Here is a 72,089-nt window from a genome sequence, read left to right on the forward strand (position 1 = left end):
TGAATCAGGTTCATACCATGCATACATGCATTAACCAGTTAAGAGTCAGCCGCAAGTAGGGGCGTCTACCTGTATCTGCAGGTTCAGCAAGTAGGGGCGTCTACCTCTATGTGCCCGGGTTTCCTTTTCCTCGCTCCGGCATCTGAAATTCCCTTCCTTGGCAAATGCGCCACAGACCACAGCTACGGAACAAGTGCAACTGATTGGTTGACCACACAGCCGCGGTCGCGCAATGCGCCGAGCACCTTGTGGGCGTGGTGGACATGCGGCCGCCCGGCCTGGCTGCATCGCTGCTGGAGCAACGGTGTCGCGGTTCCGGGAAGGCAGATAACTAGCGAAGGTTGCCAAGGACGACGGCGATGAGCCGGCACAGGTGTGATGTGGCCAGACGGCGGAAGCCGGCGGCGGTCTGGGACGCCGGTGCGCGATGACAAGTCTCGCTAGAGGACAAGTCGGGCCACCGATGGCTTTGTGCAGCCCACGGCCATTTTGACTGGGCCGCCCATTTGGCGAACACGGCGAGCTCCTCGTTGACAGCTACTGTAGCGTACTTGTCTCAAAAAAAAAATCTACTGTAGCGTACGAAGTACTATAGCTCGCAGGTGCACTGTAGCTTAAAAACAAAAACTTGCAGGTTTTACTGTAGCTGCGCTCAAAAAATGCAACCAACTTTTGAAAAGTGGACATTTAAAAAAAACTTGTTTTTTTCAAATTTGTTTGATATACAAACAATTTTTCGAAATTTTACAACAAGTTTTGAATTTCGAATATTTCTTGAATACTTTGAACAACATTTGAATTTTTGCAACATTTTTTCAAAACACGAATTTTTTTGGAAAACATTATCAAGTTTTTGAAATTCTGAAGCATTTTTGAATATTTTTATTTAATTTTTTAGAAAAGTGAACATTTTAAAGGAAAGCATGAACCAAAATTTGAAATTTGTAGCATTTTATGGAAAGCGAACATTTTCCAAAATTCTGAACAAGTTTTGAAGACATTTTTCAAGAATTTATGAAAATAAAAAAGACAAATAGACACAAAAAAACATAAAAGGAAAAAAAAGGAAACCGAAACAAAAATGGAAAACCAGAAAAAGCAGTAAAGAAAATGACAGAAAAAAGAAAACCGGTTCAGGATCCTTCTAAAAGATTCTCAAAACCGATTGAAAAATATCCTCTCCTTCATCCCTTTTCTCTGCGGCAAACACGGTCTCCCTCCCCTCTCTCAGCGCGCGCGCCACACCATCCCCTCGAGGCTTTGACAGGGTGAGGGGTGGTTTCAGGCTTCGTTCTTATGCGGTTGGTGGTTGGCGTGGCGTTGTAGCAAGGTGAGTATTGGATCGCATCTCTAATCTGTCTCACCCATTTTTGTAGGTCAACAACCCGAACTTCCTACACTGTACTATGTATACACATGCTAATACTTCTTCTGTGTTGGAGGTACTTGCTCTTCTTGCTTGCTAGGATGATAGGATGATGCCATGCATGTGAGATACCAATTAAGAAGGGCAATAATTTACTACTACTTGTTATTATGTGTGCTAAATATATGGCATGCCAAACTATATCAGCCAATCATCAGCCTTGTAAGTTGTAGCGTTAAATAGATTATATTATTTGCAGGGCCTTTTTTTGGGAAAAATATAACCTATGCGGCATCAGTCAACGCTTCATTTGGCTGTTTCAGACTGGCCTGTGTTAATCCACTTATCCAAATGTGCACAAAAATAAAAAATCATACTTACAACCCAACTGACACTCCTCTCCATACTTTAAGGGCCTCCAATCCATTTTACTCTTCTTTTATTAGATACGGCTGGGCTCTAATACACACGGAATATTTGAGTTCTCAAAAGTTTGCCTTCTCTCGACAGAAGATGTTCCAAGGTCTTAAGTGGCTAAATCTTGCCTTTTGCAATTAGAGATATGGCATGATGTGTGCTACGCTAATATTTTTTGTTGAATGATCCTTTGTAATCTTGCTACTCTAACTTTCTTGTTTCGTTGACTCTATTACGGCAAAATAAACCAAGGTTGTTTCTTGACTGTCTTGTGTATGAAGAAACATCAACAATGATAACAAAATATGGATGGGTGCAGATACGATTGACGGTATAAAGTTTGAACTCTCATTATGCACTGAATCACCACCTAGTTTCTCTCATTTGTTTCGTAAGACGGATGATGCACTGGCTGATACCCCCACCAGCTGTTGGAGAATGTAGCATGTAATTTCAAAAAAAATTCTATGATCACGCAAGATCTATCTAGGAGATGCATAGCAACAAGACGGGGAGAGTGTGTCCATGTACCCTCGTAGACCGAAAGAGAAAGCGTTATGTTAACGCGGTTGATGTAGTCGAACGTCTTCACGATCCAACCGATCCAAGTACCGAACGTACGGCACCTCCGTGTTCAGCACACGTTCAACTCGATGGCGTCCCTCGAGCTCTTGATACAGTAGAGGGTCGAGGTGTTGGGGAACGTAGCAGAAATTTAAAATTTTCCTACGTGTCACCAAGATCTATCTATGGAGAGATCAGCAACGAGGGGAAGGAGAGTGCATCTACATACCCTTGTAGATCGCTAAGCGGAAGCGTTCAAATGAACGGGGTTGATGGAGTCGTACTCGTCGTGATTCAGATCACCGATGATCCTAGTGCCGAACGGACGGCACCTCCGCGTTCAACACACGTACAGCCCGGTGACGTCTCCCATGCCTTGATCCAGCAAGGAGAGAGGGAGAGGTTGAGGAAGACTCCATCCAACAGCAGCACAACGGCGTGGTGGTGGTGGAGGAGCGTGGCAATCCTGCAGGGCTTCGCCAAGCACCACGGGAGAGGAGAAGGACTTAGGAGAGAGGGAGGGGCTGCACCAAAGGCATAAGGTGTGTTTCAAGTCCCTCCTCTCCACCACAATATATAGGAGGGCCAAGGGGGGGGGGTGCGCCAGCCTAGGAGATCCAATCTCCTAGGTGCGGCAGCCAAGGGGAGGTTTCCCTCCCCCCAAGGCACCTAGAGGTGCCTTCCACCATTGGGACTCTTCCCTTATGTGGAACCCTAGGCGCATGGGCTTTTGGGGCTGGTGCCCTTGGCCCATCTAGGTCAAGGCGCACCCCTTACAGCCCATGTAGCCCCCCGGGACAGGTGGCCCCACCCGGTGGGCCCCCGGGACCCCTCCGGTGGTCCCGGTACAATATTGATGACCCCGAAACTTGTCCCGATGGCCGAAACAGCACTTCCTATATATAATTCTTTACCTCCGGACCATTCCGGAACTCCTCGTGATGTCCGGGATCTCATCCGGGACTCCGAACAACATTCGGTAACCACATACAAACTTCCTTTATAACCCTAGCGTCATCGAACCTTAAGTGTGTAGACCCTACGGGTTCGGGAGACATGCAGACATGACCGAGACGTTCTCCGGTCAATAACCAACAGCGGGATCTGGATACCCATGTTGGCTCCTACATGTTCCACGATGATCTCATCAGATGAACCACAATGTCAAGGACTTAATCAATCCCGTATACAATTCCCTTTGTCTAGCGGTATTGTACTTGCCCGAGATTCGATCGTCGGTATCCCTATACCTTGTTCAATCTCGTTACCGGCAAGTCTCTTTACTCGTTCCGTAACACATCATCCCGTGATCAACTCCTTGGTCACATTGCGCATATGATGATGTCCTACCGAGTGGGCCCAGAGATACCTCTCCGCTTACACGGAGTGACAAATCCCAGTCTCGATTCGTGCCAACCCAACAGACACTTTCGGAGATACCTGTAGTGCACCTTTATAGTCACCCAGTTACGTTGTGACGTTTGATACACCCAAAGCATTCCTACGGTATCCGGGAGTTGCACAATCTCATGGTCTAAGGAAATGATACTTGACATTAGAAAAGCTTTAACATACGAACTACACGATCTAGTGCTATGCTTAGGATTGGGTCTTGTCCATCACATCATTCTCCTAATGATGTGATCCCGTTATCAACGACATCCAATGTCCATGGTCAGAAAACCGTAACCATCTATTGATCAACGAGCTAGTCAACTAGAGGCTTACTAGGGACATGGTGTTGTCTATGTATCCACACATGTATCTGAGTTTCCTATCAATACAATTATAGCATGGATAATAAACGATTATCATGAACAAGGAAATATAATAATAACTAATTTATTATTGCCTCTAGGGCATATTTCCAACAGGCTCCCACTTGCACTAGAGTCAATAGTCCAGTTCACGTCGATATGTGATTAACACTCAAGGTCACATCCCCATGTGACTAACACCCAAAGAGTTTTGGGTTTGATCATGTTATGCTTGTGAGAGAGGTTATAGTCAACGGGTCTGAACCTTTCTGATCCGTGTGCGCTTTACAAATCTCTATGTCATCTCCTAGATGCAGCTACCACGCTCTATTTGGAGCCATTTCAAATAACTGTTCTACTTGGAGTTATTCTAAATTGTTGCTCCATTATACGTATCCAGTATCTCTACTCAGAGCTATCCGGATAGGTGTTAAGCTTGCATCGTCGTAACTCTTTACGTCGAACTCTTTATCACCTCCATAACCGAGAAAATTCCTTAGTCCACTAGTTACTAAGGATAACTTTGACCGCTGTACTGTGATCCATTCTTGGATCACTCTTGTACCCCTTGACTGACTCATGGCAAGGCACACTTCAGGTGCGGTACACAGCATAGCATACTGTAGAGCCTATGTCTTAAGCATAGGGGACAACCTTCGTCCTTTCTCTCTATTCTGCCGTGGTCGAGCTTTAAGTCTTAACTTCATACCTTACAACCAGGCAAGAACTCCTTCTTTGACTGATCCATCTTGAACACCTTCAAGATCATGTCAAGGTATGTGCTCATTTAAAAGTACCATTAAGCGTTTTGATCTATCCTTATAGATCTTGATGCTCAATGTTCAAGTAACTTAATCCAGGCTTTCCATTGAAAAACACTTTCCAAATAACCCTATATGCTTTCCAGAAATTCTACGTCATTTCTGATCAACAATATGTCAACAACATATATTTATCAGAAATTCTATAGTGCTCCCACTCACTTCTTTGGAAATACAAGTTTCTCATAAACTTTGTATAAACCCAAAATCTTTGATCATCTCATCAAAGCGTACATTCTAACTCCGAGATGCTTACTCCAGTCCTTAGAAGGATTGTTGGAGCTTTGCATACTTATTAGCATCTTTCAGGATTAACAAAACCTTCCGGTTGTATCACATACAACCTTTCCTCAAGATAAACGTCGAGGAAACAATGTTTTGACATCCTATCTGCAAGATTTCATAAATAATGCAGTAATTGCTAATATAATTCCAACAGACTCTTAGCATCGCTACGAGTGAGAAAGTCTCATCATAGTTAACTCCTTGAACTTGTCGGAAAAAAACCTTAACGACAAGTTGAGCTTTCTCAATGGTGACACTTACCATCATTGTCTGTCTTCCTTTTAAAATCCATCTGTACTCAACAGCCTTACGACCATCAAGTAGTTCTTCCAAAGTCTACACTTTGTTTTCATATATGGACCCTCTCTCGGATTATATGGCCTCGAGCCATTTATCGGAATCCGGGCCCACCATCGCTTCTCCATAGCTCGTAGGTTCATTGTTGTCTAGCAACATGACTTCCAAGACAGGATTACGTACCACTCTGAAGTAGTACGCATCCTTGTCATCCCACGAGGTTTGGTAGTGACTTGATCTGAAGTTTCATGATCACTATCATAAGCTTCCACTTCAATTGGTGTAGGTGCCACAGGAACAACTTCCTGTGCCCTGCCACACACTAGTTGAAGAGACGGTTCAATAACCTCATCAAGTCTCCACCACCCTCCCACCCAATTCTTTTGAGAGAAACTTTTCCTCGAGAAAGGACCCGATTCTAGAAACAATCCCTTATTGCTTTCGGATCTGAGACAGGAGGTATACCCAACTGTTTTGGGTGTCCTATGAAGATGCATTTATCCGCTTTGGGTTCGAGCTTATCAGCCTGAAACTTTTTCACATAAGCGTCGCAGCCCCAAACTTTTAAGAAATGACAGCTTAGGTTTCTCTAAACCATAGTACATACGGTGTCATCTCATCGGAATTACGTGGTGCCCTATTTAAAGTGAATGTGGTTGTCTTTAATGCCTAACCCATAAACTATCGTGGTAATTCGATAAGAGACATCATGGTATGCATCATATCCAATAGGGTGCAGTTATGATGTTCGGACACACCATCACACTATGGTGTTCCAGGCTGTATTAGTTGTGAAACAATTTTCACAATGTCTTAATTCTGTGCCAAACTCGTAATTCAGATATTCACCTCTATGATCATATCATAGATCTTTTATCCTCTTGTCACGACGATCTTTCAACTTCACCCTGAAATTACTTGAACCTTTCAATAATTCAGACTCGTGATTCATCAAGTAAATATACTCAACATCTACTCAAATCATCTGTGAAGTAAGAACATAACGATATCCACTACATGCCTTAGCACTCATTGGACTGCACACATCAAAATGTATTACTTCCAACAAGTTGCTTTCTAGTTCCATTTTACTGAAAACGAGGCTTTCAGTCATCTTGCCCATGTGGTATGATTTGCATGTCTCAAGTGATTCAAAATCAAGTGAGTCCAAACGATCCATCTGTATAGAGTTTCTTCATGCATATCTACCAACAAACATGGTTCGCATGTCTCAAACTTTTCAAAACGAGTGAGCCCAAAGATCCATCAACATGGAGCTTCTTCATGCGTTTTATACCGATATGACTTATGTGGCAGTGCCACAAGTAGGTGGTACTATCATTACTATCCTATATCTTTTGGCATGAACATGTGTATCACTACGATCGAGATTCAATGAACCATTCATTTTAGGTGCAAGACCATTGAAGGTATTATTCAAATAAACAGAGTAACCATTATTCTCCTTAAATGAATAACCGTATTGCGATAGACATAATCCAGTCATGTCTATGCTCAACGCAAACACCAAATAACAATTATTTAGGTTTAATACCAATCTCGATGGTAGAGGGAGCGTACGATATTTGATCAACCTTGGAAATACTTCCAACACATATCGTCATCTCACCTTTAGCTAGTCTCCGTTTACTCCGTAGCTTTTATTTCGAGTTACTAACACTTAGCAACCGAACCGGTATCTAATACCCTGGTGCTACTAGGAGTACTAGTAAAGTACACATCAACACAATGTATATCCAATATACTTCTATCGACCTTGCCAGCCTTCTAATCTACCAAGTATCTAGGGTAATTCTGCTCCAGTGGCTGTTCCCCTTATTACAGAAGCACTTAGTCTCGGGTTTGGGTTCAACCTTGGGTTTCTTCACTAGAGCAGCAGCTGAATTGCCGTTTCATGAAGTATCCCTTCTTGCCCTTGCCCTTCTTGAAACTAGTGGTTTCACCAACCATCAACAATTGATGCTCCTTCTTGATTTCTACTTTGGTGTCAAACATCGCGAATATCTCAAGGATCATCATATATGTCCCTGATATATTATAGTTCATCACGAAGCTCTAGCAGCTTGGTGGCAATGACTTTGGAGAAACATCACTGTCTCATCTGGAAGATCAACTCCCACTCGATTCAAATGATTGTTGTACTTAGACAATCTGAGCACAAGCTCAACGATTGAGCTTTTCTCCCTTAGTTTGTAGGCTAAGAAAATCGTCGGAGGTCTTATACCTCTTGACGTGGGCACGAGCCTGAAATCCCAATTTCAGCCCTCGAAACATCTCATATGTTTCGCGACGTTCCAAAACGTCTTTGGTGCCTCAACTCTAAACCGTTTAACTGAACTATCACGTAGTTATCAAAATTTGTATGTCAGATGTTCCCAACATCTACAGACGACGTTCGAGGTTCAGCACACTGAGCGGTGCATTAAGGACATAAGCCTTCTATGAAGCAATGAGGACAATCCTCAGTTTACGGACCCAGTCCGCATAATTGCTACTATCAACTTTCAACTAAATTTTCTCTAGGAACATATCTAAACAGTAGAACTAAAGCGTGAGATACGACATAATTTGCAAAAACCTTTTGTCTATGTTCAGGATAATTAAGTTCATCTTATGAACTCCCACTTAGATAGACATCCCTCTAGTCATCTAAGTGATTACATGATCCGAGCCAACTAGGCCGTGTCCGATCTGTGCGTGAGACGGACTAGTCAACGTCGGTGAACATCTTCATGTTGATCGTATCTTCTATACGACTCATGCTCGACCTTTCGGTCTTCTGTGTTCTGAGGCCATGTCTGTACATGCTAGGCTCGTCAAGTTAACCCTAAGTGTTTTTGCATGTGTAAAACTGTCTTACACCCGTTGTATGTGAACGTAAGGATCCATCACACCACACGTGGTGCTTAGAAACGACGAACTGTAGCAACGGTGCACAGTTAGGGGAGAACACTTCTTGAAATTTTAATGAGGGATCATCTTATTTACTACCATCGTTCTAAGCAAATAAGATGTATAAACATGATAAACATCACATGCAATCAAATAATAGTGACATGATATGGCCAATATCATATAGCTCCTTTGATCTCCATCTTGGGGCTCCATGATCATCTTGTCACCGGCATGACACCATGATCTCCATCATCATGATCTCCATCATCGTGTCTTCTTGAAGTTGTCACGTCATCTATTACTTCTACTACTACAGCTAACAGTTAGCAATAAAGTAAAGTAATTACATGACGTTTATGTTGACACGCAGGTCATAAATAAATAAAGACAACTCCTATGGCTCCTGCCGGTTGTCATACTCATCGACATGCAAGTCGTGATTCCTATTACAAGAACATGATCAATCTCATACATCACATATATCATTCATCACATCATTTGGCCATATCACATCACATAGCATACCCTGCAAAAACAAGTTAGACGTCCTCTAATTGTTGTTTGCATGTTTTACGTGGCTGCTATGGGTTTCTAGCAAGAACGGTTCTTACCTACGCAAAGACCACAACGTGATATGCCAATTTCTATTTACCCTTCATAAGGACCCTTTTCATCGAATCCGATCCGACTAAAGTGGGAGAGACAGACACCCGCCAGCCACCTTATGCAACTAGTGCATGTTTGTCGGTGGAACCGGTCTCACGTAAGAGTACGTGTAAGGTCGGTCCGGGCCGCTTCATCCCACGATGCCGCCGAATCAAGATAAGACTAGTAACGGCAAGCATATTGAAAAAAATCAACGCCCACAACTACTTTGTGTTCTACTCGTGCATAGAAACTACGCATAGACCTAGCTCATGATGCCACTGTTGGGGAACGTAGCAGAAATTCAAAATTTTCCTACGTGTCACCAAGATCTATCTATGGAGAGACCAGCAACGAGGGGAAGGAGAGTGCATCTACATACCCTTGTAGATCGCTAAGCGGAAGCGTTCAAATGAACGGGGTTGATGGAGTCATACTCGTCGTGATTCAGATCACCGATGATCCTAGTGCCGAACGGACGGCACCTCCGCGTTCAACACACGTACAGCCCGGTGACGTCTCCCATGCCTTGATCCAGAAAGGAGAGAGGGAGAGGTTGAGGAAGACTCCATCCAACAGCAGCACAACGGCGTGGTGGTGGTGGAGGAGCGTGGCAATCCTGCAGGGCTTCGCCAAGCACCACGGGAGAGGAGAAGGACTTAGGAGAGAGGGAGGGGCTGCACCAAAGGCATAAGGTGTGTTTCAAGTCCCTCCTCTCCCCCACTATATATAGGAGGGCCAAGGGGGGGCTGGTGCGCCAGCCTAGGAGATCCAATCTCCTAGGTGCGGCAGCCAAGGGGAGGTTTCCCTACCCCCAAGGCACCTAGAGGTGCCTTCCACCATTGGGACTCTTCCCTTATGTGGAACCCTAGGCGCATGGGCTTTTGGGGCTGGTGCCCTTGGCCCATCTAGGACAAGGCGCACCCCTTACAGCCCATGTGCCCCCCCGGGACAGGTGGCCCCACCCGGTGGGCCCCCGGGACCCCTCCGGTGGTCCCGGTACAATACCGATAACCCCGAAACTTGTCCCGATGGCCGAAACAACACTTCCTATATATAATTCTTTACCTCCGGACCATTCCGGAACTCCTCGTGACGTCCGGGATCTCATCCGGGACTCCGAAAAACATTCGGTAACCACATACAAACTTCCTTTAAAACCCTAGCGTCATCGAACCTTAAGTGTGTAGACCCTACGGGTTCGGGAGACATGCAGACATGACCGAGACGTTCTTCGGTCAATAACCAACAGCGGGATCTGGATACCCATGTTGGCTCCTACATGTTCCACGATGATCTCATCGGATGAACCACGATGTCAAGGACTTAATCAATCCCGTATACAATTCCCTTTGTCTAGCGGTATTGTACTTGCCCGAGATTCGATCGTCGGTATCCCTATACCTTGTTCAATCTCGTTACCGGCAAGTCTCTTTACTCGTTCCGTAACACATCATCCCGTGATCAACTCCTTGGTCACATTGCGCATATGATGATGTCCTACCGAGTGGGCCCAGAGTTACCTCTCCGCTTACACGGAGTGACAAATCCCAGTCTCGATTCGTGCCAACCCAACAGACACTTTCGGAGATACCTGTAGTGCACCTTTATAGTCACCCAGTTACGTTGTGACATTTGATACACCCAAAGCATTCCTACGGTATCCGGGAGTTGCACAATCTCATGGTCTAAGGAAATGATACTTGACATTAGAAAAGCTTTAGCATACGAACTACACGATCTAGTGCTATGCTTAGGATTGGGTCTTGTCCATCACATCATTCTCCTAATGATGTGATCCCATTATCAACGACATCCAATGTCCATGGTCAGGAAACCGTAACCATCTATTGATCAACGAGCTAGTCAACTAGAGGCTTACTAGGGACATGGTGTTGTCTATGTATCCACACATGTATCTGAGTTTCCTATCAATACAATTATAGCATGGATAATAAACGATTATCATGAACAAGGAAATATAATAATAACTAATTTATTATTGCCTCTAGGGCATATTTCCAACATGAGGGAGAGTTCTGACAACACGACGGCGTGGTGATGGTGATGTGATCCGCGCAGGGCTTCGCCTAATTAAGCACTATGACGCTATCACCGGAGGAGTAAACTATGGAGGGGGGCACCGCACACGGCTAAGAAAAAACTGTTTTCTCTTTGGGGTGCCCCCGACCCCCGTATATAAACGGGGGGAGGAGGAGGTGACCGGCCCAAGGGTGGCGCGCCAATGGGGGAGTCCTACTTGGACTCCTAGTCCAAGTAGGATTCGCCCCCCTTCCAATCAACGGAGAGGGGAAAGGGGAAAGGGAGGAGAGGGAGAAGGAAAGGGGGGCCGTGCCCCCCCACCCCTTGTCCAATTCGGATTGGGCTTGGGGGCGCCTCCTCTTGTGGCAGCCTCCCTCTCTCCACTATGGCCCAATAGGTCCATTAACTTTCCCGGGGGTTCCAGTAGTCTCCCAGTACTCCGAAAAATCCCTGAACCTTATCGGAACCAGTTCGGTGTCCGTATATAACCTTTCAATATATCAATCTTTACCTCTCGGCCATTTCGAGACTCCTTGTCATGTCTGTGATCTCATCCGGGACTCCCAACAAACTTCGGTCACCAAAACACATAACTCATAATACAAATCGTCATCGAACGTTAAGCGTGCAGACCCGACGGGTTCGAGAACTATGTAGACATGACTGAGACACATCTCTGGTCAAAAACCAATAGCGGAACCTGGATGCTCATATTGGCTCCTATATATTCTACGAAGATCTTTATCGGTCAAACCGCATAACAACATACGTTATTCCCTTTGTCAACGGTATGCGACTTGCCCGAGATTCGATCGCCGGTATCATCATACCTAGTTCAATCTCATTACCGGCAAGTCTCTTTACTCGTTCTGTAATGCATCATCCCACAACTAACTCATTAGTTACATTGCTTGCAATGCTTATAGTGATGTGCATTACTGAGAGGGCCTAGAGATACCTCTCCGATACATGGAGTGACAAATCCTAATCTTGATCTATGCCAACTCAACAAACACCTTTGGAGACACCTGTAGAGCATCTTTATAATCACCCGGTTACGTTGTGACGTTTGATAGCACACAAAGTGTTCCTCCGGTATTCGGGAGTTGCATAATCTCATAGTCAGAGGAATATGTATAAGTCATGAAGAAAGCAATAGCAATAAAACCAAACGAACATTATGCTAAGCTAACGGATGGGTCTTGTCCATCACATCATTCTCTAATGATTCCGTTCATCAAATGACAACACATGTCTATGGTCAGGAAACTTAACCATCTTTGATTAACGAGCTAGTCAAGTAGAGGCATACTAGGGACACTCTGTTTGTCTATCTATTCGCACATGTACTAAGTTTCCGGTTAATACAATTCTAGCATGAATAATAAACATTTATCATGATATAAGAAAATATAAATAACAACTTTATTATTGCCTCTAGGGCATATTTCCTTCACCAGCACCTAGTTTTGTGATGGTGTGAAGAGGATCTGTGTTGAAGCCTTTGCATCTTGTTACAATGCTATTTTGGTGCAAACTATTGTTGATACTCAGACCTATCCTCATCTATAATTCTTTATCATGATTATTTTTTTGCTTAAGAATGATCTGCCATCTCCAGTTATATCTTGTCTTCCTGAGATTGCAGGTGTTCCTGAGCTTAATTTTGGCCTACTGCATCATAGTGGTCATCACAATGGTTGTGTTGAAGGAAGACATGCCGCCGACAACTGCAACGGCTCCTTTCCATGTTGTCTCGATATAAAGCGAGTGGGATAACTGAAGGGCCATATGTATGCATCTTTTCTATGTCAACAGGGGAATGAAGAAGTAGGTGTGTATCTCTCCCTGGTGATGCTACTATTGAGCTTCACGTACTAGCCAATGCAAGCAAAGGGTTAGGCGATTAATAGAATTAACTCGTAGTTGCTATCTGTTGATTGCTTATAATTTTTTAAATTTCTTAATTGCACATATCAGTGCTAAACGCAAGTAGTAACCCTTGATTCCATTGCGGAATAAAAACGAACTCATGTGTGCCAAGGACGTCAAAGGTGATGTCGGGTCGATGGAGATGATGAGCGTTGATATGAAAGGTAAATGGGGCTATTAGGTCCATTGTCGAGAAGTTAAGAACAAATAATTCATATTAATTAAACACATAATTGCTGACACCATGGATAGCTATGTATGGCAGATGTCACGCGTGCGTATGTGTATATGTTTTTATTTTATTTGAAACAAGTAATTGCAGCACTCGGCAAAGTATTTGCCGAGGTCCTATGGCCTTTTGCTGAGTATTCTGGTACTCCACAAAAAATAGAGATTTCAGTGGTGTACATACCTGTGGCTCGAACTTATTATCACGCAAGCCTGGCCGGACTCATGGTCGCCCGTCACGTAGTTCTCCCGTGGCAGGTCCCAGTCCACGCCCTCCAGATGGAAGATGAGCTTTGGCATGGGCCGCGTCTTCTTTTCATCCCAGGAGAAGGATACGTCGTCCTCGTCTGCGGTCTTATTGACGGGCAGTGCCGCCTGCGTGACAAATGCGCTCTTCACCAGGGGCGTAGCCCGGCCTGAGCTGTGGCCAGGGGGGTGAAGAGAAAATCCTTCCTTCACTGCAGCTACAGTCACGCACTGCAGCTTAGGCCGGCTAGGGGCGTAGTCATATTCTGGCTACGGCACTGGTGCCCACGATCAGTAAGTTTAATGACATAACATCCAATTATTGGAGATTGTGGTCTTACAAAAAAGTGAGTACGTGATGCTAACCCAGCGATATGTGGGCTTGCTATTGATTTTATCTTACTTTTAAATCTACTCCCTCCGTTCCAAATTATTTGTCGCTGTTAGACAATGTAAATGTGCACGTGGTGGTGTTGTATAAACCACGTACACGTATAGCTCTGTTGCGTGAGTTGTACTCTAGGTAGTTTAGGTTAGTTGGGATTGATCTCTATCTTGTATAGACCTTAGCTTGAGGATCAATCCACCAACAACCTGAGCTATCGCCCTTGTACCAACGCTCTATAAATAACACGCAACACGTCCCTGCGAAAGCATACGCTTCAACCAATTTTACATGGTATTCAGAGCCTAACCTCTAGCACATCCCAAAACCCTAGCCATGGCCTCAAGCTCCACCGCCGCCGCCGCTGCACCAGCCCTCATTCCCATCGCCGATCGCCTCCATCGCTCAAACTTCCCTGTGTGGCGTGCCCAAGCGGTTGCTGCCATCCGCGGCGCTCAGCTTGTCGCCTACATCAACCCCGACAGAGAAGAGCCGGCGCCCAAGCTCATGGACAAGGAGGGCAAGCCAACAGATGCGCCCAATCCGGCGTATGAGATCGCCAGGGCGAAGGATTCCTAGGTTCTGAGCTTTATGTTCAATTCAGTCTCACCTCCTGTAATGATCCAGATTGCCCACTGCACCACGGCCTCGGCAGCATGGACTGCCATCACGGAGTTGTTCATCTCCCAAACCCAGGCGCACGTAGTGAACACGAGGATCGCCCTGTCAAACACCAAGAAGGGCACCTCGACTGTCGCCGAGTACATCGGCTGCATGAAGGCGCTCGGAGACGAGCTAGCTTCTATTGGGAAGCCCCTCACCGACGATGACATGGTGTCATACATCCTCGCCGGCCTCGACTTTGACTACATGGGCTTCGTCTCCTCCCTGTGCGCCAGGGCCGAGCCGATCAAGGTGAACGAGCTCTACTCCCTCCTCGTCGGCTTCGAGAACAGGCTCGCCATGTTCAACGGCGGGCACCAATCCTCTCACTCCTCCGCCAACGCCGTCTCTCGTGGCGGCGGTCGTGGTGGACGAGGGGGTGGACGTGGCGGCGGCCGCAGAGGTGGAGGCGGCGGCCGCGGGCAAGGCCGTGGAGGTCGCGGCCAAGGAGGAGGCCGCAACGATCTCCCTGAGGTCTTCTGTCAGATCTGCTCCAAGCCCAATCATATTGCTATGGAGTGCTACCGCCGCTTCGACATCGCATTCACCAAGGAGAAGAGCGCAGCGGCTGTCAACACCAACACCAGCTCCTACGGGGTCGACACCAACTGGTACGTCGACACAGGGGCCACAGATCACATCACCAGTGAGCTTGACAAGCTCACCATGAGGGAGAAGTACTCCGGCCAGGATCAAGTGAACATGCCCAACGGCGCAGGTATGAAAATTAGCCATGTTGGTCAAGCCTACATTCATACCCCCACTCGCAATATTCATCTTAAAGACATATTGCATGTTCCTAAAGCAACCAAGAACTTGATCTCTCCTCATCGTTTATCACATGACAATCATGCCTTTCTTGAAACTCATCCACACTATTTCTTTGTCAAGGACAAGGCAATGAAGAAAACCCTCCTCCAAGGCAGATGTAGGGGTGGCCTCTATCCCCTCTCATCTGCACCTTTGAGCTCGGGCAGGCAGGCGTTTGGTGCCACCAAGGTCTCTCCATCAAGGTGGCACAGCCGATTAGGTCACCCTTCGTCAACAATCGTTCAGCATGTTCTTAGGAAGAATAAAATTTCCTTTTCAAATAGCGAGTTGAATAAAGAGAGTATATGTGATGCTTGCCAAAAAGGCAAAAGTCACCAACTCCCCTATCCGAATTCCATTAGTGTTTCCAATGCTCCTTTAGAGCTAGTTTTTTTATGTATGGGGGCTTGCCGGAGATTCTATTAATAGAAAGAATTATTATGTGAGTTTCATCGACGATTTCAGTAAGTTCACTTGGATTTACATTCTTAAACATAAGTATGAAGTGTTCAAAATATTTCATGAATTCCAAGCTCTTGTTGAACGATGCTTTAATCGTAAAATCATCACCATGCAAACAGATTGGGGTGGTGAGTACGAGCGTTTAAACTCCTTCTTTAGGCAAATTGGCATCACTCATCACGTCTCCTGCCCTCATGCACACCAGCAAAATGGGTCGGCCGAAAGGAAACATCGGCATCTTGTGGAAGTCGGACTTTCACTATTAGCACATGCCTCCATGCCCTTAAAATTTTGGGACGAGGCTTTTATAGCTGCCACCTACCTTATCAATAGAACTCCCAATAAGGTGATAAATCTTGAAACACCTCTCGAATGATTGTTCCAGGAAAAACCAAATTATCATGCTCTCCGCACCTTTGGGTGCGCTTGTTGGCCTAATCTCCACCCATTCAACTCTAAGAAGCTTGAATTCCGCTCCAAACGTTGTGTTTTTCTTGGTTATAGCAATCTCCATAAAGGGTTCAAGTGTTTGGATGTAGCCGCCAGACGGGTTTACATATCTCGTGACGTCGTGTTTGATGAAACCATGTTTCCTTTTGCCTCACTAAACCCCAATGCCGGAGCTCTCCTTAGGTCAGAAGTTCTTCTTCCTGAAAACTCTGTCACCAATGAGCCTCTTGATCATGGGGATGAAATTAGTGCTAATCCATTGGTTAATTTTCATGCAAATCCTGCTATAAATTTTGGAGGAAATCCTGTTGTGCGTCATGATTTTATGCAGCATCAGCCTGACGCGGAACACGAGGAGGATCCAGGTGCTGGCAGCGACAGTTCTGCAGGCGGCGATCCCGAGCGAAATCTCTCGACCGTCGCGCCTGCAGGTGGGGACAGCACCTCGCCCACACGCGACAGCGACCTGCCCACGCGCAACCGCGACACGTCCACGCCCACGCCTCCGCCCGCTGACGCTGACTGCGGGCCCGCTGGGAGCAGCACCACAGCGCACTCCGGATCAGGCGGGTTCAGGGGCGGTACGGCTGCCCTTCCGAGTCGCCAGGCGGCGGCCTCTGCACCGCGCATCGATGCGGGGGAACGGTGGGCCCTCGACAACATCTCCGGGTCTGCCGCGTCTGGCGCTGATCCTGTCGAGATCCGCCTCGGATCGGGCGCGCCTGGCTCTTCTACGGTAGATCCGGTGGGATCTTCTGCGCCAGCTGCGGGATCTTCTGCGCCAACAGTTGCTGCACCCGAACAAACTCGGCGTACACGATCTCAGCATGGTATTGTAACACCCAAAGTACGTACAGATGGTACGGTCAGATATGGTAAAACTAAGTTTGCTGGTCTTACTACAACAGAAGAACCAAATAATCTACATGAAGCCTTTGCAAGTAAAAAAATGGAAAAATGCAATGGATGAGGAATATGATGCATTAATCAAAAACAAAACTTGGCACTTAGTTCCTCCGGCCAAGGGCAGAAATATTATTGATTGCAAATGGGTTTATAGAGTTAAAAGAAAAGCTACAGGAGAAATAGATAGATACAAAGCCAGGCTAGTTGCAAAAGGCTTTAAACAAAGACATGGCATTGACTACGAGGACACCTTTAGTCCAGTTGTTAAAGCTGCTACTGTCAGACTAGTTCTATCTATTGCAGTATCAAAAGGTTGGAGTCTTCGTCAATTGGATGTGCAGAATGCGTTCCTTCATGGCGTTCTAGAGGAAGAAGTGTATATGAGACAACCTCCTGGGTATGAGGTGAAAAACAAGCAACACTATGTATGTAAGCTTGATAAGTCCTTTTATGGGTTGAAGCAAGCACCTAGAGCGTGGTATTCTAGGTTAAGTGAAAAACTTCAAAGGCTGGGCTTCAGACCATCGAAGGCTGACACTTCATTATTCTTTTATAGAAAAGGCAAGATCACCATCTTTATGCTTGTGTATGTCGATGACATTATTGTGGCTAGCTCTTCACAGGAGGGAACTACAGCATTGTTGGAAGATCTTAGAAGGGATTTTGCCTTAAAAGATCTCGGTGATTTGCATTATTTCTTGGGAATAGAGGTGAAGAGAGTCAAGGATGGTATACTTCTAACTCAAGAAAAATATGTATCAGATGTATTAAAACGTGCTGGTATGATGAATTGCAAAGTGTCAAATATGCCTCTGTCCACATCCGAAAAGCTCTCTAAGGAAAACAGTGAAATCTTGGGAGCTCATGATTCTACAAATTATAGAAGTGTGGTAGGTGCGTTGCAGTACTTGACTTTAACAAGGCATGATATATCCTTCTCTGTCAATAAAGTATGTCAATTCTTGCACTCTCCTACACTTGAACATTGGACTGCAGTAAAAAGAATTCTCAGATATCTCAGAGGAACTATGAGCACTGGACTAAAATTTTCCAAGTCAAGTTCTACATTGGTAAGTGCCTTTTCAGATGCAGATTGGGCAGGATGTCCAGATGACAGAAGGTCCACAGGTGGCTTTGCTGTTTTCTTTGGACCCAACTTGATATCTTGGAGTGCACGCAAACAAGCAACAGTGTCAAGGTCCAGTACTGAGGCAGAATACAAGGCTTTAGCAAATGCCACAGCTGAAATTATATGGGTTCAAACTCTGTTAAAAGAGTTAGGTGTGACACACTCGCCAGTTGCATGTCTTTGGTGTGATAATATTGGTGCCACTTACCTTTCAGTAAACCCAGTATTTCATGCAAGGACAAAACATATCGAAGTTGACTATCACTTCGTGAGAGAAAGAATAGCCAAGAAGCTATTGGACATTCGTTTCATTCCCACCAATGATCAAGTTGCACATGGCTTTACCAAAGCCTTATCATGGCGTAAACTGGAAGATTTCAAGAGCAATCTCAACTTGGTAAGTTATGATTGAGGGGGAGTCTTAGACAATGTAAATGTGTACGTGGTGGTGTTGTATAAACCACGTAGACGTATAGTTGTGTTGCGTGAGTTGTACTCTAGGTAGTTTAGGTTAGTTGGGATTGATCTCTATCTTGTATAGATCTTAGCTTGAGGATCAATCCACCAACAACCTGAGCTACCGCCCTTGTACCAACGCTCTATAAATAACACGCAACGCATCCGTGCGAAAGCATACGCTTCAACCAATTTTACAGTCGCAGGTATGGATGTATCTAGATGTATTTTAGTTCTAGATACATCTATTTCTATGACAAGTAATTTGGAACGGAGGGAGTAGATTTGTTTGCTGGTGATTTGCAGACTGACACTAACACACAAAAGCAAATGTGAGTCTAGCCCATCGCAGTCTTCCATCAATTTCACCTCTGATCCCCGCCGTTTCTAAAGAAACTTTCTTCCATGTTCTACATTATCGTCTGCTAATCGTTCATGTCAAATTTTTATCTATGTAGCGACCGAAGAAACGAAACGTGTGCTGTGTTATATATCATCTCTTCAGACAATCCAACAAGTAGATAATTAAACATTTATCCAGTTAGACTCGCATGAACTTTATAAGTACTCCCTCCGATCCATATTAATTGCCGTTGGTTTGTACAAAGTTACTGGGAGTAAGAATTAGTGTATTTATACTTGGCCTGTAAAAGATTTATATTACTTAAGATGGTGAGTATATAAGTGACATGTCAAACTTGCACAAGCATAGTAAGGGATGCCAGTGGAACTAGCCTAACAAGCACGCATACACGTCGGACCAGAGCGTTGAAAGGGACACACAGTATGCGTCGTTAATTATTGAGTTTGTGTGCTAGCTCATAGACGACTACTCAGACTGGCCTAATAGACACACATATATGTCATCGCATATGCGTCAAGTTGTTGAGCTTATGTCACCATAACTTCGAAACACACACACACACACACACACACACACACACACACACACACACACACACACACACACACCATGCGTCCGTAATTATTGGATCTGTGTGCTAGCCCGTCCACCAACCGTTCAACTTGCATCAAATAAGTAATTAATGATGTTAATTTGTTACGCCACATGCCCGTCACGATCAACCAAACCAAAACTCAAGAAAGAAGTAGAAAACTATGTTATGGTACCAATCCCTTGAGTAAGAAGAGTGACACAGACTTCAAATGACATCGCTGTCAACATAACGTGGAGCATCCAAAAGTGAAAATGCAATCAAAGTATCTTTCATGGTGATTTGCCAACGCCACACTACCAAGGTGGCGCCAAGGAAGCAATTGATTTTGGGACCCAGTTTCTCAAGCGAGGAAATATGAGGTGGAAACCAACAAAAAAATTGACTGTCAGGTGGAAACCAAGTTATAGTGGAAGCTGATGAAAACAAAGTAAAAAGAATATGTTTCTAAAAATTCTAGAAAATTGTGATATGTTGGAGATGTGATGTTCTACAAACATGTAAAATCTGAAGCTCGAAATCAAATTCATTTGAGAGGTACGAGCCAACCATATCCAGGAAAAGAATAGTTACAAATCATACAACATCACTATTCTTGTGAAATTTATTTTTCTTCTCAAATGAATATGAGTTTGAACTTCAAAAAGAACGGGCATAGTCCACGGCCTAGGCCTCCCTAGTTCAGGCCATCTTGGTCGAACATCTCCCAGGGTGGCAATCGATAATCATGTCGATAGCGAGGCATCTACGATGACTTCGTCAATCATAAAACTATACAACTTCAACCTAGTCTTCAATAAACGTTTTCTGAGTGTGGTGTGTGTAGTGGTGCGAGTGTGTCTGTGTCTACGTTCAAATTGGTGTTTCTCAAAAATAAAAATAAAAAACTGCTTGAACTTGAGTCACTCAACTTTCATGTTAGTTTGCGTTACTATATATACCATGGGTTATGGGTATCAGAGGAGGCCGTGCGTGCAAAGCAATTTAGCTATGACACCGCTACAAGAAACCTTGCTCCTCCTACTTGTTTTCCATGCCGCGCTCCTCACCGCCGCTGTCTCCGGCGCGCCGTCTGGGCCACCCGAGGCAAAAAACTGCCCTAGCAAATGCGGGGAAATAGACATCCCCTACCCATTCGGCATCGGCCCCGGGTGCTCCCTGTCGGGCCGGTTCGCCCTCACATGCAACGAGACGACGAGTCCTCCCACCCTGCTCCGGCGCGACATCAAGGTCGCCAACATCACGCTGGAGACGGCGCAGATGGTGGTCTACACCCACCTGACCTATAGCTGCGACCTGCCGAGCAGCAAGAACACGAGCAAGCTCACGACCACGAGGGTGAGCGCGGTGCTCCGCGTTCGCAACCCGTTCCTGCTCTCGGCGTCGGCCAACGTGTTCACGGCCATCGGGTGCCGGTCGACGGCCAGGCTCAGGAGCCGCAGCGTCAGCGACTACCTCACCGGCTGCATCACGACGTGCCTAAGGGTGAACGACACCGGGGACGACGGCACGCCCTGCAGCGGACACGGCTGCTGCGAGACCTCGCTGATTTCCCGCCTCAATCAAGTCAACGTCAGCTGGAGCACGCGCGCGCTGGGCAGCAACCCTGTGCCTGAAAGCCCGTGCCAGTACGCCTTCGTCTCCACCAAAGGCTGGTACGTGCGTGCGTCAAGAAATTGCTTTTCTTTTTCCCTTTTCAAAATCACTGTACTCTCTCCATCTCATAATTCTCCCTCCATCCCAAAATATAAGTTGTTATTACATCCAATATACTCACATATTTGATCTAATAACATCTTATATATATTATGGAACGAAGAGAGTAGTTTGTACTGCGTGGCTGATTCGTGGATGTGTGAAATTCAAAAATATGTCTTTCCTTACCAATTGACTTGCACGTGAACACTATTGAATCATTAACAAAAGGAACTGTAAAAAGGTCTTTTTAGTAGAACTAGTCGAGACATTAACAACAGACACAATCAAATTATTAAAAAAGAAGGAAGAAGAATCAGAAATGAAAAAAAAATGCCGATGCAGCCAAGGACGCGCAACAATAAGCAGTAACACCAATCATCATTCTTTTTTTTGCGGGGTGAAAGAAATCTCCATTAAGCTCACGGGGGCTTTTCAGCCGTAGCCAAGTTTACAACAAAGTCCATACCGACAGCAAGCCATACCGGTATGGACTTTGTTGACATGACAACACACAAACTACGGAAAAAGTTCTTTGAAAGCCATGTCTCCAAGAAGGTAGCAACGCACGAGGACAACCATCGAAGAAAAGCATATAACAATAGACATTACAAATTTTCATTCGGCTAGACAATTTTGATGATTGATTGTAGGGTTTTACCCTCTCCAAAGAGAGGGATCTGTTAGAAATCCTCAGTTACCTATAAGGACCAAATAGAATGGGTTTGGAAATAGTTTTCAGCTAGCAATAGACGGGCCCAAGTATAATCTCACTAGATGTGTCATGCCCCAAGTGCAAGCTTGCCTTCTGCCCACTTCTTCGTATAACCAGCTGTCTCCATGCCGCCTCCCTCTATCAGCAAGGCCGGACTAATTAGACCATCGAACAACTGAGATATCTCATGTACAGTGCTAGAGGCAGGGGGCATCAAGGCCAGGGCCCACCCCAACAATCTGGTTTTGCTTGTGAACCGTGACATTTTTTACAAATTCACTAATCAAGGAGTACGCTTTGCAAAAGTCACTCTTTCAGACAAATGTTGCACCGCATGTGCGCCACTTATTACAAGTTTACAACCTGAGAGTTTTTCTTTTTTTTCGTAGATTCGTTTATTCAAAATGTTTCATCCCTCAAACCGTGCGTCCAAATCTCGAATCGTTTTCACGCTGAGATCTTCAAAACTATAACTCATGTTGATAGGTTTCGACGATCTATTTTTCATGAAAAAATCCAAATAAAAAAACAAATCGGGAGCACTTTTTTTCTTTTCCCAAAGGCACGAAAGTGCCCCTCGCGGAAGCAAATCCATGCCCCCGCGGGAAATAAATCTGTACCTCTCGTGGAAGGAAACAAAAAAGAAAATACATTTTTTCCTTTCCAAGGGGAACGACCGTGCCTCTCACGGAAACAAATATGTGTCTTCACGAGAAGTAAATCCATGCCTCTCACAGAAAGAAAAAAAAAGATAACACATTTCTTCCTTTTCCGAGAAACACGGCCGTGCCTCTCACGGAAGCAAATCCATGCCTGTCATGGTAGGAAAAAAACGAAATCACTTTTTTTTTTCTTTTGCAAGCTCTCGTGGAAGAAAAAAACGTGTTTTTCCTTTTACGAAAGGAATGCCATAAACAAACATGTGCCTCCACAAGAAGTTAATCTTTGCCTCTTGAGGAAGAGGGGAAAATGTAACACATTTTTTCATGTCAACTTTTTAAAAGAAGATGTTGTTGGTCCAAAACCTAAGAAAAATCGAAGGGAACCGAAAAGCCAAAAAATCAAGAAAATCGTCTAAAAGCCAAAAACGCGTACAGAAAAAAATTAGAGAGAGCGCCCAGAGCGTGACACGTGGCGGCGGCTAAGAGTGTGCCAAGTGGCGCACCCCCAGCCCACCCAAGTGACCCTTGCAGGGGCTCCCGAAGGAGTGCTCCTTAATTAGTTGCTCCCCATTTTTTACCCCCCACCATAATGGAATAACCTAAGCAGATTCTTTTTGCATATGCATGCATCTCCTTTTTGTATATGCTAAAAGGAGATGCATGCATATACAGAAAGTGTTTCCCAATGGAATAATTTGTCATATACAAAAAGGAGATGCATGCATATAGGAATCTTTGCATGATATCGACGACATTATTTCTAAATCCAAGATTTTAAAATAATTTAAATCTAAAACCATCAAACCCATTTGTCTTCATTTGAGTTTGATTTCTACGAGGGCTTCAAAGAAGATCTCGCTATCTTGCCTTCCAACGATTTTTTCCTCCACCAGTTATCAAGTTATCATGTGGGTAGGAACTCTTATCACTCTAATATTGTAAGGTCGCATGAAATAATTTGAACGTATTTTGGCACCGCAATGTGTTATGCAGTCCCAGAGAGTGGGTATCAGCATGTAAGAGATTATATTAAACCATAAAACTACTATCATACAAGTTTACATCGGTGGAAAGTAACATTTCACTACTAGGGAAAAGCCTAGCAGCAGCGCGGGTTTTCGGCCTTTTAGTAGCGCGGGGGCCGGTGCTATTAATAAGGCGCTACAGCTAACGTATAGCAGTAGCGCTGGTCCACCCGCGCTACTGCTACACAAGTGTTGCAGCAGCGCTCTTAAAAGAACCTCGCTGCTGCTAATAGCTATAGCGCGCTTCCCCTGTGCGCGCTACTGCTACAACCGTGCTGCTGCTAACTTTTCTCCACTCGCTACTGCTAATTTTAGTTGTTTTTTGTTTTTTTCGGCATATTTGTTTTGTATTTGAACAGGCTTTATAGAAGAATCTTTAGCACATACAGATGTCATCATGATACACATACAAATGCCTGCGAGACCACAAATGTAATCATGCCACTCGTTGTACACCTTCGAAACCTTCCCTTTGTACACGACATAGCAGTTCCATTTCGCCATCAAGAAACTAGGTACCTGTTAGAGATGCATGTTCATGAAGAGGATGTACAATCATATATATGCAACAAAATATACTAGAGAACACCGAAAAAGAAAGGGTTAGCAACTAGATGCAACATACAGTACGCAAGTTAATTAACTAGAGGTACGCAGGTCATCGTACGCAAACTAACAAAGTAGCGTTACGCAAGTTCGGCAGGGATCGTGGACATCACAAAGTTGCATCGCTACAAATAGTATACAAGTTCAACCGACACATATCATCATCATCAGCATCATAAATCACTAGAAGTTTCATCCTTCCATATCATCGAGGATGGACCCTAGCTTCTTGAACGGCGTGAGGTCTAGACGTTGCATGCCTATGCGAGTTCGGACGTCAGCTCGCGATATAGGGCCGTGGTGGAACATCCCCTTCTCATCGATGACTTCTTTCATGATGATCGTCGCAATGTCGCTTTGGATGCGAAAGAAGTCATCTCTAAGTTTATAATCCGCTTCTCCATGAGATTCTAGCCACTTGTGGATATGATCATCATTTCTACTTCTCATGCGAAGCTTTTGGTGATCCGTGTTGAACTGAATCATGAGATGGAGGATGTAGAATCCATTCTTCTTGCTTGGTTTTGGGACTTGGATGCAGGAGAAGTTAGTTTTATGCGCGAAACCCATCTTCTTGTTCCTTTGTTTCCTGATCTGCATGTGGCCACCTCTAAAGCTAAAGCCTTGGAGAGCATCATCTAGAATATTCATTATGTGGGTGTAGTCTTTTTTCTCGTAGTCTCTGGAAGGGTCAAAATACACGGCGTGGGAGACTTGCGGATAAAGAACGATAAGGACGGCGCGCCCGTTGCTGTGGGGAAAAGACACCTCAAATTATTCCCCATAGAGAGAGAAGGAATGATTGAAATGTATGAAAGGGTTGTTCGAAACTGACTTACTTTGGATGATAAGGCACGAGGACAATTTCGGCATGACCTTTGCTAAAAAATGGACATATCAAGCGCCTGAAATTCACCGAAACGGAAATGAATCAACATTCCGGCGTAACATAGGCAACTCGGATCATTTACCAAAACATGACATGTCCAAAACATGACATATCCACATATCACATGTCCAGTTCAAATTTGCATATAAATTCAGCAAATTTTGAAACCTATCTAAATTCATAACTAAATAGATAACCTAATTAACATAACTAAAACCTAAGTAAATTAACCCTAGCTAGCAGAGAGAGAGAGGGGGGGGTGGTTTACAGAGGGTGCAAGGCGAGGAGGCAGGCCCGATGATGGCCGAGGTTGGGAGGGGAGGAAGCAGAGGAGGGAGGCGAGGGTCGACGGGTCGGGGGCGAGCGCCGGCGCCGGGGGCGAGCGCATCTGGGTCGGGGGCGGCGGGGTCGGGGGCGAGCGCGCCGGGGTCGGGCGCGGCGGGGTCGGGGGCGGCGGGGTCGGGGGCGAGCGCGCCGGGGTCGGGAGCGAGCGTGCCGAGGTCGGGGGCGTGCGCGGCGGTGCGACGGGGCCGGGGAAGAGAGAGTGGGGGTTTGGGGGAAAAGAGCCGGGATGAAGCAGGGAGAGGGAGAATTTTGGGTTAAGTAGACATAGCAGTAGCGCGTTTACACGAAACGCGCTACTACTATTACGAGCAGCTATAGCGATTTTCTGCAGAAACCGCTACTGCTACCTTGACTAGCTGTAACTCTTTTTCACTAAAGCGCTACTGCTATAACCAGTTTCCCTTTTTTTTCCTCAGCATAATAGGAACATATATATTACATCATTGGACCCTTGCATAATAATGTCTAAGTGTGTATATAAAATAGGAACATATATATATTACATCATTGGACCCATGCATAATAGTGGCTAATTAAGTGTGTATACAAAATAGGAATATATATATATATATATATATATATATATATATATATATATATATATATATATATATATATATATATATATAACATCATTTGACCGATTCCTCAGCGCTGACGTTTTCGTTTTTGAGTCAGCTTCTTTCCCTTCTTATTCGTCGAAGAATAATTGAGCCCCTCATTGTGACTTTGCCTTTTCCATGGAGTACGATTTTTCTTTGGTAATGTAGTATTGATTCTTCTTTTGACGTATACTTCATCATCATCGTCATCTTCCCTCATTGGGTTGCCGTACTGATCATAGTCTTCCTCGTTGGCGACTCCATCCATTCCAATGATGTTTCTTTTGCCTTTCCTCACGACAACACGACTGAGATTGCATGGGTCGGTTATGAAGAAGCATTGTGTCACGTGCTTAGCGTGTACCCATGGCTCGTTTTTTGCGATAGCGTTCACGGTAGCGCTCTTGGCGTCGGGTATAGTCATGGTAGTGAAAATCCGGCTTTCTCTTTCGACATTCTTAGCCCATCTGACACGGAACATCGTCGTGTTGTGCAGTCCAGAGTAGTCAAGCTCCCAGATCTCCTCGACCCTTCCATAAAATCGTTCAGTTGCGCCGTTGTCGCTGCCGGTCATGCATTCCATCGTCACCCCTGAGTTCTGATATTCATCACTGTCCATATCTTTGGCCTCCGTGTAGAACGTGTATCCGTTGATATCATATGCCTGATAGGTTACGAGGTTGGGCGAGGGGCCATGTGCTAAGGCGTATATGAGCAATCCGTCCTTAGAGCCCTCCTCCGGGGGATTAGCAATAATATGCTCTTTGAACCAATGCAGAAAAGTGGAGTTGTGCTCTCTAGTAACTTCGGCGTCCGTCCTGCATACCCCCCGGTCACGATACTTCTTTGCGATAATTTCTTTGTGCAGTGCAACGAAAGGATCTACCTCGTCTAGGTGTTGTAGCACTACCAAGTTTGCTCTATCAAAGTCGCTGCGTCGATCTGAGTATGCCACGTGCAGTTCCCTGCGACCGTTGCAGTGACCTTCTCCTTCGAGCCTCCCATCGTGCTTGTTAACGGGCAAACCAACACTAACACCAGGCGGCTGGTCTGCGCCATATAGAAAATTCTCATAGAAAGAGATGCACTCTTGTGTCAAATAGCCCTGGACGATGCTTCCATCCGGACGAGACATGTTACCAACGAATCCTTTGATGATCCCATTCATCCTCTCAAATGGCATCATGTTGTGCAGGAATGACGGCCCCAGGTCTATTATGTCATCCACAATATGGACACACAGATGCACCATCACGTCAAAGAACACGGGCGGAAGTACATCTCAAGCTCATTCAGTATCACAACGATCTCTTCCTGTAGCCTTCGGAGCTGCTTCACACTGATCGACTTTTGAGAGATGACGTCGAAAAAGTTGCAGAGACCAATAAGCGTGTCACTGACGTGCTTGTCCATTATCCCTCTAAGGGTAACAGGTAATATCTGCGTCATCATCACATGACAGTCATGAGACTTCATCCCGCTGAACCTTTTCTTGTCCGTGTCTAGATATCTACCTATCTTGCCACAGTAACTGGAACTAACTTTGACTCCGGTAAGGCACTTAAAGAATTGATTGATCTCAGCCTGACTTAAGGTGAAGCAAGAAGGGGGGCAATAATCCTCATTCTTTATTTTCTTGCCCTTCTTCTCCCGTGCCTCTGTCTCCGTCTCTGTCTCGTCTGACATTTTACGGGGCGGCATGTGCAGATCTTCCCTGATTTTCAAATCTTGCAAGTCTTTTCTTGCCTTCGGCCCATCCTTGGTCTTATCCGGCATGTTCATCAGTGTTGCGAGCAAGCTCTCAAGGACATTCTTACAGATATGCATTTGATCAAGGCAATGAGGTGTATCGAGTTTGTGCCAGTACTCCAAGTCCCAGAACACAGACCTCGTCTTCCATACCTTCAGCAGCGGCTCCGGCGCCTTTCTCATCGTCTTTCCTGGCGCGGGGCACTCCTTCCAGTTTTTCAACAGCTCATCGATTTCAGCACCGCTCCGCTTACGTGGAGGTCCTCGATGCTCAGCGTTACCATTGAATAGATCTCCACGGTTTCTCCACGGGTCGTCCTGTTCGAGCCATCTTCGATGCCCCATTTACACGATTAATGGAGGTGGTGTAGTTATAGCTAGGAGTAATGAAGAGAGAGAAAGGTAGGTAGAAGAGGGAGAGTAATGGGGGAGAAGTATTGAGGAAGAAGAAGAGTGAGAGAGGGAGGATGTGGGAGGTAGGGGAAAGGGAGGAGAGGAAATGGGGAGGGGGAGGTGGAAAAGGTGGTGGGTGCTGCGTCTTAGCAGTAGCGCGGGAGAGAAAGCGTGCTGCTGCTAAGAGCGTAGCAACAACGCGCTTTCCTGTCACGCGCTACTGCTAAACGGGCCAACCCTGTGCGCAATTTCAAAATTAGCAGCAACGAGGTGACAAAAAAAGCGCGCTGCTACTATGGCATTAGCAGCAGCGGGCTCCCTGGCGCCACGCTACTGGTAAACTTATGTCGTTGTGTACTGTCGGTGGATTTTTGTAGCAGTGCGGTTTAAGCGTCATGCGCTACTGCTAAGTTTGCACCAGTAGCGAGCTTTCCGTAGCCGCGCTGCTACTACTTAGCAGAAGCGCCTGTTTTTATGCCGCGCTGCTACTAAGATTCTGTGTATAAGGTTTTCCCTAGTAGTGTTTCATAACCTAGTAACCAAGTTCCTATGACCTCAGAGCATCTCCAGCCGCGCCCCCAATAGGCATCCCCAGGCCACTTTTTGGGCGCCAGCATAAAAAAACGCCCTAGTCGCGTCCCCAGGACGCCGAAATGTGCCGGTTCGGCCCGTTTTTGGGCCCGGCGGTCGTAGGCCGAACCCGGCGCACTGGGGGCGATCGGGGGCTCCGGCGTAAGGGAAAAGCGCGGCTGGCCCACACCGTCAGGTGGAAAAGTCAAGTTTTTCTTCCCCGACTCGCCTCCCACCCTCCGCGCCCTCGGCCGCCAGTAGCTATCCCGGCGCCGCCCGCCGCCCCTCACTGCTAGATAGCCAATCCCCGCCGAGAAAATAGCAGAGGTCCGCCGAGGCATCCCCTCCACCAGCTGCTGGCTATTTCCGGCAGCCGTTTCCGGCCGCGAAAGGGAAGTTTAGCGGCGGGTACACGCCCACCGGGCGCAAGGTGTTCGGCGATTTGCCTACCCCGGTGATGGACTCGGATGACGAGGATGCTCTGGCCGTGCTGCTGGAGGAGGAAGCCGAGGCCTACTTCCAGGAAGAAGAGCATCTCATGGTGCTCGCTGCCCTCGCCCAGCTGCTGGCGAGCAATGAAAAGCCGCGGCGAGGTGGCTCGGCGCCGGGGTGGGTGAAAGCAAAAAAACCGGCATCATCTCGAAGGCTACTGGATGCTCTACTCTAACTACTACACCAATGCTCCACTTCACGGCGACAAAACATTTCGGCGCCGTTATTGGATGAGCCGAAAGCTCTTCCTCAGGATTGTGAATTCCGTCCGGGAGTTCGACAACTACTTCAAGTGCAAGATGGATTGCACCGGCAAACTTGGATTCACCTCGATCCAGAAGTGCACGACAGCGATGAGAATGCTTGCATACGGAGCTCCTGGTGATTCACTCGACGACTATGGGCGCATGGCCGAGTCCACCAGCATAGAGTGTTTCTACAAGTTCTGTCGGGCAGTGGTGGCAGTGTTTGGACCGCAATACTTGAGAACACCCAATGCGGAAGACACTGCTCGGATCCTAGCACAGAATGTAGCAAGAGGATTTCTTCGGATGCTTGGAAGCATCAACTGCATGCATTGGAAATGGAAGAATTGCCCATTTGCTTGGCAGGGGATATACAAAGGCGCCAAAGGCGGTTGTAGTGTGGTACTTGAGGCGGTGGCCACAGATGACCTCTGGATTTGGCACTCCTTCTTTGGTATGCTAGGAACTCACAATGACATCAACGTGTTGCAGTGCTCCCCTGTCTTTGCCAAGCTTGTTGAAGGTCATTCTCCTCCGGTGAACTTCGAGATCAATGGGCGGCACTACAACAAGGGGTACTACCTAGCCGATGGCATCTATCCGAGATGGTCTACATTTGTGAAGACTATCTGAAACGCTATGCCAGGAGGCAAGAAGTCCCACTTTGCCAAGCTGCAGGAGGCTTGCCGGAAGGATGTCGATCGAGCATTTGGTGTGCTCCAATCTCGATTTGCTTTTGTACGGTACCCTACTCAGACCTGGTCGAAAGATCAAATGTGGGAGACCATGACTTGCTGTGTCATCTTGCAGAACATGATCATCGAGAGCGAGCAAGAAGACCCAGTGTTTGACACTGAACCATACTACAGGCAGGGTCCTCTAGCTAAAGTTGATCACCAGCTACCGGCAACTTGGACTGCCTACCTCAGTATGCGTCAGGAGATCCGAGACCCACAGGTGCATCATCAGCTGCAGCAGGATCTGGTGGAGCACCTATGGAGGCTCAAGGGCGACGCCGAGCGCGACGTGTGATGAAATATGAGTTTTTATTTGTTGAACTATATAATTTGTATTGAACTATTTGTTGTTGTACTATTTTGTTGAACTATTTGATTTTCTATGATGAATTATGTGATAAAAAAATATTTATGTTCATAATTCAATGCCCAGCCACAGCGAACCACGCCGAATATGGGCCTATTCTCTCCCATATGGGCCCTTTATTCGCCGAAAGTGGGCCGAAAAGTGGGCCTATATCGGCGCCTGAGGGCGACAGCTGGACGCAAAACCGCCCCCAGCGCCGATTGTATCGACGGCTCGCCCCCAGGGGCGATTTTTATGTGTCTTGGGGGGGCCAACGGCTGGAGATGCTCTCACTATAACCTAGTAATGAACTGATGAATTGACTATAACTGGGCAATTATTGAGAAAAAAATTATCAAAACATTTAACTATATGACCTAGTTTGGAAGATCATGGCGCAGCGAACCAACATTGAAAGCATATCTTGAGCCGGATTAATGGTTGGTGAGATGAAAGATTCTTAATTTTGAGAGAGAGAGAGAGAGAGAGAGAGAGAGAGACGTGGGGTGAGGTCACACATTTAGAGTTAAGATGCATCGCCACATCATAGTCCGGCCGTCATTCTATAGATGTTACTACCTCCGTCCTGTTTATTAGTCCTTTTCGTATTTTGTATCAAATTTTGACCATAGATTTTACCAACTCAATGTTGATGCATGTCATCAAGAATTATATCGTTGGATTCGTATTTGAACATAGTTTCCAATGGTATAATTTTTCTGACATGCATTGGTGTTTTGTTAGTTAAATCTATTGTCAAAATTTTACACTAAATACGAAGGGTACCAATAAACTAAGAAGGAGGTAGTACAACTCTATTGTTGATATTGTATGTTGTTAGTTTGGGCTTGTGTATATACAATGCAAGCTACAACAATCTTTACTGATACTAATGGTTGAATTTCTTGAACAGGTACCATTTCAAGAAAACTGATCTAATTGGGAATATGACATTCATAAATAGACTTGGACATGGTCCCGTCGTTCCTGTTGTCCTTGACTGGGCAATACGGGATGGAACATGCCCGTCGGCGCCAGAGGGTGACAACAGTGAGAATGTTCCCTACGCATGTGTTAGCGCCCAGAGCTATTGCGTAAATGCCAGCAATGGAGCACGCGGCTATTTCTGCAGATGTTCTAAGGGATACAGTGGCAACCCATACATTAAAAATGGATGCACAAGTTTGTACACTTTCTGTGTTAATTTTTCCAAGGAAACTTCATTTATCATATGTTACCCTTAATATATATTGTGCATTCCTTGCAAAAAAAAGTAGTAATTTACAATCTTGTAGATTATAATGCACACTACGGATATGAAGGCGTACTTTCTACTTTCTACCACATGATTTGGGATTGTGTGAATTTTCCGCTCTCTCATTACTTTCAAGAGCAGAAAACTTAAGAAAAAAATACTAGTTATTGCTGTCCTTGTTTTCATATTAAGTAAACTGATAATATGCACTATTTTTTAATACATCTTCAGATATTAACGAGTGTGAGCTACGGAGATCCCCAAACTCAACAATTTACAAGAACATGTATCCTTGTCATGGAGGGAGATGCCATGATAGAGAGGGTGACTATGAGTGTAAATGCAATTTCGGACGAAGAGGTGATGGTAAAAGCCACAAGGGTTGTGAACTTGTAGTGTCCACGACTGCTGCAGCGGTGATAGGTGAGGCTCTCTTTAATTAGAAAAGTTAAAAAGTGCATTTACAAGTGTTAAAAAATCATAAGCAAATCCCATGGTGTGGGTGTGAGAATAAAGTACGAGTGAGCAAAATTTAAATAATCTTTTGCAAGCTGCATACAAAGAAACAAAATGTATTTGATGATAATAGTGATGTTACGTATTGCTAAATTTTTATCATTATATTGGTCATTGTTGTGCGGGACAACTTTAAAGTTTTTTTTCCCATTAAACCTAGCAAAGCTATTACAGATTTATCATGAAACATATTTTTTTTGTTAAAGAGGTCACTGCACTTTGGTAGCTCAAGAATAAGATCCTCCACACTCACTTATATATGGCCTATGTATTTCCTTAACCCGCATGTTGCCGTAAAATTGGATATATAATTTCTAAATAACATGTAGAATAGTACTTTAATTCTTACGATTTAAACTATGTGAGAAATGTCTGCATAAAAATCTAAGCACTGAAAGTTTTGCATGCCACAACTAAATGCAATGTGATTTAAAACCCACTTAGAATGCACTAATGTATGTTACATGATAGAGAATTGTCATGTGTAGCTCGGACGAATACTAGTGGATCAAATTAGTATAAATTAGTATATCTAACAGCTATAGTAATTTTGATGACGTAGAAGCACATGTATTAAGATAATTACAAGTAGTGGGGACCACTCTCTTAGGTATATAAGATAAGATAAGATACTCTCATGCATGCAATTGAACATCCCAATCAATAACATAAAGTGCTATTTTCACCGTAAAACACATATTCCTTTTTTTGCAAAAACATATTCCTCTTTTACTGCATTATAACATTTAATTATTACAAGGGGTGTCTGTAGCTATATATATCTCAATATCAGTAGTCATCCAATTAAGGTCTTTTTTTAATATTTGCACACATCTCATGTGTTGGATCTGTGTGCTCCCAACGATGACTTGGCATAGTTAGTTTTTAGTCGAGTAATAAATAGCAATACTATTACTACGTATATATCATCACTATGTAATAAATGGAAAATCACATGACATTTGTCCGCCTGCAGGAACAATTGGTGCCATTGCATTACTCGCCGTGCTACTGATATTCTTACATATGGAGAACGAGAAAAGAAAACTGAGAGATTGTTTCAACAAAAACGGCGGACAATTACTCAAAAGCCTCAAGGTCGAGATCTTCACAAAGGAAAAGCTAGACCACATCACAAATAACTATCGTTGCATAATCGGCCAAGGCGCCTTTGGGAAGGTCTACAAGGGAGCCACTGGCGCCAGAGACAATGTACGGGTTGCCGTGAAATGCTCGATCCCCATCAACCAGGACTGGAAGAAGGAGTCTTTTGCGAATGAGATCACAATCCAGTCCAATATCAGCCACCGGAACCTGGTCCAACTGTTGGGTTGCTGCTTGGAGACGGAGGTGCCCATGCTGGTCTACGAGTACGTGCCCAGGGGGAGCCTCCACGACGTACTCCACGGTGACAATAAGGAACCTCTCCCGCTGGAAACACGCCTGGATATCGCTATCTATTCAGCAGTTGCGCTCGTTTACATGCACTCGGAGGCGAGTCAGACATCAATCATCCTCCACGGAGATGTGAAGTCGGGCAACATCCTCCTGGACGACGGGTTCACGCCCAAGGTGTCGGACTTCGGGACATCGAGGCTCATGTCCATCGACAAGGACCACACCAACTGGGTGGTCGGGGACAGCAGCTACATCGACCCCGTGTACATGAAGACCGGGCTGCTCACCGAGAAAAGTGACGTGTACAGCTTCGGCATCGTACTACTGGAGCTCGTGACCCGGAAAAAAGCAAGGTATGACGGGAACCATAGCCTGCCACTGGATTATGTCAAGGCTTCCATGGGTGGGGCAGTGAGGGAGATGTTTGATCCAGAGGTTGCATCCTGTGGGAAGGAAAATGAGGAGTGCCTTGAGGAGGTGGGCAAGATCGCGGTGCAGTGTCTCAAGGAGGATGTGAACGACAGGCCCACCATGAGTGAAGTGGCTGAGAGACTTAAAATGTGCAAGTGCCGGTGGTTGGAGTCTGGCAGGAAGACGAATGAGATATGAACTTAGTTACTGTCAGAAAAAAAAAGTACTACTCCGATCTATGTAAGGTTTTTTGCAGTTGACTTGTACTTTGAGTAATTAGCTAGCATGCTCGCGTGTATCCCCGAGTTGAACTTTGTTAGTTTTGTATAATTATTTTTTCTTTTTTGTTGATGGGGTATAGTTTTAATCAACTAGTGCATTATAATAGTATCTTGCTAGCGGAAAAAGTTATTTCACTGACATTCCAAGTCTTGTCTTATGGAAGTTCTAAACGGTCTTAATTAAGCTGGTCAAGTACATGGGTTTTAAAAAATGTCGAAGTTTTGGTCCAAATGCATTCCCCTTGCAGATATGGACCCTAATCCAAATTTTCACCGAAATTGAAATAGAACCACAAACAAACTCCATTAGAGACTAGGAAAGTATGACAAGTCGGGCCACCGATGCTTTCTGCAAAAGTGGGGAGGTGGGAATGATCTTTGGAAGGAGTACTCCTCAATGAGTGATTTCGCTCGCTAGAGGACAAGTCGGGCCATCGATGCTTTCTGCAAAAGTGGGTCTCGTCGTCGTTCCATATTTTCTAGGCCGGAAACCAACATCCATTTTAACTCGGCCGCCAATTTGGTTTTGTACTATATTGGTTTGGTTAAAAAAAGTTCTACCAACTTTTGACAAAGTAAATGCTTTTTTAAAAATTGATTTTTTTACAAATTTTTGAACTTTGTTAGGAATACAAACATTTTTTATTTTCTGAACATTTTTTCCAAATTTGACAACAAGTTTTGAATTTAGAATATTTCTTGAAAATTATGAACAAAATTTGAACATTTTTCCAAAACATCAACAAATTTGGCTAACAAGAGCAAGTTTTTTGAAATTCCATACATTTTTGTAAAGTTTTGAACAAATTTGAAATCATGAATAATTTTTGAAGATTTAGATATTTTTTTAGAAAAATTGAAAAGTTTTTGAAAAAATGTGAACATAATTTTGAAATTCCTAGAATTTTATTGAAAGGGAACGTTTTTTAAAATTCTGAAGAAGTTTTGAACATAATGTTATTTCGTTCGTTGTCGTCGCGTATCGCCGTCATGGGCAGTACTCGGCCGGACAGGGCCAACAGCCTTGGCATCTTGTTACAATGCTATTCTTATGCAAAGTATTATTGATACTCTGACCTATCCTCATTTGTTCTATCATGATTGTCTTTTACTTAAGAATGATGTGCCACCTCTAGTCATATGAGATGCCTGGGTTCCTGAGCTTAATTTCAGCCTCCTACATCAGAGTGGTCATTACATAGTGGTTGTGTTGAAGGAAGGCATGCCGTCGACAACTGCAACCTCTCCTTCCATGTTGTCTCGATCTACAACAAGTGGGGCAACTGAAGGGCCATGTGTATGCACCTTTTCTACGTCAACAAGAGAATGGAGAAGTAGGTGCGTGTCTCCCCCCGATGATCTTACTTCCTGGAATTGGCACATTCATACAGTGCTTGCCAACGGAGATGGTTCTTGGTGGGTGGATTTGTGTTGTGGAAGCCTCTCTTGTGATCTTGACCAGCACTAATCTGCCTTTGGGTTCATCCCACTTCCTCCACCGGCATGTTCCGAGGATGGCATTGATTTTAATATCAGAGAAGATCGTTTTGTCAGCATCAGCGCCGGAGTACTTAGATGTGTGTCCATGTCTTTAGGAAAGATGACCTCTTATTTGAATGTGGTATTAAGTCACAGCAGTGTGAAGATTATGTGAAGACTTGGAGTTGGAGAGATGTGCAGTGGGTTCAAGATTGCCAGATGAAATCTGCAATTTTTTGGGATGGCGTAAGCTACTCCTCAAGGCTTCTACCCAAGTTTGTACCAGCATATCCCACTGTTGATCCCGATGATCATAATCTGGTAAACGTTCTCTTTCTAACTAGCCAACGCTGTGATGGCTATGTAATTTGCGTCGATTTGCCCTCTATGGAGATCAATTACATTGGCAAAGTACACTAGGGCTTACTTGACGGGGTACGCCTAGGAATATTTGAGTTTTTAGGTGTTTGCAATGCTTATTAATAACTTTCTTTCTCACCCACATGCTTTACTTGACTAGAAATATTTGAGTTTTCAGCTGCTGAGACTTTCTTAGCCACTCCCAATTGAAATTGGTGCATGTATACAATTATTTAGTATTCCCCCCGCCCTATAATATAAGATCATTTTGCAAGCTGTTTTAGCTTGCAAAAATGTTTTATATTCTGAGACGGAGGGAGTAATATTTTTTCACCTTGTTGTGTCTGTGTTTTCCAGTGACACGGCTGCAGGTTGGAATGCATAGTTAAGTAGTTATTCTACTACCATGGATGGCAGACGATTAACATAACTAACTCTTAGTTGCAATCTGTTCATGGCTTGTAATTTCTTTTAAATACTTAATCACACATTGTTAAAAATATAATTGGATTTAAGTTAGAGATAAGAAAATAGAGATAGAATTAGTTTAAACCACATGTAACTTGTCTTGTACTCCAAGTCTCTACCCCACCATGTACTCTATATAATCCCACACAAGGGTTAGAGATCAATACAACACACACTATTCATCATCCTATAGTTTTCTACATGGTATTAGAGCAGTTAGTCTCACAACGCCATCCTGGGGAGATTAATCTTCTCTCCCTGAGGACGCGGCACCCGATCAATCAAAGGATCACACCGGTTCCATAGATTAGATCAGTTTCATAAATTAGGTCAATTCCAATTTTCGGTATTCAGTTAGATTGATTTCTTTTTCAGTAGCCAGATAAATTCATACTAGATTGATCCTATCTGATGAAGAAAAACTAGTAGATCCGTGTGGCGGCGCCGCCACCATCCTACCTCGACAGACGACACATCTCCGAGCCCTACATCGAGCCGTCCAAGAACTACATCGAGCGCCCGAGTCTTCCTCGAGCCGATCCCGCGAGCTTGATCAGAATCGCGTGGCTTCTGGACAACTCAACGTCGTACTGCTACGCGTGCATGATCGAGCCAGAGCCCCAGACACCGGAGACCCGGCTTCAATCAGCGATGCCGCGCGGACTCCATCCAGCTCAGGTGCAGGCAACGTAGATCGCATCAGCACGAGTCAACGACACCAGGCGCTACAAGCGAAGAAGAGGCGACTCGGCCAAAGCGGCTAAGATCACGCCCCTCCCGATCACGGGAGGGCGGACTCACGACACGGGGCTCTCCCGGCCGATACCTGCCTCTATCGACCCGATGACCCGCTCGACCTCTAGTGGTGGCCTCGGATGCACACGCCCGTGAAGCAGCAGCCGCTCCTGCGGCAATTTACTCCAACTCCAGATGGCAACGGGAACGAAATCCATCGGGTCACTAATAGAAAAAGGGTCAAATGTGAAGCACATTAGTGCCGGTTTGAATTTGAGCCGGCACTAATGTGTCCATTAGTGCCGGTTCCAACGGCTAGGCAGGCGGACATCATTAGTACCGGTTCGTGCTGCACCTTTAGCACCGGTTCGTGCCACAAACTGGTATTAAAGTGAGTGGTGGCAGGATGTTGTCAGTCCGGGCCCCCCCCAGCATCTTTAGTACCGGGTCGTATTACGAACCGGTACTAAAGGTCGTCCTACATAGACCCTTCGTCCACCCGAGCTCGCTCTGTTCTTCCCTTTTCCCCTCTCTTCTTTGTTCTTTTCCCTCTTCCTCTCAAGCTCATCACACATTTTGCCCAAAATTTGTCAAAATTTGAAGGCCCCCATCCATTCAAATGATCACAAAGGTTAGCAACTTTGTCCTTTCATCTCTCATTGCTAGATTAGCTCATGCAATGCTTTATATAGTGATTGATTTTTGAGTTTAGTAATTTGGGAGGAATTATATATATGTGCTAGTATTTGATTTATATGCAATTTGAGGTCAAAAATAACACTTAGTTTGCATATGTAGGTGTGGTTTACTTAGTGCCTTCTAAATCTCCATCGTAACCACCATCGATCGCCCGCAACGTCCCGTCGCCGGCACCACCTTGTGGTGAGCCTCTTGTTCATGAAGTTTTATATAAAAAAATTGATGTTTGTGTGATTTGGATATATAGTTACTCATATAATTATCTTACCCATACGTTGTTTGTTATACATAGTGTCATGGTTTTGATATCCGTCCCCGTCGGCCCTCGTACGGGTTATGATTCGGATGTGGTATATTCTCTTTTAAAACTATTCATTGCATTTTGTGTTTATGACAAATTATGCCCATCAAGTTGACATAGATATTTGCATGTAGGAGGTAGTTGAACCGGAAATTCCAATCGACCCTATTGTCGAGAAGGTTAAATTTAGTTGAAAGAGAAAACGAGGATTTGAAGGAAAAATTGAAAAGAATTGAGGGGGAGAAGATGGCAATAGAATTGGAGTTGCATGTTGCCGATGTCGTCGATGTCACAAGATTAAGATGGAGAAAATGCGCTTGAAGATTAGAAAGATTAGAAAATATGCCATTCATAGTGATGCTTGGTATCATTATGCTGTTGGATCAATTGTTACCTTAGTTGCGATCTTGATCGCATTTGTTGTTGCATTTAAATTCTTTAGCTAGAGAGTTATTTGTTTGTTGCATTTAAGTGTTGTGTGATCTTTATGTATGAACTTTATGTATTGTATTAATTTAGTGTTTTCGGTGCTGTGTATTGAAGATGAGCCGGCAATGGATGTGCGATGACCGATGCTCTCCCAAGTTCATTAATGGCGTGCGAACTTTTCTGCTTGCGGCTGAGGCAAATAAGCGGGCGGATGATTTTATGCCTTGTCCATGTGCTGGCTGTAAGAATGGTCACAATTACTCTACATCAAGAACCATTCACGTCCACCTGTTTGAGTCTGGTTTCATGCCCCACTACAATGTTTGGACCAAGCATGGAGAAAGAAGGGTTATGATGGAAGACAATGAAGAAGAAGAGGACGACGACAGCTATCCTGGCCATGGGTTCTCTGAATACGATGATACAATAATGAGGGAAGAAGCTGAGCCGGTAATGAGGGAAGAAGTTGAGCCGGCAATGTGGGAAGAAGCTGAAGAAGAGGCATCGAATGAGCCCGTTGATGATCTAGGTCGGGTCATTGCCGATGCAAAAAGAAACTGCGCAAGTGATTTGGAGAAGAAGAAGTTGCAGCGCATGTTAGAGGATCACAAAAAATTGTTGTACCCGAATTGCGTAGGTGACAAGAAAAGGCTGGGCACCACACTGGAATTGCTACAATGGAAGGCAGGGAATGGTGTATCTGACAAGGGATTTGGAAAGTTGCTGGTAATGATAAAGAATATGCTTTCAAAGGACAACGAATTGCCCGAGAGTACGTACGAAGCAAAGAAGGTTGTCTGCCCTCTACGGTTAGAGGTGCAGAAGATACATGCATGCCCTAATGATTGCATCCTCTACCACGGTGAGTACGAGGATTTGAACGCTTGCCCGGTATGCGGTGCATCGCACTATAAGATCAGCCGCGATGACCCTGGTGATGTCGAGGGCGAGCGCCCCAAGAAGAAGATTCCTGCCAAGGTGATGTGGTATGCTCCTATAATACCACGGTTGAAACGTTTGTTCCAAAACAAAGAGCATGCCAAGGCGATGCGATGGCACAGAGAATACCGTAAGAAAGACGGAAAGTTGAGAGTACCCGCTGACGGGTTGCAGTGGAGAAAAATCAAAAAAAAGTACGGGAAGGAGTTTGCAGATGACGCAAAGAACATATGGTTTGGTCTAAGCGCAGATGGCATTAATCCTTTTGGGGAGCAGAGCAACAACCATAGCACATTACTAGGGAAAACCCTAGCAGTAGCGCTGGTTTTGTGCTCACTAGTAGTGCGGGTAGGCGCGCTACTAATAAGGCGCTACAGCTATTGCTTAGCAGTAACGCGTGCCGCACGCGCTACTGCTAGGACAAATAGCTGCAACGCTTGTTCACTCCCACGCTGCTGCTAATGTAACTACTGGCAGCGTGTTTTCTTTCCATCGCTACTAGTATTGTTTTTATTTTTTTATTTTTAGTGTATTTATGCGCCATCGTACAAATATTGGTACAATACCAGTTATGAGGTTTACATCATTATGTCCATAAGAGTGTGTCAAATAAAGGTGGATTAGGTTCAAGTGGAGGCAATATGTGGTGCATGTCAAAAGTATACTACTAACCCAAACTTGATCTAGTTTGGACTAGTAGTACTTTCGATATGCACCACATGTTGCCTCCACTTGAATCTAATCCGCCAGCACAAGCTATTTAATCATCATCATAATCATTAGCACCAACAATATTTATTTAATCACCACTAACACTAGCTAATAATAATCATCAGTCATTACCACCAACACTAGCTATTTTATCATCATAGTAATAGTGTAGCACATCATCATCCTCAAACTCATTTCTAGCTAATCACTCCTGCTGCTCTCTCTTAGGTAAAACAATATAAAACATGTGTAGCTCTCCTCCTTGATCAAGTTGGAGCATGCAGATGAACCTGTCTCCTAATTTTGGGTAGCACATCTGTTTGCTCCCCCCTAGTACTTGTCTGCGCTCCCCTATCACATATCTGGTCCAGTCTTGCACTATTAAGCATTCATCGCTGATCTTGAATGCACTAAAGTAACATGTAGGATATCTTGGCCGTAAGCTAATAATACTCATTGGGAGTCCCTGTTGAAGAACATCGTATGGTCACATACTTAGCAATGAAGTTTAGCTTCACAAATAATGTATGGAAAAGATGCACCGAGGATAAATAGTAAAAATCTTACCATCCTTCCTAAATAGATGTGACCGTAGTTCATGACGAACACTATTGGTCGCACGTTTTCAGTACTAAGATTTCTAAGTCCAGGAAGAAAATTTGTCTTGACGGTATCAAGATCCTCAAGCCATGAAACATAATGACTTAGCTCCTCACAGTTTAGTTCAGCCCCGGGACAGTAGTAGGTCCTGTCTACCAAGCGCTGGACATGTTTGCTTGCACCGAAATAAGCTAACAATATAAATTAGTTGTCAACTATTTTTGAATGAACAATATCAAAGACATAAATATGGTTGAGAAATTTACACTTTGGTGTAACTGGAGGCGTCTACACATCGACCCAGATGTCGGTATTACCTTCAATATCATCTTCCGGACGAATATCAAAGGTGATAACCATATCAGGCTGAAATGCATAAGTCTTGCATAGTGCTCGCCATGTTTTGCATCCAGAATAGGTGTAGTCGTCTGAATTGTATAATTTTGCGTGGAAAATATAACCATGCTCGGTCTTCAAATAAACTTTCTTTACCTCCATAGTATGACTGATGTTGGAGAACGTTGTAGAAAACAAAAATTTTCCTACGGTTTCACCAAGATCCATCTATGAGTTCATCTAACAACGAGTGATCGGATGCATCTACATACCTTTGTAGATCGCGAGCGGAAGCATTCAAAGAACGGGGATGAGGTAGTCGAACACGACGTGATCCAAATCACCGGAGATCCTAGCACCGAACGGACGGCACCTCCGCGTTCAACACACGTACGGTCAGCGTAACGTCTCCTTCTTCTTGATCCAGCAAAAGGGAAGTAGAGGTTGAGCAAGATGGCTCCAGCAGAAGCACGACGGCGTGGTGGTGATGGAGCTGCAGTACTCCGTCAGGGCTTCGCCAAGCACTATGGAGGAGGAGGAGGTGTTGGAGAGGGAGAAGGAGGCAACCAAAGGCATGGATGAAAAGCCCTCCTTCCCCCACTATATATAGGAGGGCCAGGGGGGGTGCGCCGGCCCTAGGAGATCCAATCTCCTAGGGGGGCGGCAGCCAGGGGAGGTTTCCCTCCCCCCAAGGCACCTAGGAGGTGCCTTCCACTAGTGGGACTCTTCCCTTTTGTGAACCCTAGGCGCATGGGCCTTATGGGGCTGGTGCCCTTGGCCCATGTAGGCCAAGGCGCACCCCCTACAGCCCATGTGGCCCCCCGGGGCAGGTGGACCCACCCGGTGGACCCCCGGGACCCTTCCGGTGGTCTCGGTACAATACCGATAACCCCGAAACTTGTCCCGATGGCCGAAATAGCACTTCCTATATATAATTCTTTACCTCCGGACCATTCCAGAACTCCTCGTGATGTCCGGGATCTCATCCGGGACTCCGAACAACATTCGGGTTACTGCATATACATATCCCTACAACCCTAGCGTCACCGAACCTTAAGTGTGTAGACCCTACGGGTTCGGGAGACATGCAGACATGACCGAGACGACTCTCCGGTCAATAACCAACAGCGGGATCTGGATACCCATGTTGGCTCCCACATGCTCCTCGATGATCTCATCGGATGAACCACGATGTCGAGGATTCAAGCAACCCCTTATACAATTCCCTTTGTCAATCGGTATGTTACTTGCCCGAGATTCGATCGTCGGTATCCCAATACCTCATTCAATCTCGTTACCGGCAAGTCACTTTACTCGTACCGTAATGCATGATCCCGTGACCAGACACTTGGTCACTTTGAGCTCATAATGATGATGCATTACCGAGTGGGCCCAGTGATACCTTTCCGTCATACGGAGTGACAAATCCCAGTCTTGATCCGTGTCAACCCAACAGACACTTTCGGAGATACCCGTAGTATACCTTTATAGTCACCCAGTTATGTTGTGACGTTTGGTATACCCAAAGCACTCCTACGGTGTCCGGGAGTTACACGATCTCATGGTCTAAGGAAAAGATACTTTGACATTGGAAAAACTCTAGCAAACGAACTATACGATCTTTAAGCTATGTTTAGGATTGGGTCTTGTCCATCACATCATTCTCCTAATGATGTGATCTCGTTATCAATGACATCCAATGTCCATAGTCAGGAAACCATGACTATCTGTTGATCAACGAGCTAGTCAACTAGAGGCTTACTAGGGACATGTTGGTGTCTGTTACTCACACATGTATTACGATTTCCGGATAACACAATTATAGCATGAATAAAGACACCTCAGGAATGTTGTCAAACAACATGACTTCCAAGACAGGGTTGCCGTACCACTCTGGTGCAGAACGTGTCCTTGTGGACCTTCGAATTTCAGTAGGAGCTTGATCAGAAGTATCTTGATCATTATCATTAACTTCCTCTCTAGTCGGTGCAGGCACCTCAGGAACATTTTCTTGAGTTGCGCCATTTTCTGGGTCAAGAGGTATTACTTTATCAAGTTCTACTTTCCTCCCACTTACTTCTTTCGAGGGAAACTCCTTCTCTAGAAAGGATCCATTCTTGGCAACAAAGATCTTGCCTTCGGATCTGAGGTAGAAGGTATACCCAACAGTTTCTTTAGGGTATCCTATGAAGACGCATTTTTCCGACTTGGGTTCGAGCTTTTCAGGTTGAAGTTTCTTGACATAAGCATCGCATCCCCAAACTTTTAGAAATGACAGCTTAGGTTTCTTCCCAAACCATAATTCAAACGGTGTCGTCTCAACGGATTTCGACGGAGCCCTATTTAAAGTGAATGCGGCAGTCTCTAAAGCATAGCCCCAAAAAGATAATGGTAAATCGGCAAGAGACATCATAGATCGCACCATATCCAATAGAGTGCGATTACGACGTTCGGACACACCATTACGCTGAGGTGTTCCAGGCGGCGTGAGTTGTGAAACTATTCCACATTTTCTTAAGTGTGTGCCAAACTCGTGACTCAAGTATTCTCCTACACGATCTGATCGTAGGAACTTGATTTTTCTGTCACGTTGATTCTCAACCTCACTCTGAAATTCCTTGAACTTTTCAAAGGTCTCAGACTTGTGTTTCATTAAGTAGACATACCCATATCTACTCAAGTCATCAGTGAGGGTCAGAACATAACGATAGCCACCGCGAGCCTCAACACTCATTGGACCGCACACATCAGTATGTATGATTTCCAATAAGTTGGTTGCTCGCTCCATTGTTCCTGAGAACGGAGTCTTGGTCATTTTACCCATGAGGCATGGTTCGCACGTGTCAAGTGATTCGTAATCAAGAGACTCTAAAAGTCCATCAGCATGGAGCTTCTTCATGCGTTTGACACATATGTGACCAAGGCGGCAGTGCCACAAGTACGTGGGACTATCATTATCAACCTTACATCTTTTGGTACTCACACTATGAATATGTGTAGCATTACGCTCGAGATTCATTAAGAATAAACCATTCACCATCGGAGCATGACCATAAAACATATCTCTCATATAAATAGAACAACCATTATTCTCGGATTTAAATGAGTAGCCATCTCGTATTAAACGAGATCCTGATACAATGTTCATACTCAAACTTGGCACTAAATAACAATTATTGAGGTTCAAAACTAATCCTGTAGGTAAATGTAGAGGTAGCGTGCCGACGGCGATCACATCGACCTTGGAACTATTCCCGACGCGCATCGTCACCTCGTCCTTCGCCAGTCTCCGCTTATTCCGCAGCTCCTGTTTTGAGTTACAAATGTGAGCAACCGCACTGGTATCAAATACCCAGGAGCTACTACGAGTACTGGTAAGGTACACATCAATTACATGTATATCACATATACCTTTCGTTTTGCCGGCCTTCTTGTCCGCTAAGTATTTGGGGCAGTTCCGCTTCCAGTGACCACTTTCCTTGCAATAAAAGCACTCAGTCTCGGGCTTGGGTCCATTCTTTGGCTTCTTCCTGGCAGCTTGCTTGCCGGGCGCGGCAACTCCCTTGTCGTCTTTCTTGAAGGTTTTCTTACCCTTGCCTTTCTTGAACTTAGTGGTTTTATTCACCATCAACACTTGATGTTCCTTTTTGACTTCTACCTCTGCTGATTTCAGCATTGCAAATACTTCAAGAATGGTCTTTTCCATCCCCTGCATATTGAAGTTCATCACAAAGCTCTTGTAGCTCGGTGGAAGCGACTGGAGGATTCTGTCAATGACCGCGTCATCCGGGAGATTAACTCCCAGCTGAGTCAAGCGGTTATGTAACCCAGACATTGTGAGTATGTGCTCACTGACAGAACTATTTTCCCCCATCTTACAGATGAAGAAATTGTCGGAGACTTGATATCTCTCGACCCGGGCATGAGCTTGGAAAACCATTTTCAGCTCTTCGAACATCTCATATGCTCCGTGTCTCTCAAAACGTTTTTGGAGCCCCGGCTCTAAGTTGTAAAGCATGCCGCACTGAACGAGGGAGTAGTCATCGGTACGTGCCTGCCAAGCGTTCATAACGTCTTGTTCTGCAGGGAGAATAGGTGCGTCACCTAGCGGTGCTTGTAGGACATAATCTTTCTTGGCAGCTATGAGGATGATCCTCAGGTTCCAGACCCAGTCCGTGTAGTTGCTGCCATCATCTTTCAGCTTGGTTTTCTCTAGGAACGTGTTGAAGTTGAGGACTACGTTGGCCATTGGATCTACAAGACATATTTGTAAATATTTTAGACTAAGTTCATGATAATTAAGTTCATCTAATCAAATTATAATGAACTCCCACTTAGATAGACATCCCTCTTCTAGTCATCTAAGTATAACATGATCCGAGTTAGCTAGGCCGTGTCCGATCATCACGTGAGACGGACTAGTCAACGTCGGTGAACATCTTCATGTTGATCGTATCTTCTATACGACTCATGCTCGACCTTTCGGTCTTCTGTGTTCCGAGGCCATGTCTATACACATGCTAGGCTCGTCAAGTCAACCTAAGTGTTTGCATGTGTAAATCTGTCTTACACCCGTTGTATGTGAACGTTAGAATCTATCACACCCGATCATCACGTGGTGCTTCGAAACAACGAACTGTCGCAACGGTGCACAGTTAGGGGGAACACTTCCTTGAAATTATTATGAGGGATCATCTTATTTACTACCGTCGTTCTAAGTAAACAAGATGCTAAACATGATAAACATCACATGCAATCAAATAATAATAGTGACATGATATGGCCAATATCACATAGCTCCTTTGATCTCCATCTTGGGGCTCCATGATCATCTTGTCACCGGCATGACACCATGATCTCCATCATCATGATCTCCATCATTGTGTCTCCATGAAGTTGCTCGCCAACTATTACTTCTACTACTATGGCTAACGCGTTTAGCAATAAAGTAAAGTAATTTACATGGCGTTTCTCAATGACACGCAGGTCATACAAAAAAATAAAGACAACTCCTATGGCTCCTGCCGGTTGTCATACTCATCGACATGCAGGTCGTGATTCCTATTAAATTAGCATGAACATCTCATACATCACATATAGATCATTCATCATTCATCACAACTTTGGCCATATCATATCACAAAGCACTTGCTGCAAAAACAAGTTAGACGTCCTCTAATTGTTGTTGCGAGTTTTACGTGGCTGAAGTAGGGTTCTAGCAAGAACGTTTTCTTACCTACGTGAAAGCCACAACGTGATTTGTCAACTTCTATTTACCCTTCATAAGGACCCTTTTCATCGAATCCGCTCCAACTAAAGTAGAAGAGACAGACACCCGCCAACCACCTTATGCAACTAGTGCATGTTAGTCGGTGGAACCGGTCTCACGTAAGCGTACGTGTAAGGTTGGTCCGGGCCGCTTCATCCCACAATACCATTGAAGCAAGATAAGACTAGTAACGGCAATAAAGTTGACAACATCTACGCCCACAACAAATTGTGTTCTACTCGCGCAAGAAGAACTACGCATAGACCTAGCTCATGATGCCACTGTTGGGGAACGTTGCACAAAACAAAAATTTTCCTACGGTTTCACCAAGATCCATCTATGAGTTCATATAGCAACGAGTGATCGGATGCATCTACATACCTTTGTAGATCGCGAGCGGAAGCGTTCAAAGAACGGGGATGAGGTAGTCGAACACGACGTGATCCAAATCACCGGAGATCCTAGCACCGAACGGACGGCACCTCCGCGTTCAACACACGTACGGTCAGCATAACGTCTCCTTCTTCTTGATCCAGCAAGAGGGAAGGAGAGGTTGAGGAAGATGGCTCCAGCAGCAGCACGACGGCGTGGTGGTGATGGAGCTGCAGTACTCCGTCAGGGCTTCGCCAAGCACTATGGAGGAGGAGGAGGTGTTGGAGAGGGAGAAGGAGGCAACCAAAGGCGTGGATGAAAAGCCCTCCTTCCCCCACTATATATAGGAGGGCCAAGGGGGGGGGTGCACCGGCCCTAGGAGATCCAATCTCCTAGGGGGGGCGGCGGCCAGGGGAGGTTTCCCTCCCCCCAAGGCACCTAGGAGGTGCCTTCCACTTGTGGGACTCTTCCCTTTTGTGAACCCTAGGCGCATGGGCCTTATGGGGCTGGTGCCCTTGGCCCATGTAGGCCAAGGCGCACCCCCTACAGCCCATGTGGCCCCCCGGGGCAGGTGGACCCACCCGGTGGACCCCCGGGACTCTTCCGGTGGTCTCGGTACAATACCGATAACCCCGAAACTTGTCCCGATGGCCGAAATAGCACTTCCTATATATAATTCTTTACCTCCGGACCATTCCGGAACTCCTCGTGACGTCCGGGATCTCATCCGGGACTCCGAACAACATTCGGGTTACTGCATATACATATCCCTACAACCCTAGCGTCACCGAACCTTAAGTGTGTAGACCCTACGGGTTCGGGAGACATGCAGACATGACCGAGATGACTCTCCGGTCAATAACCAACAGCGGGATCTGGATACCCATGTTGGCTCCCACATGCTCCTCGATGATCTCATCGGATGAACCACGATGTCGAGGATTCAAGCAACCCCGTATACAATTCCCTTTGTCAATCGGTATGTTACTTGCCCGAGATTCGATCGTCGGTATCCCAATACCTCATTCAATCTCGTTACCGGCAAGTCACTTTACTCGTACCGTAATGCATGATCCCGTGACCAGACACTTGGTCACTTTGAGCTCATAATGATGATGCATTACCGAGTGGGCCCAGTGATACCTTTCCGTCATACGGAGTGACAAATCCCAGTCTTGATCCGTGTCAACCCAACAGACACTTTCGCAGATACCCGTAGTATACCTTTATAGTCACCCAGTTACGTTGTGACGTTTGGTATACCCAAAGCACTCCTACGGTGTCCGGGAGTTACCGATCTCATGGTCTAAGGAAAAGATACTTTGACATTGGAAAAACTCTAGCAAACGAACTATACGATCTTTAAGCTATGTTTAGGATTGGGTCTTGTCCATCACATCATTCTCCTAATGATGTGATCTCGTTATCAATGACATCCAATGTCCATAGTCAGGAAACCATGACTATCTGTTGATCAACGAGCTAGTCAACTAGAGGCTTACTAGGGACATGTTGGTGTCTGTTACTCACACATGTATTACGATTTCCGGATAACACAATTATAGCATGAATAAAGACAATTATCATGAACAAGGAAATATAATAATAATGCTTTTATTATTGCCTCTAGGGCATATTTCCAACAGTCTCCCACTTGCACTAGAGTCAATAATCTAGTTACATTGTGATGAATCGAATACCCATGGAATTCTGGTGTTGATCATGTTTTTCCCTAGGGAGAGGTTTAGTCAACGGATCTGCTACATTCAGGTCCGTATGCACTTTACAAATATCTATGTCTCCATCTTGAACATTTTCACGAATAGAGTTGAAGCGACGCTTGATGTGCCTTGTCTTCTTGTGAAACCTGGGCTCCTTGGCAAGTGCAATAGCTCCAGTGTTGTCACAGAAGAGTTTGATTGGCCCCGACGCATTGGGTATGACTCCTAGGTCGGTGATGAACTCCTTCACCCATATTTCTTCATGTGCTGCCTCCGAGGCTGCCATGTACTCCGCTTCACATGTAGATCCCGCCACGACGCTCTGCTTGCAACTGCACCAGCTTACTGCCCCACCATTCAAAATATACACGTATCCGGTCTGTGACTTAGAGTCATCCAGATCTGTGTCGAAGCTAGCGTCGACGTAACCCTTTACGACGAGCTCTTCGTCACCTCATTAACGAGAAACATTTCCTTAGTCCTTTTCAGGCACTTCAGGATATTCTTGACCGCTGTCCAGTGTTCCTTGCCGGGATTACTTTGGTACCTTCCTACCAAACTTACGGCAAGGTTTACATCAGGTCTGGTACACAGCATGGCATACATAATAGAACCTATGGCTGAGGCATAGGGGATGACACTCATCTCTTCTATATCTTCTGTCGTGGTTGGACATTGAGCTGAGCTCAATTTCATACCTTGTAACACAGGCAAGAACCCCTTCTTAGATTGATCCATATTGAACTTCTTCAATATCTTATCAAGGTATGTACTTTGTGACCTATGAGGCGTCTTGATCTATCTCTATAGATCTTGATGGCTAATATATAAGCAGCTTTGAGGTAGGGGAGAGGGAGGAGCAGGCGTGCTCACCTCGGGTGCCTGCGACGAGGGAGGGGCAGGCAGCGTCGAGGTCGTGGTCGGGGCTCCGGGGCGGTGTTGAGGTCGGGGGGGCGGGGCGGCGTCCGGGGCGGCATTGAGGTCGGGGTCGGGGGCGGCGTCCCGGGCGGCGTTGAGGTCGGGGGCGGGGCCGGCGTTGAATCTGGGGTCGGGGGTGATGGGGAACATAGCATAAATTCAAAATTTTCCTACGTGTCACCAAGATCTATCTATGGAGTCATCTAGCAACGAGGGAGGAGTGGATCTACATACCCTTGTAGATCGCGCGCGGAAGCGTTTAAGAGAACGAGGTTGATGGAGTCGTACTCGTCGTGATCTAAATCACCGATGATCCTAGCGCCGAACGGATGGCACCTCCGCGTTCAACACACGTACGGAGCAGCGACGTCTCCTCCTTCTTGATCCAGCAAGGGGGAAGGAGAGGTTGATGGAGATCCAGCAGCACGACGGCGTGGTGGTGGAAGTAGCGGGATTCCAACAGGGCTTCGCCAAGCGCTGCGGGAGGAGGGAGATGTGTCATGGGAGGGAGAGGGAGGCGCCAGGGCTTAGGTGCGGCTGCCCTCCCTTCCCCCCACTATATATAGGGCCAAGGGAGAGGGGGGAGCGCAGCCTTGGCCCTTCCTCCAAGGAAGGGTGCGGCCAGGGAGGAGTCCATCCTCCCCAAGGCACCTAGGAGGTGCCTTCCCCTTTTAGGACTCTTTCTTTCCCTTATCTCTTGGCGCATGGGCCTCTTGGGGCTGGTGCCCTTGGCCCATATAGGCCAAGGCGCACACCCCTACAGCCCATGTGCCCCCCCGGGGCAGGTGGACCCCCTTGGTGGACCCCCGGACCCCTTTCGGCACTCCCGGTACAATACCGATAATGATCGAAACTTTTCCGGCGACCAAAACAAGACTTCCCATATATAAATCTTTACCTCTGGCCATTCTGGAACTCCTCGTGACGTCCGGGATCTCATCCGGGACTCCGAACAACTTTCGGGTTACCGCATACTAATATCTCTATAACCCTAGCGTCACCGAACCTTAAGTGTGTAGACCCTACGGGTTCGGGAGACATGCAGACATGACCGAGATGACTCTCTGGTCAATAACCAACAGCGGGATCTGGATACCCATGTTGGCTCCCACATGTTCCACGATGATCTCATCGGATGAACCACGATGTTAAGGACTTAATCAATCCCGTATACAATTCCCTTTGTCTAGCGGTACGATACTTGCCCGAGATTCGATCGTCGGTATCCCGATACCTTGTTCAATCTCGTTACCGGCAAGTCTCTTTACTCGTTTCTTAACACATCATCCCGTGATCAACTCCTTGATCACATTGTGCACATTATGATGATGTCCTACCGAGTGGGCCCAGAGATACCTCTCCGTTTACACGGAGTGACAAATCCCAGTCTCGATTCGTGCCAACCCAACAGACACTTTCGGAGATACCTGTACTGTACCTTTATAGCCACCCAGTTACGTTGTGACGTTTGGCACACCCAAAGCACTCCTACGGTATCCGGGAGTTGCACAATCTCATGGTCTAAGGAAATGATACTTGACATTAGAAAAGCTTTAGCATACAAACTACATGATCTTGTGCTAGGCTTAGGATTGGGTCTTTGTCCATCACATCATTCTCCTAATGATTTGATCCCGTTATCAATGACATCCAATGTCCATGGTCAGGAAACCGTAACCATCTGTTGATCAACGAGCTAGTCAACTAGAGGCTTACTAGGGACATGGTGTTGTCTATGTATCCACACATGTATCTGAGTTTCCTATCAATACAATTCTAGCATGGATAATAAACGATTATCATGAACAAGGAAATATAATAATAACTAATTTATTATTGCCTCTAGGGCATATTTCCAACAGGGGGCGGCGTGGGGAGAGCGCGCGGCGGCCGAGGGGCGACGACGGCGGTGAGAGTGGAGTTGATTTGGGGGATGAAGTGGCCGTGGGGAAGGACGAACCGCGTGGTTTGCAGATGACACAAGGAACGTATGGTTTGGTCTAAGCGCAGATGGCATTAATCCTTTTGGAGAGCAGAGCAGCAACCATAGCACCTGGACTGTGACTCTATGTTTGTATAACCTTCCTCCTTGGTTGTGCATGAAGCGGAAGTTCATTATGATGACAGTGCTCATCCAAGTCCCTAAGCAACCCGGCAACGATATTGATGTGTACCTAAGGCCATTAGTTGAAGAACTCTTACAACTGTGGAATGGAACAGGTGTACGTGCGTGGGATGAGCACATGGGGGAAGAATTTGACCTAAAGGCGTTGCTGTTCATGACCATCAATGATTGGCCTACTCTCAGTAACCTTTCAGGACAAACAAACAAGGGATACCGCGCATGCACGCACTGTTTGGACGATACCGACAGTATATATTTGGCTAATTGTAAGAAGAACGTGTACCTGGGACATCGTGGATTTCTTCCGAGCAGGCATCCCGTAAGAAAGAAAGGCAAGCATTTCAAAGGTGAGGCGGATCACCGGACGAAGCCTCGCCACCGTACTGGTGCTGATGTACATGATATGGTCAAGGATTTGAAGGTCTTCTTTGGAAAGGGTCCTGGTGGACAACCTGTTCCGAATGACGCTGACGGACGCGCACCCATGTGGAACAAGAAATCTATATTTTGGGACCTGCCCTGCTGGAAAGACCTAGAGGTCCGCTCCGCAATCGACGTGATGCATGGGACGAAGAATCTTTGTGTGACCCTGCTTGGCTTCTTGGGCGTGTATGGGAAGACAAAAGATACACCTGAGGCACGGGACGACCAGCAACGTATGCGCGGAAAAGACGACATACATCAGGGTCATGCAAGCTATGCTCTTACCAAAGAAGAGAAGGAAATCTTCTTTGAATGCCTGCTCAGTATTAAGGTACCGTCTGGCTTTTCATCGAATATAAAGGGAATAATAAACATGGCAGAGAAAAAGTTTCAGAACCTAAAGTCTCATGACTGCCACGTGATTATGACGCAACTGCTTCCGGTTGCATTAAGGGGGCTTCTACCGGAAAACGTTCGATTAGCCATTGTGAAGCTATGTGCATTCCTTAATGCAATCTCTCAGAAGGAAATCGATCCAGAAATCATACTAAGGTTAGAGAATGATTTGGTGCAATGTCCTGTCAGTTTCGAGTTGTTGTTCCCACCATCCTTCTTCAACATCATGACGCACGTCCTAGTTCACCTATGCGAAGAGATTAACATTTTGGGTCCTGTATTTCTACACAATATGTTCCCCTTTGAGAGGTTCATGGGAGTCTTAAAGAAATATGTTCATAACCGTGCTAGGCCAGAAGGAAGCATCTCCAAGGGCCATGAAAATGAGGAGGTCATTGAGTTTTGTATTGACTTTATTCCTGACCTTAAGCCGATTGGTGTTCCTGAATCGCGGCATAAGGGCAGACTGGATGGAAAAGGCACGCTAGGAGGGGAACAAATAATATGTATGGACGGACATTCTCTCACTGAAGCACACTACAGAGTTCTACAGAATTCCGCCTTGGTGGCTCCGTATATGGATGAACACAAGAATTTGCTACGCTCCAAACACTCGGAGCGGTCTGATCACTGGATTACACGTGAACAAACCAGGAGTTTCGCCAGCTAGTTGCAGACACGTACCATGCATGACGCCTCTATTGAAGATGACTTGTACTTGCTGTACCAGTTACCATCTTCGAATATAATGACTTTCAAAGGGTACGAGATAGATGGTAATACACTTTACATGATCGCCCAAGATAAGAAGAGCACCAACCAAAACAATGGTGTCCGCTTTGATGCAGAAACCAAGACGGGAAAGGAAACATATTATGGTTATATACAGGACATATGGGAACTTGACTATCGACGTGGTTTGAAGGTCCCTTTATTTCGGTGCAAATGGGTCAATATGACACGAGGCGGGGTAACAGAAGACCCGCAGTAAGGAATGACAACAGTGGATCTCAACAATCTTGCGTATGAAGATGAACCATTCGTCCTAGCCAATGATGTTGCACATGTTTTCTATGTGAAGGACATGTCTACCAAGCCGAGAAAAAGAAAAGATAAAGAAGCGAATGCATCGTACGATGAGCCAAAGCGGCACATAGTTCTTTCTGGGAAGAGAAACATCGTGGGAGTGGATGACAAGACAGACATGTCAGGAGATTATGAAAAGTTTGATGAAATTGCTCCATTCATAGTGAATATTGACCCGAGCATCCAGTTAAATGATGAAGATTTTCCATGGCTACGGCGTAAAGGGACACAGGCGAAGAAAAAGTTTCACACCCAAAGATCTGGGATGTGATCGGCTTCATTATCATCACTTTCTTCTGTGTTTCACACCTAGGAGGAAATCTCTGTAATAGTTAGGGTAGCTAGTTATGTGTTTTGGCATTTGAAACGCGAAGAAATTTTATGTGCAAGCAAATTCTTTCATGCATTTATTGATTTTTTTTCAGCTAAATGACCCTGAAATTGAAAAGTATTTCAAATGAACTCAAAAAAGATTGGAAGTTGGCATGGTATCATAATTTCACTCACATAGCATGTGCAAAAAAGTAGAGAGTGTTACCGCAAAAACTGGATGCACTTCATGTACAAAATGGACAATCTCTTTCGAAGTATCAGGGTTTCGGACGAAAACTCATCCGTTACAAAGGCATTTCATTTTTTAAATAACCTAAGAATTACCAAATTGAATATAATGATAAAACACACTAATATTAAACATAAGAAAAAAGAATCACTGAAAAATCTATTTTCAAAGTTAAGTTATTCACAAACTAGTGATTCACACAAATTTCAAATAATTCAAAATTTAAACTATTCAAATTTTTAAACTACCAGTACTAACAGAAAGTTTGTAATTTTTTGTACCTAAAGCAAAAATATTCACAAAGAAACTCTAAATACAGCAAAAAACAACTCAAAAATAAATAAAACAAAAATAACTAAAGCAAAAAACATAAGAAAAAAAAGCCCACCTACTGCGCCACAGCGGCCTGCATACGACTAGAAACCCAACCTGTTGTTGGGCCAGGATGCAGGCCCAAAAAGGCCCAGTAGGCCCACAGGGCAACACAGAACATTTAGGCCCAGTAGGCCTGCTTTGGAGAGGAGCTCGAGGGAGCTACCGTACTGGGGCTTATAAACCAGTGCGGACGCCCCTCGGCTAGCGAGGTGTGACTAAACATGATGCACCGCACCTGTGCTAGTGCACCCCCTTTAGTACTGGGTGGTGGCTCAAACCGGTACTAAATGGGGGGTCTTTAGTACCGGTTGGAGCCACCACCCGGTACTAAAGGGTGACGTTCCTGCCACTTGGTCTAGCCAAAACAGACCTTTAGTACCGGTTGGTGGCTCCAACCGGTACTAAAGGTTGTTCTATATAAGAAAACACTTTAAAAAAATTGTCAGTTTCTCATCTCTCCCTCTACTTCTTTCTCCTCTGTCCCGTCGCCGCTGCCCCTCGTCGCCGCCCCCATCGCCGTCCCCGTCCCCGTCGTCCCCGTCGCCGCGCCCCGCCCCGTCCTCCCGTCGTCCCCGCCCGACCCGTCCTCGTCCCCGTCGTCGTCGCCCCGTCCCCGTCATTGCTGCCCCGTCCCCGTCGCTGTCTCCGTCTCCGTCCCCGTCCCCGTCGCCGCCCCCCGTCGTCGCGCCTTGCCGGCGAGCTCCTACCCCGGCCGCCATGTACCACACACACACACACATTGTTATAGACATGTTAGCAATCTTTCTGTTTTTTAGTTATAGAATTATTAGAAATGTTAGTTATATAGAAATGTTTTTAGTTATAGAAATATTAGAAATGTTAGTTATATAGAAATATTAGAAATGTTAGTTATATAGAAATGTTAGTTATATTAGAAATGTTAGTTATATAGAAATGTTAGTTATATAGAAATGTTTTTTAGTTATAGAATATTAGAAATGTTAGTTTTAGTTATAGAAATATTAGAAATGTTAGTTTTAGTTATAAAATTTAGAATTTGCATATATGAAATCACAATCCATCATTTAAAAAATGTTACTTTACTTTTGCGGCATATAGTATTTGTTGTCGACGATGCCCGGCCCGCATCCTCGCTGCCGACCCGTTCGCGACGACGTCCTGCTTCAGAGGACCCATGTCCGGGACTGGGCTCCGCCGGGCTGGCACTGGGAGGTGCTACCTTCAGGGGCGCGACGCTTGGTGAGGAACCCGGCCCCGGGTCCCATCGTCGACCCTCATCTCCTTTGGTGGCGTTCGCGTGGGCCACTTTCAGTGCGGAGGGAACCGGCCCCGCCGGAGGTGGTACGTCACCGTGTCAGGGAGGAGGACGAGCACGTCCATCGCTACATGGCTGCTATGGACGCCAGGTTCTCCAATACCTGGCAGGTTCTTTGGGGAGATCACCTGAGCTATGATTCAGTGATGGTTCCTTCACTTTGGTTGTCCACCTCCTAGATTACTCTCTAGTATTCGATATTTATTAGCTAGCTAGCTAGCTAGTGATGTATTCGATATATACTATTCGAGATTATATATATTATTCGAGACGATGTATTCGAGATTATATCTATTATTCGAGACAACGTATTCAAGATTATATTCGATGATGCTTATTATGTACTATGATTGATTCAGTTTTTCCTTATTAATTGATTGCATCCATGCATTGTAATTTGAATATATTTCTTTTGGATTAGTTAAATAAAACCTATGGCGGACAATACCGGCAGAGAGGGAGAAGAGGCCCTGTTCAATATCATACGCAATCCTCGCGGGCCAGATGATGATCAGAATGAAGAAGATTATGACGGCTCCGAATATCTAAACAACACCGGGGAGGGTGATATGATATTCGATCGCGACGACCGAATTGATGAAGTCATGAACTATGAACATGACGAAGAAAATGTTGATCTTGAAACAACAAAGACCGGCGAGGTATATATATTTATATAAGCAGGCATCTGGTGATCATCACATGTTTTAAATGACTTGAAGATATATTAACGAATTGATCTTTCTTCTTTCAGCCATCCGAATCGAGCAAATCTTCAGACAACTGGAAACGAGGCCCGAACAAAAAGTTGAAGGAGGGCGTAAAGTAGAATATCGAGGCCATCAAACCTAATGGCGAACCATTAGCGCCTAAGAAGATTGCCGACAAGTTCATTCGTCAGAGCGGAGTTCTTGTGAAGGACCAACTCCCGATCTCCCTTCAAGAATGGAGAGAGCCAGCAAAGCCACGTCCAGGAGTTATTTTTGTCGACGACAGACAAAAACTTCTGCTTTGGGAAACGCTCATGGAACATTTCACCCTACCAGATCATTCCACAGATGCAGATGTGGAGAAAGTCAAGGACGCTGCTCTTAGGAAGATGGCGATTGCATTCAACAACCACAAGAATCGTGAATGGGACAAGTACGTCAAGGGAGGAAGGAAGACTCCGGTATTCGAGGGAACACTAGAGAAGCAAAGTGCTCATTGGGACGATTTCGTGAAATTCAAGGATTCGGAATTATCTAAGGAACGGTAGAGAATAAACAAGGCCAATGCCGCAAAAAAGGATAAGTTCCATAAGCTGGGGCCAGGTGGCTATGCGGTGGGAATGCCTAAGTGGGATAAGTCTGAGAAAGAGATGGAGGATGCAGGTGTCACTCCAGAAACATTGAGCTAGCCCCCAGGTGCAGGATTTGGTTCTATGCGCATGGGAGGGAGTTGGACCCGAAGACAGGCAAAGTTTCGAAGAAGGCATGTCTGGACGGAGCCGAAGATAAGCTACTTGTTGCAATAGAAGATGCTCGATCGGGGGTGTTCCAGCCCAACAGAGAGAACGACGAGCTTACGCGTGCGCTGGGAAATCCTGAACACCCGGGAAGAACACGAGTCAAGGGCGCTATTCCGTGGTATGAGGGGTTTTTGGACTGGAACGCCGGCTACAGAACCCGTGCGAGAAAGAAGATTGCGGAGGAGAAGAAGAGGAAGATGGAGGAGTAGCAGAGGAAGCTGGACTATGAACACCTTCAAGGCCTAGAATCAGCGCACGCGGACTTGGCAGTCAAATTCCAGTGGCAGCAGGAGCAGATCGACTCACTTAGCCAGCAAAGGGGGTCTCGGCAGCTGCAGCAGCTAGCGGATGATCCAGCCTTGGATAGCACCGTCCCATCCATGCCGAGAAGCAGCGTGGGTTCCGCCCCGGGCGACGCATTGCTGGATAGGTACCTAGTGGATGACATCATGGAGAACACTAACTGCGAGCTACACTTCAAAATGAAGAACATATCAATGAAGGTGGCGGACGCCCTTGCTTTGACAAATCCCCCCGAGGCAACCTTCCATTGCAACCCGATTCCAGCGGGCTATGCTCGTGTCTTGGTTGAGGAGGTGGTGGACCAATATTCAGGGCTAGAGCTTGACATTCCTGGAGGTGACGAGGAGCACACACTGGGAGAGGCCAACCATCGTATCATCCTATGGAGAAAGGATTGCATCATCTTTCGAAAGCCACCGACACCGCGTCATCCGACTCCTCGTCGAAGTCCGCCATCGAGTCAGCAAACTCCCGCTCCTCCAAGTCCACCAACGTGTCAGGCCACTCCTCCTCCAAGTCCGGAACAGCTTCAGGCCACTCCTCCTCCTCCAAGTCCGGCAAAGCATCAGGCCACTCCTCCTCCAAGTCCGGCACAACTTCAGGCCACTCCTCCTTCTCCAACTCAGCCACATCAGCCATCTTCGCCGCCTCAGCAATCACGGAAGAGAGCCGCCTCAGCTATGGTGCGTAGCGGTACAAGTTGAGGTAGTACTGGAGGTACAGGCAGAGGCAAGCGATTTCAATATGGTCCAAGCAGCCTCGCACCTCTTCCGCAGAGGCCTTACGACAAGTCCGAGGAGGAAAACGCAGCCATATCGAAGGCCGAGGTGGAAGCCCATTTTGCACCGAAACCGCCACCGCCGCCAGGGGAGAAAGTGCCTGAGGAAAAGATTGACCACTTCATTTGTATGGCTAGAGCACCAGCTCCCAAGCCTGTTGACACAGACTATGAGCGCCACCTCAGAAAGTTAAATCAAGCACGTCTACAGAAAGAGGCGAGCTCGAGCTCGAGCTCGAGCAAATCAGCTGGCAAAACATGCGGTAAAACTATTCCCCAGTTGGGAGAACAGGCGGCACAATCAATACCCACGCTTGTTGTGACAACAACACACGAGAGTACGCGCGCCCAATATTATTGTGGGCAAACCGTTAACGTTCCCGGGCTGGGCGATGTGGTAATAACTGTCGGTGTCAAAACCGGCGGATCTCGGGTAGGGGTTCCGAACTGTGCGTCCAGGTCGGATGGTAACAGGAGGCAGGGGACAGAAGTTTCACCCAGGTTCGGACCCTCTTGATGGAGGTAAAACCCTACGTCCTACTTGATTAATATTGATGATATGGGTAGTACAAGAGTAGATCTACCACGAGATCAGAGACGCTAAACCCTAGAAGCTAGCCTATGGTATGATTGTATGTTGTGATTGTTGTCCTACGGACTAAAACCCTTCGGTTTATATAGACACCACATAGGGTTAGGGTTACACAAGGTCGGTTACAAAGGAGGAGATATTCATATACGTATCGCCTAGCTTGCCTTCCATGCCAAGTAGAGTCCCATCCGGACACAAGACGAAGTCTTCAATCTTGTATCTTCATAGTCTAATAGTCCGGCCAATGGAGATAGTCCTACTATCCGGAGACCCCCTAGTCCAGGACTCCCACAGTAGCCCCTGAACCAGGCTTCAATGACGATGAGTCCGGCGCGCAGTATTGTCTTCGGCATTGCAAGGCGGGTTCCTTCTCCGAATGCATCGCAGAAGAATTTGAATACAAGGATAGTGTCCGACCCTGCAAAATAAGTTCCACATTGCACCGTAGAGAGAATAATTTTTCCGCAGATCTAATTTGCTGGCTTGCTTCGGCAACATGACGTTACGTCATGGCCCGGTGATTATTCGAACCGTTTCTTTTAACCAGCCCCGCACATAACGCGAGGCAGTTTTTCGACACGTCTTGTCAAAGCAGAGATCGTGTCCCCTTATTACGGGATTCTCATCAATACGGGCGTGGGTAACCCAACCACGCCATTAATTGCGGCGCTTGGGGTATAAGCGAGTTTTACCAGGCAAGTGGGGACGCTTAGTTTTGTCCGCCCATATAAAGGGATAAGGATTCACCTTTCTATCCACGCCTTCTTCCTCCTTTGCTCATCCGCTCCCGCACACTCGAGCTCTAGCGCCCAAGTCCTCACTTCCATCTCAACCTTCTCCAACCATGTCCGGAGCGGGAGGCAAGTGGATGGTCTCCTCCATCACGGAGGGAGACATCAAGAAACTGAGGAGAGCCAGATACCTGCCCGACGACATCGCGCACCGGCTCCCAGATGAGGGGCAGCTCATCCCCACCCCCAGGCCCCACGAGAGGGTGGTATTCCTCACCCATTTCCTCTGCGGACTGGGATTCCCTCTCCATCCCTTCGTCCGGGGGCTCATGTTTTATTACGACCTGGATTTCCACGATCTGGCCCAGAACTTCATCCTCAACATCTCGGCGTTTATCATCGTGTGCGAGGCCTTCCTCCGCATCAAGCCCCACTTCGGCTTATGGCTGAAGACCTTCAACGTCAAGCCGAAGGTGGTGGGCGGCCGCCAGGCGGAGTGCGGAGGCGCCATGCTGGGCAAGATGCCCAACATAACATGGCTCGAGGGCTCCTTTGTGGAAACCACAAACGGGTGGCAATCGGGGTGGTTCTATATCACCGAGCCACGCGACCCCGCATGGGTAGCGGCCCCCGAGTTCCGATCTGGCATCCCCATGCGGCTCACCTCCTGGAAAGAGAAGGGCCTATCCTGGGGTAATTCGAAAGAGCTGACCAGACTCCAAACATGTATTCAAAACATGGTGGACAAGAAGCTCAAGCTTGTCAACATAGTCCAGGTCATGCTCATCCGCCGGATACTCCCGTGCCAACAACGGGAGTTTAACTTGTGGGAGTTTAATCCAGCGCAGCACCTGACTCTGAACAGGCTCTTCGACACAACTCATGAAGACGCCTGGAGGGTGCTGTTTAAAAGTGCCGAGGTCCCTCCCCCTATCACTGAGGATCGCAGATTCAGCGCGAAGCGCCAAGCTAGTGCGGTAAGCTGCTTTACCTTTCACAGGATATTTATTTTTTATATAAATTGGCTCTATGCGGGATCTAAACTCCCGGACCTTTGACAGGACTGGCAGAAGATGGTCGGACAGATCGACTGTCCGGCTCCTTTGCCCGAAGGCCCCGCAGACGCTCTTCTGGCGAAGATGCTGACTCCGGCCCCTTATAAGGTGCCGGAGAAGACCAAGAAGGCCAAGGGAACTCGAAAGAGTTCCTGACGCCAGGCGTTGTCGGACTCACCATCCGATGACTCTGCAGCGCACTCTTCCCCTGAAGACGAGGAAGAGTAAGAAGATGCTCCCCCACCGATTGGGGGAGACAAGAAAAGGAAGGCCGCCCCAACTGGGGAGGTCGGAGGGTCCAAGAAGGGAAGGACTCTCCTTCCGGACAGCTCCACAGCCGCCGACGAAGCGAAGACGAGTGGTTGCCCAGGGCCAAGCCCTCGGGGAGATCGTAAGTATTCGGATACCAAAGTTACCCATAGGATTCCTTTGTCGCACTACTTTCCCTAATCGCCGAACATAATTACGCAGGCCGCCATGAGGCAATATCGAGGTATCATCGGACGGCTCCTTGGGCTCGTCGGACATGGATAGCGATCCAGTCCCGACCGCCACCTCCCCTCATCCTGCCGACGACGCCGAGGTGTTGTCTCAAGAGGCACCGGATCAAGGGGAGACAGTCCCGGAGGCGCCTCAAGGCGACCTTCCGGACTCCGGGAGCTGCGGGGACGGGGCCCCCGAGAGCTCCGAGTTCGGCCCTCAGCCGAACACCGTGCTGGACCCTCCAGCGGTTCCGGACTCGGGCAGGCGGCCTCCTTCTAAGGGGGGCAAAACGCCTATGCCGGTGACCTCTGTCCATCCAGAGGCATCGGACAATCTGCTGGAAGCGCTTCGCAGCGCTTCCATCGACGAGGAGCACCGCACTATCATGAGTGCGGTGATCCAGAAGGTTCAGTCTGCAAGAGCGGATTGACTGAAGCCTGTGCCAGCCTTTTTACAGGCTTTGAGGTAAGTGTGTTTAAAATGTAGTAGAAATATTACCGCATAGACAGTAGCCCCTGATGCTTTGTTCGGTGTTCACAAAGAAAAGCCGGACAGAGGATCAAATAATATTGCAGGAGTCCAATATAAGTATGTCAATATGCATATGCAGGCTTCGCTGCTGGCGTCCGCCGCACTAACTGCGGAGGTCGCCGTACTGAAGCAGGACCTCGAGGGGTCCAAGAAAGAGCTCGGCCTTGCCAAGAGGCAGCTCGAGGAGAACAAGGGTAAGTAATACCCCGTCTATAGATATGTATATATAGAAAGGACGCGATTGCAAAATGACAGGATCGTTGTATGTTTGCCAGGGGCCACGACCGAGGTGGCAACCCTGAAGCAAGCGCTGACCAAGGACGAAGATACATCGGCCAAGGAGCGCACCGAGCGAGAAAAGCACGAGGCTCGGGTGGGCGAGGTGCAGCAAGAGCTCCAGGCTCTCGTGACAAAGCATGAGGCGTTGGAGCTTGACTCAAAGACACGGGAGTCTGAGCTTGCCGCGGCCCTTGAGAGTGCCAAGGCCGAGGCCCAGAAGGCCCTCCAGGAGATCGACGCGTTGAAGAAGATAGAGGCGGGTAAGGCTTTCTATATGCAAAGCAAGCATGTAAAAGTAAATTACCGATTACTTACCCGGATCCGGAGCTCTTGAGGAGCATTCGCAGATTTTCCCCGCAGTATGTCCGATGCCGCACAATTTTACCAGGCCGAGGACAGAAGCTCGACGGGGAAGCTGTTCTGGTCTCAGTATGCTGAGGCCGAACATCCGGTGCTGATGAACGACCAGCTGAAGCATATGGTTGAGCTACATAAGGCGGCCGATCAGGCCATGAAGGGCTTTATCGTCCGGCTGTGGCCTGGCGACGCCCTTCCAAACAGCTTCTTCGGCCTGGTGAGGCGGCTTGTGGATGCCTGCCCACGGTTGGAGGTTGTCAAGCGATCCGTCTGCATTGAAGGTGCACGCCGGGCTTTCGCCCGTGTAAAAATGCAGTGGGTCAAGCTAGACGCCGTGAAGCTGATCAAGGAGGGGCCGCCGGAGGGCAAGGAGCACCGCCACCCCGAGATGTATTACAAGGGTGTTCTGCCGGGTGCCCGTCTTATCACAGATGAGTGTTCGAAAGATTTAATATTTGAGTAAACTTGCTCGTTTTATCCTGTATTTATGAAAACTTGGTTCATATGCGCTATGCAACGCTTGTTTGAATTTAAAATATTACCTTCTGTTTGGCTGTTTATCGAATCTGAGAGATGGCTAGACCTCGGCTTCTGCCCCCATGCCGCTAGTGCTGGGGTGTTCGGGATAAACCTAAGCACTCTTGTTCCCATATTTGGGTCCTTCGAGGGAGGTGCTCAGCACAACGAACAAGGCAACCGGACTAATATTGCTTTATCACTCCCACTTAGCCATAGAATTCTATAATTTTAAATTTCGGCGAAGCCCCTGGTATTCGGAAGGCCGAATTCGGGGCGCGATACACGCCTTTAAGCCGGACAGGGCCGGCCCCTCGCCCTAAGCGGCATAAGTCTTTAGGGACTCGAAAAACCTCGCTGAACAGTGACCAATCTCTCACCTTATCATGACAGTCAGTTTTAGCTTTCTCTACTAAGGTGCTCAGCCCGGCAGAACCGGGGCACAATCGCAGTAGTTCTCCTAGCGCTACCTTAGCCGATAGAGTGGAATGTAAGGTACCAAAACATAGGAGCCAGGCAAACCCAACATTTGACCAAAGACATGATTCAGAGCTGATGCATATAATGCTATAAGTTCAGGGTGCCACACTTGTGAAAGTGTTCGGACTTTTCACACCGCATTGTGGGGTACGTGAGCCCCTGGTGTATTGGTCGTACCAAAGTGTACGGTTGCAAGGCGTCATTAATGAACACATATATATATGTAAAAAATGCAATAATGGTCGTAATGTAATGCATTATTTATTAAAAAGCTGCATTAAAGCAGAGTGATACAGATAGTGCGATAAGCAAAAAGTAGGACTAAGTCCCTTCCAAGGGCGATCTGAGGGATGATATGAAATCTGAGATCAACCTGGGAATTGCGTTGTATAATGCAGCTGTCTGCCTTCTTGGTTGCTGCATCATGTGTTCGGCAATAGTGCTGTTGGACAGTGTTTCCAGAGATTAAGGTCCTGAAAAAAGAAAAAATAACCAAACGGGAAGCCCCTAGTGCGGTTTAGGCCGCATTTTGGGGCATGCCGCAGTTGTGCGCCCCCTCCCCACCTGTGCCCATGGTATTTTTAATGCGTAATTATGTACGTGCGGCACGAATATCACCGTTGGGCTAGGGTTGGGGTGGCCTCCGTATTGTTACGCGAGCTCAGATTGCGCCAGGCGGTCTATTTGCCGATTGTCTCGAGCGCGCTTGAAGGTGTCCGGGCTTTGAAACGCCGAACTGGTTGATTGCCTTGAGAGGCTGCTTTGCGCTTCTGCTGCGAGGGCTGCGGTGTGCTCCTTTGTTCGGAGGGAGCGCTCTGTGTTTCCATTGACTGTAATAACTCCGCAGGGTCCTGGCATTTTGAGCTTGAGGTATGCATAATGCGGTACCGCATTGAATCTAGCAAATATGGTTCGCCCGAGCAGCGCGTGATAACCACTGTGGAACGGGACTATATCGAAGATTAACTCTTCGCTTCGGAAGTTATCCGGGGATCCGAAGATCACTTCCAGTGTAATTGAGCCTGTGCAATGGGCCTCTACGCTTGGAATGACACCCTTAAAGGTCGTTTTTGTGGGTTTGATCCTTGAGGGGTCTATACCCATTTTGCGCACTGTGTCCTGATAAAGCAGGTTCAGGCTACTGCCGCCGTCCATAAGGACTCGAGTGAGGTGAAATCCGTCGATGATTGGGTCTAGGACCAGTGCGGCAAATCCGCCATGACGAATACTAGTGGGGTGGTCCCTGCGATCAAAGGTGATCGGGCAGGAGGACCAAGGGTTGATCTTTGTGGCGACTGGCTCCAACGCATATACGTCCCTGAGCGCACGCTTCCGCTCCCTCTTGAGGATGCGGGTTGCGTATATCATGTTCACTGTCCGCACTTGCGGGGGAAACCTCTTCTGTCCTCCAGTGTGCGGCTGCCGGGGTTCCTCCTTGTCATCGCTATGCGGCCCCTTGTCCTTATTTTTGGCAGTTAACTTGCCAGCCTGCTTGAACACCCAACAATCCCTGTTGGTGTGATTGGCTGGCTTGTCTGGGGTGCCGTGTATTTGACACGAGCGATCGAGTATACGGTCCAAACTGGACGGACCCGGCGTACTTTGTTTGAATGGCTTTTTCCGCTGACCGGGTTTAGAGCCTTTGAATCCGGCATTGACTGCCGTATCCTCAATATTTTCGCTGTTAATGCGGCGCTTATGCTTGTTGCGACGTGACCTGCTATTGTCGTCCTTGGTATCTAGGGTACCATGGTTCTTTGATATGTTATTACTGCGAGCCAGCCAACTGTCTTCTCCCGCACAAAAGCGGGTCATGAGCATCGTGAGAGCTGCCATAGATTCTGGCTTTTCCTGACCAAGGTGCCGGGCTAGCCACTCGTCTCGGATATTGTGCTTGAAAGCCGCTAAGGCCTCCGCATCCGGACAGTCGACGATTTGATTTTTCTTTGTAAGGAACCGAGTCCAGAATTGCCTGGCCGACTCTTCTGGCTGCTGAATTATGTGGCTCAAGTCATCGGCGTCTGGTGGTCGCACATAAGTGCCCTGAAAGTTGTCGAGGAATGCAGTTTCCAGATCTTCCCAACAACTAATGGAGTCCGCTGGCAAGCTGTTAAGCCAATGCCGCGCTGGTCCTTTGAGCTTTAGTGGGAGGTATTTGATGGCGTGTAAGTCATCACCGCGGGCCATGTGGATGTGGAGGAGGAAGTCCTCAATCCATACTACGGGATCTGTTGTACCATCGTATGATTCGATGTTTACAGGTTTGAAACCTTCTGGGAATTGATGTTCCATTACTTCGTCTGTGAAGCATAAGGGGTGTGCGGCGCCTCTGTATTGGGCTATATCTCGACGCAGCTCGAATGGGTCTTGCCCATTGTGTTCAGCCCGGCCGGGTTTGCTTGTACTGTATCCGGCGTGACGTTTGTCGTCTCGCAGAGTGGTGTGCCCTCGTTATCCGTAGATCGATCTTGAATGCTTTGCCTTGTCCTCTAGCATGTCTCGCAGGTCTAGCGTATCTCCCCATGCCTTTTTATTAATGGCGTTGGGGTGGAGGCTGAGCTTTTGGCCGGAATGCCTCTCTATCGCGGCCACGAGGTGGCCGATCAGCCCTATCATACGCTTCTTCCTCCAGTCGGGGTAGTAACCTGTGCCTTGGGTAACTCTTGGAGGGGCGCTCGAGTTTATATTCCTCGGCTGCGAGGACTTCAGTCCATTTGTCAGCTAGCAGATCTTGATCAGCTTGAAGCTGTTGCTGCTTTTTCTTCAGGCTATTTGCCGTGGCCATAAGCCGGCGCTTGAAGCGCTCTTGTTCGACGGGATCCTCTGGGACGGCGAATTCATCGTCGCCGAGGCTTGCCTCGTCTTCGGAGGGGGGTGTAATTGTCATCCTCCTCCTCTCCATCTCCCGCTCTCTTAGGAGAGCTGGCTTCTTCATCCTCCTGCTCTAAGTCTTGCTGGAGGGGATTGTTGTTGTCTTCGGCACTGCCCGGAGTATTATTATCTCCTGTGCCGGTATCACCACTTTTGCTTTGGCGGGACTTAGAGCGGCGCCGCTGACGTCGGCGCTTGGGTTGCTTCTTGGAGGGGTCATCCTCCGCTATCTCGTCGCCATTGCCTTCATTGGGTGTATCCACCATGTATATGTCATATGACGAGGTGGCTTTCTAGTGCCCTATAGTTGCTGGTTCATGTTCGTCTCCTACATCGTCGTCCATACCGTCGATGTCTTCGGAGTCGAAGTCGAGCATGTCAGTTAAATCATCGACAGTGGCTACATAGTGGGTGGTGGGTGGGCGTCGAATTTCTTCGTCGTCCACATCCCAATCCTGTTGGCCATAATCCGACCAGGGCTCTCCTGACAAAGAGAGAGACCTTAGTGAATTCAGAATGTCGCCAAAGGGCGAGTGCTGAAAGATATCTGCGGCGGTGAATTCCATAATCGGCGCCCAATCTGATTCGATTGGCAGGGGCGCGGGTGGTTCGGAGTTAGAAAAAGAGTCTGGCACCTTGGAGTCACGGGTTGCGCAGAGGATTATGCTGGTGTTTGGCTCGATCGCCGTTGAGACTACAGCCCCTGAGGTGGTGTCTAACCACCCGTCCTCGATCGGCGCAGTTGGCTCTGAGCTAAGGGTCAGAGCTGATGCAGGCGCGGCCTCTGGGTACTGTTCGGCGGCAGAGCTAGGTCATACCCATCGCGACAGTGCGGCATGCCCGGCTGTGGCTCGAATTCGTCGAAGATCAAGTCTCCGCGGATGTCGTACGTGTAGTTCAAACTTCCAAATCTGACCTGATGGCCAGGGGCGTAGTTTTTAATCTACTCCAGATGGCCAAGCGAATTAGCCCGTAGTGCAAAGCCGCCGAATACGAAGATCTGTCCGGGGAGAAAAGTCTCACCCTGGACCACATCGCTATCGATGATAGTAGGAGCCATCAAGCCTAACGGTGACGACATAGAGGAACTCTCAATGAAAGCACCAATGTCAGTGTCAAAACCGGCGGATCTCGGGTAGGGGGTTCCGAACTATGCGTCTAGGCCGGATAGTAACAGGAGGCAGGGGACACGAAGTTTTACCCAGGTTCGGGCCCTCTTGATGGAGGTAAAACCCTACGTCCTGCTTGATTAATATTGATGATATGGATAGTACAAGAGTAGATCTACCACGAGATCAGAGAGGCTAAACCCTAGAAACTAGCCTATAGTATGATTGTATGTTGTGATTGTTGTCCTACGGACTAAAACCCTTCGGTTTATATAGACACCAGAGAGGGTTAGGGTTAAACAAGGTCGGTTACAAAGGAGGAGATATCCATATACGTATCGCCTAGCTTGCCTTCTACACCAAGTAGAGTCCCATCCGGACACGAGACGAAGTCTTCAATCTTGTATCTTCATAGTCTAATAGTCCGGCCAATGAAGATAGTCCGGCTGTCCGGAGACCTCCTAATCCAGGACTCCCACAATAACCAAGGAGCATATTGAGCAGGCTAAAAGCCTCATGATCACTGTTGGACAACTCCTCGATATCGAGCCCATGTCTCTGACTAGAGAGGAGGAAATAAAACGGAAATATGTCCGGGGCCAACCTTTGGTCGAGGCAGACGAGGTCAAGAAGCTCCCAACAAGAATGTATGAATTGCATCAATGGTACATGGACATTACCAAGATTTCCAATCGAGAGTCCCTCATGGTGAATATCAAGAAGGATCATTACTACCATGAGAAAGCTGTGTCCGTTGAGTATTCAGAACTATTTCAGTTATACAATCAAGATGCACTCGACAAATCTATCGTCAGTTGCTATTGTCTGTAAGTGATTTCTTTCTGTAATTTAAGTCTCAAGCTAGCTGTAGTGATCATTTTGATCAATCATTACCTGTAATTATCCTCACTATATTCTTTTCTGTGGTATTATGCAGGATGGAGATTTATGAAATGAAAAAAGGTGGACGCTATGGCATTGGGTTCGTTGACCCAAATACCATTAATGAATACACATAGAAATTAGGTCCATATTACGAAAAAATTGTAGAGGAAAGCATGCTAGAATTCTTCAAGCGCCTCAAATACAATGAAGATATACTATTTCCTTACAACTTCGAGTGAATCACACTGTCTTGTACTACAAATTATGTTTTTGCCTACTAGCTAGCTACATGTTTTTGCTTACATATACCCGCTTAATTAAGACATGCAAACGTGTGTGCATCCAGATTTCACTGGATCTTGTTAATCATTAAAGTTGATGAAGAAACAGTTGAAGTACTAAACTCACTACTTAAGAAACCAACTGACTACACCATCGTGAAGGGAATAGTCAACATGTAATTTCAATCATTATTAACTATATCTCGGCATATTTAATTAGTTCGTCATTTCCTGATAACAACTATTTAATAACCCATTTATTCATTTTCTTTGTCGGCGGGCAGGGTTTGGGCAAAGTTCATCAGGGTCACTCCAGGCCCATGGAAATAAAATCTGAAATGGTATCGACCCATGGTAAGTAATTAAGTAGTACTAGCCAGCTGCCATCTCTTTAATTATCATGCTTGATTAATTATTATCTAATCAAATTCCATTCTCGTAAAGGTCCTGAAGCAGGCGCCGGGGAATAATCTGTGTGCATACTACGTTTACGAGAACATTGGCATGATGGCGTCCGAAAGGAGCAGATCTCAAAGATAGGAGTGGGTACGTTTGTCAGAACACTATTCACAATTTTTACACCATTATCGATCTAGTCACACAACTAATACACATGCATATTGATCTCCTTCTTAACAGTTCAAAGAGGTGCGGGAGAAGCTCCTACCAGAGGACCGCATAGAAGCAATTCAAGAGGAAATAGCGGGATTTTTGCTCGACTAGGTCATAGATCCCAAAGGAGAATACTTTTACCCGCTACCGCCCCCATGAACCACTTCCAATTGTTATCGTGCTCCGAAGGCACCAATTAGGCTAATGCCACTGGCTCCGAAGTCACCAATTAGGAGAAATTGTATATAGCTAGCTATATAGGGTCGCGCTATTCGTCACCCTGGATGAGGAATAGTTATTCTTCATCCCTCTCTAGTTTGACATCAATGCACCATATTTTTAGGTTCCGTAAATTTTGTCTTATTTTTCATATGTAAAATGAGAACGTAAGAAAATATATACTCCCCGTAAAAAATATTTTATATTACTTAAAATTACGAACGTAAAAACATAGTGTAAAACATACATAAAATGCGATATTTCTGGTCTTATAACCTATTTTTTTGTTTTCTTATACCATATTTTACGTAGTGAATCATTATAAATGTAACTATTTGTATTTCAAACATAATTTATTTATGAAGTGATCGTAAGATTACTTCAGGTGAAGAATAACTTATTCTGCATCCTGGGTGATGAATAGTAACAATATATATATATATATATAGACACACACACATATATATATATCCCTGTTCAAGAATTCATCCGATTAACCAGATAACTTGCCGATTAATCCCTACTCATAGGGTCCCCGAGTAGCCGATTACCCGATAAATCATCCGATTAATTAATGAAATAGCCGATTAACTTGCCGATTAGCCTATTAATCCCCTACTCACCAGCCGACCAAACAGCTACCAGTTAACGATTTCCTCAACAATGATATATATATATATATATATATATATATATATATATATATATATATATACACACACACACATATGTATGACCGGTTCTACTAGAAATTCTATTTATATATATGCATAACGTGTACAATATGTAGTATCGTAAAATACCAGCAAACGAAAAAGAATTAAATGGAAAACACAAAATTAAATGAAAAAGAAATCATAAACCCAAAACCTCCAAACTTTTTAATACCGGTTTGTGTCACCAACCGGTACTAAAGGGCTCCCTGCCCCCGGAGCTGGCTCGTGCCACGTGGTTGCCCTTTAGCTCCGGTTCGTGTTGAACCGGTACTAAAGGGGGGAGGACTTTTAATGCCCACACTTTAGTGCCGGTTACCGAACCGGTGCTATTGTCCGGTTCTGCACTAGTGGGTTTTGCCTTCCCAAACCCATCCTCATGAGAAAATCGCAAACCCGTCCCTGTCCCCATCACCGTGTGCGGGGCTAGTTTTTCGCCCGTCCCCTAAACCCATCGGTTTTCGGGGAACCCACGAGAAAATAAAAATATTTAAACAAACATAGTGGCGACAAAGAGTAACATTTGAATAGCAAAACAAGCACATTTCAGCAGCATAACTAGAGCAAATTTCAACAAAAAACAATAGTAGATGGTTCAACAGCTATGTAGAATGTATTTTAGCAGATTTAAACAATATACATAGTATGTTTCGGAGGCAGCAAACGTAAGATAAATAGTAGCAACAATGATATCATTTCAGCAGCAACATAGTATATTTCAGTAGCAAAACAACTGCAAATTTCAGCACAATACTTAGGAATAACATCAGCTAAAAGAAGTTTATTTCAGCACAACTATAGCCCATTTCAACAACGAACATAAGCATATTTCAACAACAAACAGGAGCATATTTCAATAAAATAATGTATTTTGCCGAGTTTGTTGGGTTTCGGGTTCGGGGACTACCGAAATGGGTGCAAACCTATGAAACGTGTCGGATTGTATAATGTGCCCAACAACATCCCCACGGGGATGAAAAGACGCTCATCCCCGTCCCCTAATAGGGTAAAAACCCGCGGGGACGCAGGTTTCGGGGCCCGTTGCCACCTTGAACTCCAACGCAGGATAGGTGTAGCACATGCGGTCGCATCGGAGCAGGATAGGTGTAGCACATGCGGTCGCATCGGAACAGGAGCTGGCCATGAATCTACTCCAACAACATACACGGCCTTCAGCCAATGCATGCAAGCTTCACCGAGCCGTTGTGTCTCGGATCGCGGGAGAGCACTTCGCCGGCATCAGCCGCCAACGCATCGAGCGACCTACATCGAGCTGCTGCAGCGCTTGAGCTACATCGACTCTCCATCGACAGCCGAGACATCGCCCAGAAAATTAGATCATCACACGTACGAGCCGGCGACCGGACGCACATGGACACCCTGTCACCCTCGCCCGCACCAAGAGATCTACACCAAGCTGCACGACTACATCACGAAAGAAAATCTTCGTCGAGCACATACATATGAAGTGACCACGACAAGCATCGTCCACACGCCATGCAGATGTGGAGCAAGGT

General features: G+C 46.2%; 1 protein-coding gene across 1 annotated transcript; it reads left to right on the plus strand.

Annotated features, from left to right (window-relative positions):
- The first annotated feature begins 20,676 nt into the window (after positions 1–20,676).
- Positions 20,677–34,801, plus strand: LOC125530242 (wall-associated receptor kinase 2). The gene is made up of 4 exons (XM_087542989.1): positions 20,677–21,389; positions 31,719–31,987; positions 32,292–32,483; positions 33,553–34,801. The coding sequence occupies exons 1-4, from the start codon at positions 20,677–20,679 to the stop codon at positions 34,581–34,583; spliced, it is 2,205 nt and encodes a 734-aa protein (XP_087399115.1). The 3' UTR covers positions 34,584–34,801.
- Positions 34,802–72,089: the final 37,288 nt, after the last annotated feature.

The sequence above is a fragment of the Triticum urartu genome, chromosome 2A, assembly GCF_056163025.1.
Source record: "Triticum urartu cultivar PI428250 chromosome 2A, HENAU_Tu73, whole genome shotgun sequence".
Taxonomy (NCBI): Eukaryota; Viridiplantae; Streptophyta; class Magnoliopsida; order Poales; family Poaceae; genus Triticum; species Triticum urartu.

What these genes read in the sequence shown, in the direction of transcription:
- LOC125530242 (XM_087542989.1), top strand. Translation starts at nt 20,677, where the DNA reads ATGGGTTATGGGTATCAGAGGAGGCCGTGCGTGCAAAGCAATTTAGCT. An exon ending in CATTAAAAATGGATGCACAA is followed by an intron (nt 31,988 to 32,291) that starts GTTTGTACACTT and finishes ATACATCTTCAG; the next exon opens with ATATTAACGAGTGTGAGCTA. An exon ending in GACTGCTGCAGCGGTGATAG is followed by an intron (nt 32,484 to 33,552) that starts GTGAGGCTCTCT and finishes GTCCGCCTGCAG; the next exon opens with GAACAATTGGTGCCATTGCA.